The sequence below is a fragment of the Acipenser ruthenus genome, chromosome 18 (genome assembly GCF_902713425.1).
Source record: "Acipenser ruthenus chromosome 18, fAciRut3.2 maternal haplotype, whole genome shotgun sequence".
NCBI lineage: Eukaryota > Metazoa > Chordata > Actinopteri > Acipenseriformes > Acipenseridae > Acipenser > Acipenser ruthenus.
Window position 1 is genome coordinate 23334344 of NC_081206.1, and position 72089 is coordinate 23406432.

At 36.6% G+C, this 72089-nt stretch overlaps 1 protein-coding gene across 1 annotated transcript; it reads right to left on the reverse strand.

Moving 5' to 3' along the window:
• Positions 1 to 5264: 5264 nt before the first annotated feature.
• LOC131698666 (syntaxin-binding protein 6) lies at positions 5265 to 59787 on the reverse strand. The gene is made up of 6 exons (XM_058991592.1): positions 59523 to 59787; positions 48714 to 48901; positions 17825 to 17955; positions 16973 to 17138; positions 12291 to 12448; positions 5265 to 8365 (listed from the first exon to the last, which is right to left on the reverse strand). The coding sequence occupies exons 2-6, from the start codon at positions 48865 to 48867 to the stop codon at positions 8345 to 8347; spliced, it is 630 nt and encodes a 209-aa protein (XP_058847575.1). The 5' UTR covers positions 48868 to 48901; positions 59523 to 59787; the 3' UTR covers positions 5265 to 8344.
• Between the last annotated feature and the right edge of the window lie 12302 nt (positions 59788 to 72089).

Below are 72089 nucleotides of genomic sequence, written 5' to 3' on the forward strand. Positions count from 1 at the left end.
ATAGATGCATTTTATTAAAGCTGTGTGGTCCAGTGGTTAAAGAAAAGGGCTTGTAACCAGGAGGTCACCGGTTCAAATCCCACCTCAGCCACTGACTCATTGTGTGACCCTGAGCAAGTCACTTAACCTCCTTGTGCTCTGTCTTTCGGGTGATTGTAAGTGACTCTGCAGCTGATGCATAGTTCACACACCCTAGTCTCTGTAAGTCACCTTGGATAAAGGTGTCTGCTAAATAAACTAATAATAATAATAATAATAAAGCAATTTGAACCAGCTTTTTAGCATTTGCAGCTTTTTTCATAACATGATCGCCCTCTAGTGGATAACTAAGCTAAGTCCACTCTTATGGGCAGTGTATTTTAGTATCTTGCCAAATTGATGAATGTCTTTTCCAGGTATGTTTGGTTCATTAGAAAGGTTTAGTCTGGGTCTCATAGGTCCTGCTTTATCAAGTGGTCAATATTATAATAACTCAGTGAAGAATGTAATAACCAGAAGTAGTCCTGACCAATCAGGCTAGCCCTCCCCCCAGCTCTGCCAGCTGTGTCCAGTGATTCCCAGGACGCCTCTCCCATGCTTGGCAGGGCCAGTGCTGGTGCAGAGTTGCATGTGTGGTCTCAGAGTGGGAAATAGAAACCTGCAAACAGGGAAACATTATCCATCCATGAACAGCACAGCTGGGGGGGTCACGTAACCCAGTCCTGCACACAGCTCTGCAGAATGGAAACACAGTAACGCAGTCCAGCCTCTTTGTTACAATGCAATGATTTGGTGTAATGTTATGATAGATGAGTACTTTACTGTATTTTACTGGCAAAATATTCTGTCTAAAAAGTCACATTGTGGAATGTGTCTCAAAAACCGTATGAACCTTTTGGCATATATATTCCTGTATGAACATGATGCATGAAGCGACCAGTTATACAGTATTACGGTACACTAATCCACAGCTGTGGATTACCAAAAATGGTGTTATGACATGTGGTAGCCATTGGCAAATCACAGTGCTTGGCCCAATTTCCAGTGTAATGCCTACTGTTTTCTTTATTTTGAAAATACATTTCTTGACATATGGAGAACCTGTACTTTCAACACAACACATACATTTTGGGCCAAGGTCCTAATTTGTGCGAAATATAATAAACTTCATGAAGTCACTTTCATTATTTCACAATGACTTAAATATTGCTAAGTTTGTGATTATTATTCTTTTGTGTATGTTTATAAATTCAGTAATACCCTTTTCACACTACCTAAAGAATGCATGACCACCAGGTTTTGAAAACTGGTTAAAATCTGGGTATGAATGTAGCAGATTATCGCCAAATCAGTTTGAAATTTCTATACAGGGGTAGGAGTGTATGAAACAGGTTTGGTTAAGATGTGTGTAAAATGAAGCCAGTTATCATATTCACCATGTAGATTGTGACAGGCAGAGATGGACGAACAGACAGCCACTATTGGCAAACTTGTGAAAGTGAAAGGCTAACATGACATTTCCAGTTCAGGTACTGTATGTTTCAGTCAAGAAGCAACAGTTACTTAAACTGCAAACTGTGAAGTGTAACACACAATTGAATTTCATTATCCTAAAAGGGTACTTGGGTGGATCAATTAAGCTGGCAGTGTAACACTTTGAAACCATTAGTATGAGCTGCCCATTAATCTTTTCCTTGGCCTTAGTAGTTTGTTTGCTGGATTTATATTGCAGTTACTGCTGGCCGCCTTGTATTCATGAGATCTCATAAATTTCACCAAATGAGATTGTTCTGCTGACTCTTGATAGAAATACACATCTTAACAGCAGCTAATTAAAGCAATGGCTCTTGGAGAAATAAAACTGATTGAGTTCTTTAATAGAGAAAAACACTGATGGTTGAAATTGGCCTGAAAGTAGCTGTCTGACAAAAAAGAAACTTTATCAAGTTATATTTATTTATGTATTTATTTTTGTCATATTAGTTGAGTATTGAATAAATCCAATAAAGAAAGGATAGGAGCGTTTCTATTTTCTATGTGTGAACGCATAAAAACAAATCTGATGAAGTTTGCAATCATTTTGAGTTTTGAAGTTAGCCTGAGACTTGAGAATGTCAAACACTGTACTTCAGCAAGTACTAGCAGAAACATTTAGGTGACAGAATAATGCAGCTGGTATGTTAGACCATCAGTCTTCATCAGACCAACTCTCACATACTGGATACATATACATACACTAACTCCTTTATTGCATTATGTTATTGGGAAAGGTTTGTGTCGAAAGACATGTACTACCTTGCTTAAACCAGCAGATGGCTGACTGTGCTGCCATAATACTTAAAATCTGTCTGGAATGCAGCTGTCACAATTGCTTCTGTTGGCCTCAACCTTGTCAGAAAATCTTAAATTTGTTATAAGGTAGAACAATCTGGATTGAATCATTCAAATTGGATGATTTTCATACTCAATACCGTAATGATTTGATAACCAGAACCCGACACAGTATGTGGTCAAAGGAGATCCACACTAGGGATTCTTCAGTCTGGAAGTTAATTGCCATTGATTGGTACTCAATTGTAAAGACTAGGGAAGGATATGCACATCTCTAATCCACACCATACTGTTCATTGTGTTTTTATTTTTATTTTATTTTGTAATTTGGTATAGCTTTTTCAGGTGTGTGTATATACAGTTTACAGCTCCCTTACCCAACATGTTTACATCGGGTCAGTGACTAAATCAATATTAGGACAAAAAACAGAGAACTCAACTCAAAAAGAGTTTCAATATCTAAGTATAAAGAATTGAATGTTAATCTATATTTCCAGTTTGATCGGAAAGTACTACCCTAGGCCATAAATTGAAAATGTTAATTATTTTCATTGTCAGGAACCAATCTCAAATATCTCATGAGCATATTGCTAGAAATATCTCGCTTGATAAAATAACTTTTCCAAAACACCTGAGGAAGAGCTGAGGAAGAGTTCAGGATCAAGTTTGGTTTTAGGATAAAAAGCTGGAGGTTCAAGAGTACTGAGGCAGTGTGTTGCCATTGCTGATGATCGATGTCTTGCAGCTTACCAACACAACTGTCCTTGCTACCTGCTGGATGTGCTCCCACTATAATGCATCGTTCAAACACTGCTGGATCTTTGCTGTATAGAGCTACATGGATTACATTTTGCATCACATGATCAACTTACTTTGCATCTATAATTCCGGGCGATGTCAAATCCTTCTGGGAAGACAGGTCAATGTATTTCAAGTGAGCTCAGACTCAGCAAACGTTTAGATTTTAAGCAGTCTAATACTGCTGTAAGTTGTTGACACTTTACAGGAATCTATTTGCCCTGTGCTTTTTATTATTTAATTTTTTATTTTTATGAACAATCAGCAGTGTAGTTAAAGTCAAACAGTGATAAATGAATGCACACTTTTTTGCCCATTGTTCACGATCAGACTAATATCTCTTTTTTTCTTTTCTCAGCAGGTGGTAAACTTGATGTTGTTTGCTTACCAGAGCTAATGCAACCTGAGGGGAAAAAAGCTTTCTGTTTATAGATTCTTTTTAATTAGTTAAATATTTAGGGATTCAGATGCAAGGGTAAGGGTAAGAAACAGAGCCCAGCTCCCTCGTTACCAAACATAACACATTCCCCCCATGCCTAAAATGTAAAAGAAGGATGACATTTATGTAAACAGTATGTGCTGCAATTAGAGCTTGATAAACACTTTACTTTATGACATCTCCCTAGAGACAAATACCTTAATGGTAGCCCTGAATACTTACCAACTGCACATAAGAAAAAAAAAAAGTACCAGTAAACTAAAGCATTCAAAATGGATGTTTTAACAGATCAATAACCCCCAAGTCAAAAACACCAATTAGTCCTAAAAGTCCTAAAACAAGAAAAGTCCTATAATTTTGTTTTAACAAAACAGCCCAAACAACATTCAACCACCAGATGGCAGTATGTAATTAAAACTCCATTTAAAATAAAAAGTAAACAGTAATGCCAGCTGGATCTCCCTATCATTTTTTACACCATATTAAACACACATCATTATTGCAAAACAGAATTAGACAAAACCGCAATATTGCATACATACAGTTAATTGTGTGACATTGTACTAATTCCTTGCTGTGATTCTTGCTATACTTGCTTTGGGTTGCGAGTGTTTGTGGACCTGCTGGAACAGATGTAAGATTCTTCCCATGATGTCGGTAATGGATCACAGCGAAGGATAACCACAGTGCTGCCTGCTGAAAGACCAATGCTTCTCAGCTGAACTATGTGTCTGCTAAATGGAGCCATTTAAAACAGCCATTATCCCATGGAGAAGTCAGCATCCTTGATGCACATTCCTCCTTCATTTCAAACTCACTTTGTAGATGCCATCATTAAAATTGGCCATCTTTTAAAACTTTGAAGACAAGAATTGAAGCAGCTTTAAACTTCAATCCTGCAGTGAATTCTCTTGAAGGGAAAGTTAAAATATGTCTGATTTAAGACAAGTTCACACTATGTACAAATCTAACAGTGAGAGGGTCGTTCTAACCTTCTGTGATGCCTACAATTAAAGTGTAAAAAGTTTCCAAAGTCATGTACAGTATGTGGTTTAAATTTACACCACTCTATGATTGCAAACATCATTAAAAGGCAAGAGAACATTTATAAAAAAAACAAAAAAAAGTACTTTGAAGCTACTTGCTATTTCTTTTGTTTCCCCTCAGTTTGAACTATGTGGGAATTATTAACAACCTAACATTGTTCATTCTGGATTTTCCTGTAACTTGATCAAGGAAATGCCATTCCTCTTTCCCCATCATTCATCATACTGTGTAAAAAATGGTTCATTAAAGAGTTAAGCAGAGAGGACACTTTCCCAAATCTTTGACACATCATTTCCCCTTCATAATACTAGTTAAATAAACCCTTCTCTGGGTCTCAGACTGTCTCCTGAGGTCTGTCTCTAGTACATTGTGGACATATTTACTTTTGTGCGCCTAGCAACAGCTGCTTGTGTAAACTGGGATTATCGGTTCAAGAGCCTGCTCTTAAAAATAATAGCAAGTGAAAACAAATCCTCTTTAGCATTTTACAGGGTGATTTTGTTTGTACCATTGCTGTACCTCACTGATGTAACACTCTTGCTTCACTCAATTCAATCTGCAGTTTTTATAGACAAGTAAATCAAAGCATGATATGTACAAACATTCGCTAGTGTCTTTATGTAATTGCAGTGCATTCACATTAGTTGAAAACAAAATAAAGAATGCGTCACACAATTATAATGTTTTTAATGACAAACTGAGATTTGCAACAATAATTTAAGGGACTTGGTCCCGCTGGTCTCACAGAACAGCACAGATTAATTGTACAGCACAGATCCCTTTCTTCAGGAGTTAATAACACACACACAAGTTTGGAATGATAGACACCCCCCCTCCCCAGTCTAAACAGATTTCTTTGAATTTTGCAATTTATTTTATTATTCAGAATTATAATACAGTAAAAAGGACAAAGTGATAAAGAAACTGATTGAACATACTTTCATATGGAACATTAGCCTGCTTTATTATTGATTTCCTGTCAGATGTTACAAGAACACACATTTCCCCATTGTATCCAAGTCATTGCAAGCTCCTCCTATTTTATAAAAAGGTAATGTTTACTTAATGGCACTGGTTATACTTTCATTACATGTAGCTATTACATTGTTACTACATATGGAATAACATACAATGTATGCACTTTCATTACATATGTAGTTAATAGTAACTACAGGTATTTACATTAAAACCATAAAAAATATGCTTTTAGTTACATTAAAACACCACTGAATATTGCTTATGATATTAATGTCACTAATGTTGATAATACAGAAACATTTAATAAACTTTACAGAAAAATTGACACAGAATTAAAAAACAACCACCTAATAACAGATTAGTGACAGATTTAATAACAACAAATGTGGTCTTTTGCACAAAACACAGGTTCAGCTAGATAATGAGAGTGGAAAAGGCAGATCCCAGTTTCCCTGAAATTCAAATGTGGCACCAAATGTGTGTAGCTGGGTGCTGTCAATGTCTCATTACCTTGAATATTTAGAATACATACCAAGAACAATGTATTTATTTATTTTTATACTAACTACACTGCTATACTCTTGTGTGGCTTTGTTGTTGTACTGCCTATACATCAACATGGCTACTTACAACTGTATATACAGTACATCTAAATCCAAACCCGTAACTATTGATTGCAATGCATTTGGTGTTTAGAAGGAACAGTATACCAATGGGATGGAATTGATATACTGCACCAGTACCAAATGACCTGCGCTTGGTATGTATGTAAGTAAATATAGACAAAGAGAGGTTTCAATATCAGGTCACATATTAATTCTCAGCTGCACAACAGCTCAATTCAGTGATTTTTGTTTCTGATAATTCAGGGTTAAAAAGAAATCTACGGGAACATGTGAAACTCTAACAACTCTAAATAACTAAAACAAAATGTTTTATAATTCTTTAAAACAGGAGGTCTGTTGCTTTAAATGACCGACTGTCCTATAGATGTGCTTTCGACACTATTTCTTCTGCATATATATATATATATATATATATATATATATATATATATATATATATATATATATATATATATATAAATAAAGATTTTCATTCAGTTATTAACATGTGCTATCTATAAAACATTGTTAATACATGTATGTTAACAAGATATTTCTCTTTGTGGTAGGGGAAAACATGGCCTACTTCCGCATAGGTTTTATTTATGTATCCACATTTTTGTTGTTTACCCTTTCCTTTGTAATTCCAATGCAGTAGACTATAAATATACTTTCTGGTATGTTGGGGACTGTTTTTTTAATGAGCAAAAGGCACTGATTAAGTATCATTGCACAAGGTTTTGGTGCTACCCATGCTGTTAGGCAGAAAGACAACTACAGTAAAACAGACTAATTGGGAAAGGAGTCCTATAAAGACTGTTAAGACACATATATAGGATGGGTATAGTGTTACTAGGTAAACCACAGAGTAATGCATCTGGTCAGGTTGAAATGCCAGATGTAGGACACAGGATATTGGAACACCTTTTTTAAAGTAATATCAGGGATAGAAGCCCTACTTGAGGCAAATAATATGCATACCAATTCCATAATAAAAGACAGTTACAGCGCCCCTATACCTCATGAATGTGGTCATGGTGCTTTGCACTGGGTACCTCTGACTGCTAAATATCATTGCTTTACAAACTGCACTTCTGGAGAGAAGCATCCTATACCACAGTGGCAATGTAGAAGCACAGTGTCTGTCTGTTTGCTTGCCCTGCACCACAACTATTGGTGTACATGATAGTTATTATGGAAAAGGAGCATCTCCGACAATGGCCTTTGCAATACTAGTCCATACTAGTGCAGGACTCTGTGAAAACAGGCACCTTGAAAAGTGACAATGGAAATTCAAGCCAAAGAATAAAAATATGAAGACATTAGTATTTTTTTAACAGAAGGTAACTGAGAAAAGAACATTCCTTTTTATTGGCAACACATCTATTCACGAAGAACATGCCTATAAGCTTTATTCGTTAAATCTTTATGTGAAGACATACAAATGTCAAAAATGACTTTTTCAGATCATCTATTGATGATAAAAAAAAAGAAAATTATCATAGTTGTTTCATAGCAACCACCAACCACAAATTTTAAACAAAAACCTGTAAAATACATGGTTTGCCAATATCAGACTTCATTGTAATATGGTTCCCATACACTCCTTGCAGAGGGTAGATGAAAATGCAGATAGAATTCAAATACCATGTACAGTAAGAACAAATGCCAACAATGCCACTGCCTGTCTGGTTTACTAAAGTTCTACAATGAACCACCTTAGCCATAGAACATGGGGATTTGATCAATGATTCCTTTTAATCCATATCACACAACTGAAACGACTTCTCCTTTGGAAATGGCAGGTGTTTTGAGTGGCACCAAACAGCAAAGATCCATCAGAAGAGGACTGCTTTGTTTTTTTCTGTTGGTTGTAATTGAGGATTGGTTGGCTGGCTATTGAAAGCTGCTGTAACAGCGAGTTCTCTGGTGAGATCAAAACCCACCAATTGGAGGGAAAGGGTTAACCCCACATAGCTGTGCTCTGTGCATTTGTATTTTTCATCCAGTTCAAAATCTTCACATTTAAGAAACACTGGATGTCCTTCAATGCAAAATAAAAAAAAGGATAAAAAAAAAAAAAAAAAAACACAAAAAAACACAATGTGTTCCCAAAGGCCTGTTTGTTTCACCCTGGGCAGGCACCCAGATATTTGGCAATGTCTCATCATTTGTGCTTCATGGCAAGCTGGAAGACGGAGAAAAACAGAGAAAGAAAGATTAACGTAACTCATTAGAAACAGGTGCACAGCAATCTAAGCTAAAATTATACCTATTATTATCTAATTAAACACTAACATTTTCAGGTGGCCTTTGTTTCAACATTTAAAGGTTAATCTTTTCAGCTTAATGAATCAATGATAAGGCACAACAGTTATTAACAAAATAAATCATTAAACAAGTTCAATCAAAACAATTTTTTTGGTTTAACAGCACAACATCATTTGTTTAGTTTGTAAGTGTATTATTATTAATCTTATAATGCATCGGCACAGAGCCCCACCTTTATGAAGGTCATACAGGTCCCACCTGTAGACATTACTGTTTAACGATGGGATAATAATCTGCTAAGGCATCTTGCACATTTTAACCATTTGTTCATAATAAATAAAACCACATTCACTTCCATGTTCCATTGAAGATCAATGTGTATATCGATTTCTGTAGTATTTATAGTATAAATCTCCTAGTATGAAACAGGTACTATTTTCACAACCCCACTTAGGAACTTAAGTAGAACAAATGCTGACTTTTGTAAAAATGCCAGCTTTTCCATTTTCAAAGGCCATTCAACTAGTGAACAATAAAACCTTTTTGGATTAAACGATTTGACAGAATTGGCAAGAAAGCAATTGCTTCAAGAGTAACATCCGCTTCAGTACGACAAGGCATTAAAGCATTTTTTGAAAATGGCATCAAGATGCTGTCAGGTGATGCAGTTCTGTTTGCCTAAAGCAGAAGATAGTCAAAACTGTCAGGTATTGACTCATGTAGTTAATCTCAATCATTACTCAACAACGACTTACTCTATACTTCTTCCATCAGATTTCAAACTGTGTCCATAAAACATTTCCTACATTATTAACACCTCGTATTTTGTTAATCTTACCTCAATCCGTTACCGTACCCGATACCCCCAGGGGATATTCACCCACGATTATCCAGAAAGAATTAATTAGAACCCTAGTCTAGTTTTTTGTTGTTGTATGGTTATCTGAACCCCACTGGAGTATGTTATGAAAGCAATAACCCATGACAGGTGTTCAAATATGATTCAATAACCACACGCCTAAGGGTGTTCGAGTCAAAGCCAAGTGCAGTTAAACAGCCTAGACCTGCAGATATTGGACCATATTTGAACACCCTGGAGCGTGATATTGCATTTATAGGGGAACAAACCAACATTCCAAAACTTGTTAGCCAATGAGATTCTTGTCATTTTATAAGAAGCCAGTTTTCACAAGTGTCTGGGGGGTGTCTATATGCTTATACATTCTAGTGGAACACATTTTTTAATGTGGCTAATGGTAGGATATTGCATTTGTGTGTGGGTGTAGGGGTGCTTGACGGATCTTGATTAAATGAAGCTGAAACAAATGTTTCTCTTATAAAAGCTGTCCACAGTGCATAGATGTTGTATTTAATACCGCAGTTTAAATCAAGCCAACAAAAGACCTACCAATAAATTACATTTAAAAACAATCACACTAACCAAGTGTTTGTAATTTATTTTTATATACAGGCCATTTATTATTGGAGATGCAGCACAAACATTAAAAGTTACTGTATCAATGTTAAATAAACAGAAAAGTCCATTAATTTGAATTTTCTACCAAAAACTAATTCACTAAATTGATTGGAATTAACAGTTACATTTGAAGTAGAGCATTCAATGCAATCCCTAGTCTCAATTTTACTTGTATTATAAAACATGAGTTAATGAATGAAAACAGTTTATTTAAATCTGTGAAAATTAGCACACAATTATTTCTCTGCATTTACTCTTAAGACTGATAGGAGCTTCCTTAAATTTCCCATTCCAATTATTTTAGCTTTGTACTGCAACCAGCAATTCATTTCTCAAATTAAAACATAATTGGTCTATAATTTAAAAAATCTGAAATATTTGCCAACAAACAGGTTTGAGTTCAATCACAACATATCCATATCTTCAAGTTGAAGCATCATAATTTATAATATGTTAATACAGCTTAAGCAGGGGCTTATTTGTGTCACTGTACTGTATTTATATCTTGTCATATAGTACTATTTGAGATGGAGACAAATAGGCTACCATGCCCTACTGAGACATCTATTATCAAATACACCACAGATCCTCTGAGAACCATCATTGAACATCACAAATCAATGTAAACCCCTGTTGATAAACCACAGTCCCTGGTACTGTATATGCCTGTCATTAGTTTCCTAAGTGGTCTTCTATTTTCCAGAGCCCATTAACAGCCTATCTATTCTAGTTCCCAAGGAAGCTCCCCAGTGTTTGTAGGTATAAAGTTCATTCGTATTTGGTCATCAAAATATATACTGCTGTGTGCAATGGCCTTCAGCACAGAGAAGCTTCTTATTTTCAGAGCTAATAAATAAAACCATTGAAGCAAAGCAGCACTGTTAATCAAATCAATCTGTATTTTATATAGTGCCTTTTACATTAAATACAAGGCTGGGATGTGAATTCTAAAACATTGTGGATGTGTATGTCGTATAGAATCATAAGAAGATGCAGTGAAAGATCAGAAGTAGCAGAGATGTAACAGTATGTGTATGTCATATAGAAAGATGAGAGTAAGACAGTGAAAAATCAGAAGTAACCAAGACACAACAGCTAATAACAGATATCAGGCTTAAAGAGTATGTTGATGCATAAGACATTTAAAAGCATCCAATATATGGGACCTGGCAGTTAATACTGCAGACTATCTTTTCTATTGAGCAGATCCTATGTCTATTTAAAATCAGGCCTTGCTTAAAACCACAATGGCAAGTAGACAGGCTACCTGAAGAGAATGAACAATTCAAAACACTATTCTCTCAAGCAGCTCCAAGTGGTTAGGATCTCCAGTAAGTGAGATGACCTAAAGGTTACTGGTTCATATTTCATTATGGGGCTGCAAATTACTTGCCCTGCACAGCCCCACTTTGATGCCATATCTCATTTCCCAAGATGTCCTGTTTATACCTGTATGTGGATGACTGAACTAAGGAACAAAGTGAAGAATGTTAGCGACAGGAGTTAATAACCATTCAACATATTCAATCCTTTACTAGAATCCATTTCTGATGCCATCTCTTTGGGAGAATAGGGACAGTACTCTAGCAGTTTTCATCTCATTCTTAAATCTCACTGACTACCAATCTGCCACTTAGTCAGCCGCAAGATTTGGCTACTAATACTGGAGAGTGTGGAGAGGACAAAATGTCAAGGAAGTAGCAGTGTGCCCATAACCTCAATACTCACTGGAATGGATACTGAGAAAGACAAAAGCTCCATCAGTATCAATGATCTTGACGTTCCTACTAAGCAGTTTTTGGGTTCCCTGCAAGCATTAGTTCCAAGGATTATTCTCACAACAGCTGAGTCATAAGACAGTGACAAATGACTCTTGAGTATGTCTGACAGATGCTGCTTCTAAATAAGAGTCTTCTAAAGGGATCACTCCCTAAGGTTGGGATTAGATTAACCACAAACCACCGTAATTATAAAATCTTTTTTCACACACTGCCAATAATGACACTATGTTGGTGTTTTGATATTGACACCAGTCCACCAGGAGATGGATCAAGACAACAGATAAGTCCCCATGCGGTTACTTGATGAACCTACAATACCAGTCTCAAACAATGGGCAATCCAAACTACAAATAAAAAAGGAACCGTATGTATTTCCACCAAAAGCAGATAAAAATAAAAGAAAGCACCAAGTGAAGGATTTTACTTACAAAAACAGAATACAGAAATAAACAGTAATATGAAGTTAGTATTGGTTTCACACCTACCACAGTGCTGGGGAAGATGGTAACAGGAAACAGAGATGGCTCCAATATCCGCCCCCATTAGGGATAAGCATGGAAGAAAATACAAGTGATATCTCTTACCTTGTGTGCAGTGTCGGCAAACTGCTGGGCACTGTTCATCATTTCGCCTGTTTTCTCTTCTGTGCGGCCTAACCGTTCCCCACGCTCATTTAAGGCCTGACTAGCCTTTTGTACTGCACTGGTGACGCTATCTGCAGCTGAATGCAAGATGCTGTTACCTAGGAAACAAAAAGTTTATTGCAAGTCACTGCTGTACCTTTTAAACAAAATAAGACATATCATAACATCTTTGTTTACCAGCTAGAGTTGAAACAGCAGGTTTCCCAACCTTATCACAATTAATTAACCCATCGACAGTCTTTCAAACAATTTATGCTCTTAGGGTCTCATTGTCAAACCGGACTTCCCATCTAGATTGATTTTGCATTTCAATTTTGTCTCGAGGCCAGCAAGTAACCTGCAGTGACAAAAGAGACACCTGTATAGATTGGTGGTTTTCCCTCACTTTGATGACTTAGAAATTTAAATACAATACACTACTGTACCACTGGCATAAAGAATAAGAACAAGCAATATATTAATCATATTAAACATGTTAGTGCATATATATATATATATATATATATATATATATATATATATATATATATATATATATATATATATATATATATATGCACAAACATACACAATGTCCATTCCAGTTTATACAACAGTAGAGATAGTGTAGAGATAGCATTTTTTTTACTATTCTTTTTTACTATACTATTTTTCTTACTATACTATTTTTTACTGTTCTTGAATATTTTTTGTTGCTGGATCTCATTCTGGAATCTTGTGTTTATTCAAATACAGAAACTGCATATTCCAAATGACAGTGTTGCTAAGCAGCTGATCCAATGAAAGCAATTCCTTGAATACAGCTAAATTTAATTTAGGTTTGAGCTTGCATGGACTGCTGTGTTGATTTCACTCGCATGTTAAAGCAATTATGTTAATACAACTCCTGGGACCGTAAAAGAGCCCAAACAAAATATCCTCCTACAAATGTAAAATAATTGGATATGGTTATTATACATTTTATACCAATGCAGCCTTACTGTCAAAGTTTTCTATCTTAAACTGCTTGCAAATGTTATCCGAATTCTGTGAAATTTCACACTATGCCTCTGACGTAGATTATCTGTCCTTGACAATGGTAAATTCTCAGCATTCTCTCCTGGAGGGCCACTCTAAATGTATTCATCTGTTTGTAATTACATTCAGTTACGTCATTTACTACTTACTATTTCATTGTAACAGAAAATAACTACTAATTGGCCTGGTCGAAGTTGTCTTGTAGAAGGTGAATGCTACAGAAATGTGAAGTGTCTGTTAATATGGTTAATGGTTTAAAACAAAATCCAAGTGAACTCAATTACCATAAGTATTCCATGTAGGTGGTTTCGGAGAAAAGACAAAAGAACAAAACATTATGCATGAATCCTGCCTTCCCAATACATTGCGGTTCTTTTAATAAGCTGTTGCTGGTGAATGTTGCTCAACTGTTGTGCTTTTTGGCAGTTTATATTCCTTTAAAGGGAATCAATAAGCTTCTGTTAAAATCAGTAAAATTTGAATTTCAGAGACCAAAGTCTTGGACACTACCAATGTCAAGGTGTCTAGTGTATATCAATTGGCAGGCTTTGGAAAATCACAATACTACTTTTATCTGCAATATGTGCAATTCAGTTTTGATAAGAATGCTTATAAAAGCTGTAAACATGATGGGAATATAGAGGCCATACTAGCTCAAGATTAAGATCCATGTCAAATTCCCAATACATTATATATAAACCTGAAAATAGTAGGATGTCTGTAACTCATATGGTTACTGAGATGGTGTGGGAAAAAGCAGTGCCACATTACCTTTAAGCACCACCATAAGAAGTAGTAATTTAAGACAATAAATGACAATTAGATGCTATAAATGAAGATTTTTTTTGTAAGATAACCAGAAAACCTTTTTATTTAGTGTTTTTTTCAATTAGTCACTGAAAAAATATAAAAGGTGTCTGCTATAAGCTCCCTTTGCAGTTTGCTGGGTTATCTTAAACGTTTCTTAATTCACTTTTCATACACCTGGCAGTCTAATTTCACACCACCAGCTTAGAGCTCAAATGCTATGTATGCTGTGAAAGGAAGGGGCTCCTGAGTGGGCAGAGCAGAACTCAACAAAATGCCACCCTGCTGAAAAGAACGCCAGCAGCGAAGAGCTATAAGTAGAAATCTTTCTACAAAACACCACAGTGCTGAGAGCTTACATTCAGACATTGCCACCAGCTTTGCTGCTAATAAACTAACATCATCACATGAACAATGCGGGAGATAAGTGTCTCTACCCACTATTAAAGCCATTTGAATATTGACAATCCCACATCATGTATCATGCTTTTAAAACATAGGATTTCATTACAGAACACCTCCCATTGGACACATACTGAGACTTTTTTGTTTTTACTGAAATAAAAATATACAAATATAACTGTTACGTTCCTGTTCGTCCTAGATAGAGAACATCAAATGGTGGTGACTTGTCTTTAAGGATAGTAAAAGTTAAAATGCCAACTGTGCCATGTAATTCTATGTATTTACAAGTACTGAAGCTTAGGGGATAAAGCAGAACTTGGCCAGTCCTTGGTACATTATAAATAGTTACTTTAATAATGCTATTCAATAGAACCCAATGTAATATTTATTACATTATTTCGCCACAATAACCAGATCTAAGGACAAGTTATTCTTTTTATGTTTTGGCATTTTGGTACAACAATGTAGAAAACATAACTCCTAGTTCTGCTTTGGTTGTGAGCACTGTTCTCATTTACAGCTGATAACTGTACGCTGGGTGGCACCTAATGAATTATATAGAACATTATGATGAAGTGTGATGTTGACTCCCTTAACGGTTTTACTGTCAGCTGAGGAGTCCTTGTTACACAGATTAGATCTGTGTGAGGTCAGGGTGTGTCAAGGCAATGCAGCAAAAGATTTGTAAAAAACTGAAATCTCAAAATTGTACAGTACACATTACACTAAATTCTGCCTCATTTGCTTACCATTTAAATGATTCAATCTGAAAGGCTGAGGAAATTGATTTGAAGGGCTAGAAAACAATAACAGATGCAACGCTGTCGACGGGCCAGCAAGTGCTTGGAATTTATTCAAAACTATAAAACGGCTTTGCATTTCCATCACTCTTTGTAAGTTATACTCCAAAAAGGCCTCGGCCCACAGGGAGCAATGTCCAATCCTGAGGGCGAAATAAAAAATAAACAGGCCTACCTATATAAAAAATCAACCACATGCTGTAGGGCTTGGCATTTTTTGTCCCTACAGCACTTCTGATATCATTTTGCCAACAACAACAGGTCTATCCTACGGCATATTTAGAAAGAATTTCATGTCAATATTACTCAAATTGGGGAACAATGAGTCAGTTGATAATCTATAATTTACTGTACTTTGTCTTGACAAAATTCTAAAAATAAAGCAAATCTACAGCAAATGCAGAGGTAATTCTTCATTAACATACCAGTAAACCTGTGAATATAATATGAAAAATAAATTAGGGATTTAAAAAAGCAAGGTCCTCGATGTATTCACATAATGTTAAATGCACAGGACATTGCACCAATAAGAAAGGAGTAGTACACTCCACAATTACTGTCCCACACATGTGCAGCTTCATTAAACATGTTTAGCACTGGTGTGAGACTTAAACTGTGGAGAGCAGCAAATATTATACCAGTGTTTTATCTGCATGCCCTGCTAATTTGTTTCTCTTGTTGGTGGGCTGTGTGAATTGTACAGTAGCTGTACTGTACAAACCGGAAGTGGTGTTACACTAGAGACATTGACTTTGAAATGCAGTACAATGAACACTAGTCTAACTGATTCAGTACCTCTATTTCTAGGACATTTCCCACACTTACTTACATATTATGAGGGTGTTTATTAACATTGTAAAAAAAAGGTTAACACAACTCAAAACTAAAAAGTGCTTAAACTTAAAGTTGAACTCTGAAAATGATCAATTTAAAATACTTCACAGCAGTATTTGATGGATAAAAAAAAAATATCTGCAGCATGTTAATTAATGAAACAAATACATTAGAAGCATACCAATTATCAGTCAAATTTAAGATTGGACTAGCATTTAAATACACACACACACGCACACACACAAAGCAAATTAGGGAATCATAACAATGTTATTAATAAAACATAAAGCACATTATTTATTTTTGCTATTCCACCACAAGAAAAAAACAATGCTTGATTAAGAATTCACGGAAATGAGCAAGGGCTGCGAGGAATAAGCCCTGGGACTTGCAAATAGGAATTATGTGAATTGCTTTTCCCCTTGCCCTCATGGAGGTGGGATGGAAACGATCGGCCTCCAAGGCTGGGAAGTAAGCGTTACTTCAGTGGAAAATGAAGAGAAGGACAGAGGATACATCTGAGAAGACTAGATGTCACCCCGACTAACAAAGAACGCCTATGCTTTGGGAGATTGGCACAGCCAGACCTCCGAGACAAAGCCACGCGGGGCAACATTCATTTTGAAAGAGAAAATGAAATGAACATGCAAAGGGGCCAGAGAGGAACACTGGCACAGGTGAAAGCAAGTTGTTAGTAAAGAATACAGGGTTCTCCCCTGGCTCAGGGAGAGCATGTATGCTGGCCCTCCTTCTCCTTACCTCCAAGTAACTTGGACTGGCAGTTAATAAACTCTGGCTTCCTGTCTGCAAGGAACCGCTGACAAGTGTGGTGGAGGATCTGAAAGAACGTGCATTTCTCTGTGGCTGAGCCTGCTACCCATGGGTCTAAAGCGTTGTCAAATACTAAATCGAATTCTGCACAGTCCTGCAGAGGAACAAAGAAAAACATTACAATAAATATTTATTACAAAAAAGCATGGACTGTGTGATAGATACACGGACGGTAATGGATGTAAAATGAAATCTGTTACTTCTCACAGTCTCGGATTCAAAATGCATCCAGAGTTTACATTGCCGGAATCCTAATGTGGACATCCTCATTTCAACACAGCACGTTAGCGTTTGTATACGTATTGGTGAAACGTACATTCAATGTATTATAGAAACTGAAAATCGATTTAAACTGATTTTGCCAAATATTAAAAAACGATACCCCCCCCCCACCCGAACCGAACAAAAAATAAAATTCAGGCCCTAGATATAGTTGAAATGAGGCATGCTGTATGAGCAATAAAAATGTCAGAATTTTTTTTTTTTTTTTTTTTTTTAAACCAGGTTGATTCTGAACCCTGTCTTTACTGTCTAAATCTGTGGTACTCATTTGTGGTGTTTTCATCATTACAGTCCTTGTTCCACCCATATCTTGAATTGTTCATTTGAGCAACCCAGTCCTTGTTCTAACCAGGTTTTTAACTGTTTAATTGAACCTTGGTGTTTAAGCAATTTAGAACTAGGTTTGAGTCAGGTCCTGGCTTGGAATTTACTGAAAGAGACTGAAGTGGATACCACTGTTCAAAATAAATGTTCATAAAGCTAGCAGAAGGGACTCACTTGATTTGGGTCAATTCCGTTCACCTGCCGTAGCTGATCAAGCGTCCACTGTGATCTCCGTACAAATGCTGATGAGCCTTCAAACTGTTTGACCTTGGTAATTGAGACCTGAGCGGGCTTCTTATTTGTCACTGAAAATAAAAAAGGATAAATACAGTTATTTAAAAAGGTATGTTAACATGTTTGTCCTATCTTTTAACAACAGTTCAAAGTTTAAGTCACTTCTCTAGATCAGAATCCACCTGGCATTATCCAAGTCTGTGGAATCCTAGATGCTGGCTCTGGTTGTTTACTTCCTAATTCTTAAGAAATCACATGATCTTTCAACTGGCCCTGTATGAAGAAGGTGGGATCAGAAGTCTTTGGAATCGAGATATACAGTACTCAAAGGAGTCGCATGCTGTCATACAGCAAGTCAAAGTATTTAAGCAAGCATAGAAGAATACGAGGTGGCTTGTGTACTGTCTGACAGCTACAGTAGCTTTCAAACAGGCAAGTAATATATACAGTACTATAGTATCAGAGATATTCACTCTCTTCTTTTTTGACAAAAAATAAATGATCTATGCACACACACCATACATAATTGCACCATTAAAAGACTCGTGATTAGGCTAGCACTGGTATTAAGCGAGGAAAACGTAAACAATGTTCTCATGAACCACTGGTAAAGAAAATAGCACACACACATTGCCTAGATACTGTAGGACCATAAACTAAAATGTTTAAGTTTCTTCTCATATGCTTTAAAGATTAAAGCAGGTTTTCAACAACAGGAATTACATATTTCCTCTATTGCTCTGTCCAGCACAGGAAACGGAGGAGGTCTAACAATTGCAGTTTCTTTCGGTTGCCAATATTTCTTTTCATACTCTTTTTTTATATCCAAAGACAAAAAAGTTGGTCTCTGGTAAACTTAAGTATTTTTGTGCAGTAAATTTGCCTTTAGACCACATGTTCCACTATGGTTTTGGCGAGTGTTTTCCTGGTACAGTATATAGTACAGTGCTTCTGTTTCCACTTAATAACATAAGTAAAAACTACATATATCCGGACTGAATAAAACTGAACTGGGCCAAAATACAATAGGATAAGGCATTTTTTCAATTAAAAAAAGTCAACAGTATATTTCCCAAAGAAATGAATCACCTACTGTAGGGGTCAGTGTTGCAGGAGAATTAGCCAATTATAAATGTTATCACTTCTCTGTTGCAGACCTAGTAAGTGTGAAGATAAGATTGCTCTGCATTTTGGGATATGCTGACCTTTGCCAGAGTATTTCCTATCTGCAGACCTAATAATCCCTTTCATATCAATCAGTTTTAATATATATATATTTCTTTGCTATGAAATCTCACATTATTTTCAAAAACCACCTGGGAACTCGTGGACTGTCAAACACATTGCTATTGTACAATGCGACTGACTTGCCAGTCAGGTCACATTTCATTAGAACAGCTCTCTCCATGATGTGTGTAGCACTTTATTATATTCTCATGAGAAATGTCCAGTAGTATGTCTACTACTGTTTAGTTATAGAAGACCCAGCAATTTGGTAGTATACTTGACTATTCTGCAGCAGAATTATCTAGGATAAGGCAATTCAATCTGAACAGTGATACATTTAAAAATGATGTTAAAAATACAGTAAGCAATTACTGGGTTAAAAGCTTCCCTAATCATCTTACCCATTAATCTGACCTCTAGCAATAATTACACAAAATGGTTATTACAGCTCAAGTGGACTAAATTCTGGGGATGTGTTTCCTTCATTTGTGGTTAATGATACATAAACCATATGTGACAGAGAAACGGGTTCCAGGGTAGGGGTTGTGTGCATGCACAGTACAAACTGTGTAACTCATGAGAATGTGTCTGAAATTTGCAACAATGCCCTGTTTGATGACCTATGACCACTGTTTTTCTTCATATGCATTGATTTACACATGTAGTCTGTCGGTACATTTAAAAAGATGTCAACTCTATGCCCCGTGTTTCTGACGACACCTCTGCCAAGGTCTTGTCCAGCATTTACGTGGCTTCACTTCTGCTTTTAATGCATTTAAAATATCTACAGCTGAGACGACTATAACAGCCAGTTCTGCATCTGCAATTAGTTAAGCCACTAAAGATAATGACAGACTGAAGGAAAGAACCGACAGCACCAGCAGGGTCAGCGTAATTGCCAGAAAAAAAAAAATACACACTTCTTGTTGGAAAACATGGATCGAGAATTGATTAGCAGTTTGCTACGCATGTGAACTGGCAGAGCTATACTGGTGTTCTTTTCTGAAAAGAGACTAATATTGCAGATAGCAGACTGTTTGGTTCAAATTGCATGTACTGCTAACAATTGATAAGAGACCTTGCGTCTACAAGCTTCTTGTCCAACATTGACTGCAAGCTAACAAGATAACAATGCTCAGGTGTGGACAAAGCAGTTGCAGGTGATTAAGTTCTGCAATTTCGAGAGCGATTTGGTTGCACAACTGATCGCTTTAGTTTGATATCCATTATACTTTAGAATCTGCTCATTCAGTATTGAAAAAGAACCAGTAGAATGCTGACTAAAAGGAGAAGACAAATATGCAGAATTAGTAATATTAGCCAAGCCAAATTACCTCTACCCACACTGTATATTGGATTTCAGTAGTAAGCTAGTTATTGGCCTACACACCCAAGTGGCGACCAATCAGAATACAGTATGTTGCAAGACACTTACACTAGATAAGACAGCAATCGTCACATGTAATTAGAAGGGTGGTTTGTCCAATGCATACATTATATTATGCATTTACTGTGTTTTATGCAGTGCTTTAAAATAGAACTGTAATGTACTTGTATACTGGCTTCAACCATATCCTGTGTATTAACTGCAGAACTGTATACAGATCAACTCCATTCAAAACAGCAGCCCTGTAAACTGAATTTTAAATGCCAATATGTATTTCTCTGCCCATTTTGATTTTTTCAGCTTTAGATGCTAAGATAGGTTAATCAGTTATCCCATGGCAAGTCTTTCTGTTTTAAAAGTGCCAGAAAGAGTTTATATGCTTATTTAACACTCAATTCAGATTTAAGAATGTAACCATCACAGCAACATAGTTTTACAAGATCAGGATTCATACTACAGTATGTCAGGGAATTAAAATTAAACTGTACCTTACCATTAAAAAATATATATACATATCTTGAAATAATGGTCTGAAAGTGCAGCAATCTAAATAGAGCATACTATACCATTTTAAATTGATTTTAAATACTTCCACACAATTTACCTTTGCCTTCAAATCAGGTGAGAGCTGGTCAGTAGAACTAACACGCTAAGTGGGCATATGAATATAGAAAAAAGGTCTATTAAATGCCACAGTGACTTACAAGAGCACAAATTGAGAACTGTCACTTAAAAATAGCTTATGAAACTTCAAGCGCATCAAGTGAGTATGGACCATTCATCAGTATGCAAGATGCATTCTTCTGTCAGCCTTTTATTTCAATCTTGTGAGGTGCAGCTTTTAGTGTCTTTCTCGTTCTTCTCTGGTGATTAAGGTTCTATTAAAATTGGACTTTGTCAGAGGAATGTTTTCTTGTAATCAGTTCCCAGGAATAGAATGCACAGTTATTTGCTTCTCAGTGGTTGAACACAATCCACACTGCACTGCTGGAAATTGAGATGAATTAATGTTATTGGTTTTAAATATGGGTGAAATGTTCTCCTGCCAGACACTTACAAACATGCACATATCAAATAGTAAAATGGTGGGGATAGGAAGGAGGCTGTTGAATATACTGTTACAATAATCCAAACTTTATTACTAATTTATCAAAAGATTCTTCCAGCTGGAATTATTTTTTCAAATGGAAATTCATGTCTGCCTAATGTGATGGTACAACACTTTGACATATTAACATTGTTTCCCAATTAGAATTCATAGAAACCAAGATATCTGTAAAGTAAGTTGTACTTTGGTCCATACATAAAGGCATTCTTGTTTAAAATTCATACCAGGAGACAAATAGGTCTTTAAGGTTTTGAACTAAAACTGTAGCATTCCCTTAAAAAAGTACCTGAACAGAGTAAAATGTACAAGATATCAAACGGAACATTGCTGTTTAACTTTAAACATCAACTATAGTGAGAATGACAGAATACCAATGGAGGATTCTCTTCCAATATGATCAAATTTAAGTTAAATCGGAAAGAAAAAAAAAAAGATTTAAAAAAGGTGGCAGCACTGTATTTACAGTAAAATCAAACCATTGTATATTGAGCTTTTCATGCTTCTTTGAGACCCATTATTGCCTTACAGCTACTGTACAGTAAAGGAAACACACTTTTAGGAAAGTTGGCACTATTTACAGCAGTAAGGTTTTTGAATCTGGTATCATTCAAACCACAAACAGTTAACATATGACTGGGGTAGATGCCCTCTCTTTCTCCGCAATGGCCCGTGTTTCTACAGTCTAGATGGCATACAAACATCATCTTGTAGGAATATATTAATTCAGCTTGTGTTTCCCCTTTGATGCAATACATTGACTCCTTTTACCAGTAAATACTGCACAATACCAATACAGTGCAAAGAGGTATACAGAAAAGCAGTGGTTTTCAATTCTGCCAGAGTTTAGCAAGTGCTAAATAATTCTCAGTGTGAAATCTCCTTGGCAATTGGTTTTACATAATCGTTTCATGCATGTGGGCGTTATCCTCTGCACATTTCACAGAATCCACCAAGGAGTCAAGAATAACAATATTTAAATACACAAAAACATAACACAAAACCACATCTTCAAAGAGCCTCAGCACTTCAAATTATAAAACCCTGATGAATTGTGAAGCATGCCGACTGCCAGGGAATAAAGGAAGCTCTATTAGCCTTTTACAAATCATCAAAGCTTTAAAACTCATTTGTTTGAAAGACGCTGCTGGATTTTTTTTTTTTTTATAAAAGATTAATTTAACTCCCACTAGTTGGCATTCCAATCATACTCCCTTTGCTGCTGTGATGAAAATCTGAAAACTCAATTAGGTTGTGCCGCAGTTCTGAGCTGTGGCCCCGCCCACCAGGCCACCAATGCAGTACCTGCCACATCAGTTCCCCTGTGTAATGACCTTGCTTTGTCTTTAACCAGATGCAGGAGCATGGAGTAATCTGCTGACTCATTTACTGAATTTTGCCAAAAAAGAAAAAATGCCAACTCACACACTCCTCAAGATGCAGTGCAGTCATGCAACAGGACAGGTGCTATAAAATCCAACATTCGAACTATCATTTCTTTACATGTATCCAAAGGCAAAAAAAAAAACATGTCCGTTGTCACCAGAAATGACACAACTGACAGACATGAGAAATAAGTATCATAACATGTTTTGGCTTGCACCGATTTATCACATTGCCAGAATTTGTGCAACATTTTCTAAGTTAGCATGTTGAAAAATCTTGTCTGTGTGAGATCTCTTTATTAAAAAAAAAAAAAAAAAAAAAAAAAAAAAAGATCCTCGATACAGCCACTCTTGATCCTCAATTTACTCCTGGCTGTCAACAAGTCCACAACATTAGGATGCGCATGCAGCAACACAAGCTGCCAGATATTGATCTCTAGCTAGTCGTCGTGCTGCTTTAGATTTGAGATGCAAGTCAGCTCACTAGGGTAAAGTAAGGCTTCACAACCTATTCTTACTTCTGGGATATTCTTCTACTTTAATACAGTGTTACCTATAATGGCTTTGCTAAGGTTTTGCAATTGAATAAATATATGAACACAGCACCGCCTAGATCAGGATTCTGGTAATCGGGATTTCTGCTTAAATGGGATACAACTCTGGGAGGGTTCTCCCCAATGCTATTTGTGTCGTTTAATTGGGACATCACTTCGTTTAATTGGGATACAGTATTTTCAAATGATGAATGGAGATCACTTTTCAAAGCAAGATAGGTTCGCGTAGCACAGTGCATTGAGTATGTGATTACGCTGTGACTTGCGTGAATTTCGTAAACCACATTGAACTCTTGAAGGAGGAGGAGTCTCCTGTGGTTTCTCAGGCTGCTGTTGCAAAGAAAGTTGCCGTGTCAACATCACAGGTGCCTCACCTTGTGATAAGACTAAATTTTGTATTTAACATTTAATCATAATGCGATTTCATTTTTTTTTTCCTTTTCATTTCAACAAAAAAAGTGTGACTAACTATGTCTGAAATGCCTCTCATTTAATTGGGGCAGCCGCCTATTCGGATATTTTTATTTCTCCTGAGGCGTCCCGGTGAAAGTGGCTCTGACTATACTTGTCTGAATCGTGAATGGATATCCAAATATGAAAATTCCATGTTCGTCCCAGCAATACAATTTTAGGAATTACAGATCAGCTAAGGTTGTGTAAAGAAATCCCCCCCCCCCCCACCCAGCCACTTATCTTGGAAAGTGGTAAATCTGTAGTTAAAATCAAAACTTGGATAAAACTTGGATTAATATTCTCCGATTTGAAACATATAAAAACAAAAACAGAATTTCAAAGACCAAGTCATTCACAAGTTAAGAGGCATGCCATGGAGCCAAATAAATGTAATCAAAATCTGTTTTGTATTTGGGAAGCCTTAAGAGCGATGCTTTGGGAGTCTTGAATTAAGCATTGGCTACTGCCTGAGTTGCTGTTAGAGCAAGCAGCCTTGCCAGCAACTCTGAGGGTTAAGTCCTGAGCCAACAACAAGCGTATTTCATAGATCCCTCCAGCTCAGAGCAAATACTCCTGCATTTTGTCATACAGGCACTCCAGGCATACAGACTAAGCAAACTGGGGCTCAGTGCTTTTTAAAATCAGAATATAGGAAGCTCTACATCTTCATGAACTCAGTTGTACAGAGGGAACACACTGCTCATATTTTATACTACAATCATGGGGTTCTGTATTAAACCACTTACCATGAACTGGGGCAGCAGTGTGGAGTAGTGGTTAGGGCTCTGGGCTCTCAACCGGAGGGTTGTGAGTTCAATCCCAGGTGGAGGACACTGTTGCTGTACCCTTGAGCAAGGTACTTTACCTAGATTGCTCCAGTAAAAACCCAACTGTATAAATGGGTAATTGTATGTAAAAAAATAATGTAATTGTATGTAAAAATAATGTGATATCATGTAACAATTGTAAGTCGCCCTGGATAAGGGCGTCTGCTAAGAAATAAATAATATTAAAGCAGCTGTTTGAGAACACCCTTGCTGTAAAAACTACGCCAAAGTTAAACACGAAGAGCAAGTGATCTGCTTAAATGTCTGAATTAATTCCCGTCCTTTTTTTGGTCCCAGCTATGTCCAAAGACAACGCGTGTCTGAACTCCACGTTAATAAATATAGGTGGTGAACTGGATGTCATGAGCCAGCTCAATCACCCAAAACAGCGCAACAACATCCAACAAGTTGTTGATGCCCTCTCAGAACTGACCAAATAAAAATCGCTAATGAATGTATTGATTGTGTTTTATTTGTTTGCATCATTAATATTTAACACAACAGTAAATAAAACACAAATTAAAAGAAAGGAGAGAGAATCTCTGACAGCACGAGCCTCCTCAGATCGCTGCTGTCCATTTGAAGCTGGCGGCTGAGGTAACCTTCTCAGTTGCCAAGTCCGCTTACAATAAGCAGGATTGGGCTTGTTTTTGAGAGTCGCGGGTTGGAATTTGCATAAACACCCATACTCCAACATGGGTTGTGGGTTTGTTTTGAAAAGGCAGTGCCGCTTTTTTTTCTCGTAAGACTTGGCAACTCTGGTAACCTTCCCCGTCTGTCTCACAGGCAGCCACTGATTCCTGAACCACCTCATTATGTTGTTGACAAGAGTATGTGCAGGATACAGCAGGCAGTGGCAATTTTGGGAACAAACTAATGCTGCACTTCAGTCCGTTTCATCAGTATCCACCACTTTCCTTTCAAGTGCCCACTACCCGTATTTGCCCAAGCGTGGTGTTGAATGCTTCCTCAGCAGCTGTCGGCCGTCCAGACGGGTAGGGTTTCTAAGCCAAGATAGCATACGCAGCATCACCTGATTCCCTATATGCTGTATTGCCTGAATGAAAGGGAAATATATATAACGTCTCTGCCAGTTTTCAGCCACGGTGATCTGCAATACATGTTGGTCAGTTTCATTTTATACCTCCGAGTTCATTTTTAAATTACAGAGTTGTAAGATAAATGAGTTGAAACAGTATTCACTACTAACGACATGCCACCCTATTAATGACATATGATAAACAATATGTGCAAGCGCTGTAAAACACATTATTAACCAACCAGGCACGAGGCTGTCTTAAAGAGCATTTCTTTTTGGTTTAACATTTAAGCCTCTTTGTTCCCTTGAAGTGATTGTAGCTAACAAAATGATTCCATAAATCTTACCTGTTTTGTACTTCCATTAGCTACATCAATATCATTTTAATGATAACTTTGTAATTAAAGCTTTGTCCTTATCTAACATTTAGATTTAGTAATTACCCTTTTCCATTTACCTGACCACCATAAGAGTGGGATTACTAATGCTCATAACACTGGCCAGCATATTTCCCAAGTGAGCAACACATCATTGTCTGTCCTACTGTGTAAGAAGTTGGGATGTTAAATATTTCAGCAGCTGTGCAGTGACTCTGTGAGGTGGGATTTTAGCTGCTTCCCAAGAGCACATAAACAGCATCACAGGTGGCAATAAGCCCTGCTGAAACCTGCATTTCTAATGATGCATTTAAATATGCAATGGAGAAAGTCACCCGTCACCTGAAATGAAAATGCAGGACACCAAGTGGCCCTTTATCTTTTAAGAGAAAGCACAACAATCCTACAGTATTTATTATACATCATTTCAAATATTAGAAATCCTGTTCCCAAAGATATAACCCTAAACTCCACTGATGTATTATAGTACTACTGGTCTATTGGTACTGGGATCATTCTTATAAATCTACCATTTGATCTCATTTACTTTAGATTGAGAACATAATCTAACCAATAGGGGTGTTTCAGAGTAACTGCCTTTAAAAAAAGTTGCTAGGTATTAATTCAATGGAATAAAACGCGTCAATTATTTAACACAAAACAATGCAGTCCCTCAGTTTCACTTGTCCACACATTTAGTATCAATCTTACCGTCTTATTTAATGTACAACCTGTAGTGCTGTGAAAGGTGTTATCTCTGACTAAACTCGACAAAGAACTACATATCCCAGTTTTCACAGTGTTAGGTTTAAGGAAAGGCCACATTTACATGATAAATCACTTGCAATTGCTAAATTTGCAACAAATTTTCGTTGTCAGTTTACTGTCTCAGTATGGCAGTAAAAAATGTCAGTGCCCCGGATGACAGGAAAATTTGCTTCCAAATGGCTTTTAAAACACTCAATTTGGAAGTTAATTGTAAAAGGTGAAGGAAGGGCAGCTTTTCTTGTTTTGAAATCAACACAATAAATAAGTGTGTTTTGTTAGATTTAATATCTGCCGACAAATACTTAATAAAAGGCAATTACTTGGAAAATACAAATCAGCACACCCCTAATGGCCAATACCTTTAAGAAGCAGACATTTGGTGTAAAAATTGCTGCAATAAATCACTGAATCTTACATTTTCAGAAACCACCAAGGCTTTCAGAAAAATAGTGCTATAAATCTGAATGAAAACTGCCTTCAAATGTGACTGAAATTAAGTCAACATTTCAAAAATGTTTCATGTGTCTGTATTTTAATATGCACTGGATGGGCTCTGGTAATAACTGCTGCTGATGTAAAAAAGAAAAGGAAAAAAAAGCAATGAAACAAACTATATTTACATTATCCAGGTAACATTTTACAGTATCCACCTACAGAGCATGGTTATATGCAACAACCGTGTGTAAACGTGTTTTTTTTTATATATATTGTATGGAACATTCACCACCTCTTGAAAGGAGTTATTTTGAACTACTGCCTACTTTGTAATTAAGAACCATTACTTATTGGCATAGGTTTCCCTGGTTGAATCAAAACCAGCAAAATGCGGTTTTGAAACGGAACCTTGACATTTCATTACAGGAAACCTGTGTCACTTCCATGCTCTCTTCCCATCAATTATCCCTTTCACTTATCCCACCGATACAGCTTGGTAACATCTGGTCAGGGCAAACATACTTGAACTGAAGTTACACAGTGCATAATGCATTGTTCTCATAAACACATAATGACCACATATTCTGTTTCGTCTGGAATACCAGACTTTATTAGTGTCTATCAGAAAATAAAGTTACCACAAGATTTTAAGAGGTTGAACCACCAATCGTGTGTGCACTGAACAAGGCTTAAGCGGTTAGCTGTGAATTAATAAGGTGTATTGGAGTTTAAGAAGTGTGTCTACAGTATCCCTACAGAGTGCAATGTGAAAATAAAGAACCCTTGTATCACACAAACTCTGATTGGTCTATTGTAAATCTTGTAGAAAAGACTGGTAACAGATCTATTATTACTCAAAATAAGAAATACTACGCACATAATAAACAAGCTGTATCTGCCACAAAAGTGTTACAGGATTTACACAAGTTGGAAGATGATGTTCTGAGGGTGTGGCCCTATTGATCCTGCATGTAAAAGTGTCTAAACTATTACTTTTACAAACATCGACTGTGCATAAATACAATCTCTACTCGAAATGTGATATATTGAACAACCAAGTTAATTGTACAAGATAAGACAGGTAACACATTTTACATGTACTGTAACAATGAGGCTACTATTAAAATGACATTATACAGTTACAATTTTGGAGCTGAACATTGAAAACTGCAAAGGTAAGTCACCTGGAGAGACAACACACCAAACATGTATATATGCATGTCACTTTAGTTCAACATACTGTATACTTTTTCACCCCAACACTCTCCTCTTAGCTGCCCTGTGCCAAACACGTCAAGGAGTGTGAATTTCAGTTTGATGGTTTGGGACGTAGACCAGTATTCTGGAGGAGAGTTGAAATAAAGTCATTTGTCCCTAGACGCCAATCTCCTCACACTGACCTGGACAATATGAACCTTAAAAAAACGAACAGGTTTCATATACAGTTCAGGTTGGAAAAGGATACCCAAGCTTTTCTTTTTTTCTATTATTTTTTTACATTTAAGTTGGACACATTCCAAGTTCCAAGGTAAGCTGTTCTTCAGATGAGGCATACAATTGAGATTCTGTATCATTTGAGAAGGTAGAGATCATTTGCCACTTTACATGGCAGCGGTAAACCTGGTAAAATCCATCAAATCTCCTGCTTCTTGAATATAACTAAGTGAATATATGACAATGCTCTACCAACTTCTATCCTATTTGTTTTGTTTGGCATATATTGCCCAGTGGTTGTCTTGTTAGCCTTGCCTGCAAGTAATCTTTTGCATTATCTGCATTATGTAACAAAAGCTACATCACAACTAGTAGCAGTAACCTCACAGCACTACAAAGTAAGGTTTTTTTTCGCAGTAATATTAAATGTCGCAATTTGCCAAGAGTAAGTGAAGTAATTACTCTAAAAGTAAACAAAGCTTTTCATGTAAATCATTCTAAATTGGTTTTATCTTTTTTTTTGTCTGTTTGTTTTTACAGATAACGCACTGCAATGGTAATGACACAGTACCTACCATTTGTCCTGCTCTCAGATAACAAACACAAAACAAACAAAAAAAATACAAAGTTCATACAGTATGTCCCCCAATTAAATGTTTATTATTATTTATTCATTTCTTAGCAGGACGCCCTTATCCAGGGTGACTTACAATTGTTACAAGATAACACTTACACAGTATATACTGTAGTTGTGGCATTCAGGATCATTACGATAAAGACGTAAATGTGATCACTAATTAAGTACATGAAGATACTGTGGAAAATATTTAAAACCATTTTAGAAATGCAATGTAGTTCAACATACTGTGTTAAGAGACTTTAGGAGATGTCTAGTTTCTTACTTGGCACAAAAGAGGTTTTGTAAGCACTCTCAAAAGGGATGGAAACATACATCTTATTTACAAAGACATGATTATATGCTTTGTGTTTCTTAAACCCAGAAGAGATTAATACAAAACTAACACCGATGGCACAAGGGTGTCCTTTATTAATACAATTAAAATGGACGTCAAATCAAGGAAACTATCAGCGCTTGCTGGTGTAAAACTACTTTATGTGCTCATTTAAACAGAACAGCGGGCACAGTGGGAGAGTCAATTGTTAAACCTATTTGACATCAAGCTGGAAATCGAGATCCCAGCTGAGTTCAGTGCGTTATAATTTGAGCTAAAATTACTTTAGGTTTTTTTTATTTATTTTTTTATATATATCTCTATGGTATTAATGTCTAATTAGTTTACCTCCATTTTGTCCCCAGAATAATAAGAAAAAAAAAATCATTCAATACAGCAACAACCCACAAAAGCTCAGGTGAACTGAAGGTCATTGAGCGTCCTCAAATCCCACTGCCAAGTCAATCCCCTTTTTACACCCAGGAGTTTAATTGCTGATATTAGCTGGCGACTGAAGGCCAGCCCTGCAGATGTCCTGCTGACTTTCCAACCACAACTCGTGGGAGTGCCAGGGCCAACGATGTGACAATCCCCCATGGCATACCCAATCAATATCGACTGCTTGGCTCACCTTTGCACGTAACGCAGCCACCCTTTTAGCAGGCAAGCCACTAGGAGATCCACAGTGTCACTCTTATTGTCTCTATTCTGAGGTAGAAGACAGTGTCAGTAACACACTCTGGATGATATGGAACAAAGGTTACCAAGATTTATGTCATCAGAAAACCCACTTGCATCTCATAACATACGCCCCCATTCAGTTACAGGTACAGGTACAGTACTAAGGTACAGTAGTAGCTTAAATGAGTGTCACTACTATGAATGCAAAACTACTACTTCTAATAAAATATCTGGTTTAATTTGGACAAGTGGTTCTAAAGCCTTCATTAGCTCAACCAATCAAAGACCAGAAGTAGGTCATATTCTAGAATAAGATACCTTGAAGAAATATGTAGAGGAATGCCATGCAACCATTTTCATCACAATGGCATCTATTGTTCTCAAGATAACATGAACAATGGGCATCTCTCATTTAATATATCTATCGGCAGGGATATTAATTCCTGTAAAACTAAGAATGATATCTTCAAAACAGCTTCACCCTTACATGGTAATCATTCTTTTTTATGCTTAAATAATACTGTATTACCTGCAGTGTTTATACAACAAACTCACTCAGTACCAAATAAAATTATTTGAAAAAAAAAAAAAATCAGAACACAAGCTGTATTTATGTCATTTGATTCATTACATTTATACTTAACTTTTGCAGTTAACAAAATTAGAGCAAGTTATCATAACAATATAGTTACAGAAAATTAAAAAAGGTAGATACCAGTTAAAAAATGCTCAAAAAAACTACGAAGTAGTCTGTCCTCAAATGAGGACAAAGGCACTTAATGGGTTAATACAATTAACACAAAAAATGGCTCTCTCTTTCTTTTGTTTCTGTGAAGCAAACCAGGGTGACAAATAAACACATAGTACAATGCTTTGTAAAACAATGCAGGCCTTGAGTGAAGTTTGAGGCGTGTCTGTAGTGCGTTTACAGACAGGGGAGGTTTCTTTCCACAGTGTATTATAGTACAAACTGTGCCTCTTGTTTCTTCCTGTGCTCAGTGATTATTAAACACCGGCCATGTACATCATGCTGCCACTTTAAATCATCCATTGATCCTGAGAAATAATTGACAGCACCTTGTTCCAGACAGCAAACTAATCAACCACGCTAACCAAAAGAAAAGACAACAAAGTGCTGTATGTTAATGGCTAGAGGTGATTAAATGAAAGATAGAATAAATAAACAACTAATTGCACTTGAGAGTGTGTTTGGACGGGGGTTCTGAATTGATGCGACAAGCATAGCCATTGCTAAAACATCAAGCATACAGATTAAAAGCATCCAACGCTCTCTATCGATTACACAGTCAAATTAGTAAAGCTCAGGATACCAGACAAGTTTATCTGAGCATGGAACTTTATAATCCTTAAGGGGGGCTTATAGAAGAGTGCTGACTAGTGGGCCAAAATTAATTCTGAAAGCAACTCAAAATCGAAAGGTACAGGACTAACCCTGTACACAAGTAAGGCAGATTTCTGAGCCTAAGGAAGGGGGCTTCAATATCTATAGAGTAGTGTACAGTTTTTCATGTTTCATGGTTTGTGTTCAGAATTATTATTATTCTGACTTTGCGAAAGAATAACATTACAGTGTTCTATTGGAAAGCACTGTTGAATTAACCTGGTTTGCAAAGCATGTTGGTAAATTGAGAACATCTTTGGAATTGGAGAAATTGAAAGGAATTCACTTCATGCAAGAGATATATGCTTGGATATTTAGGATCATAAAGCAATTATATAGTCCTGGTGGCAGGACAAATAAAGTGCAGCTGATTCAATGGTAGTCAGGAAAAACAGGATTGAAAAGCTGCAACATTTTTTACTTTATTGCACTGCGACAGTATCATGACAGGTAAATAGCTGGTTTTGGTTACCACTGTATATAGTTTATTGCTGAAACTGTGTGCATCCAAGAATGGATTGGACAGTCTTATATTATATATATATATATTATATATATATTATATATATATATATATATATATATATATATATATATATATATATATATATATATATATACACACACACACACACACACACACAATTTAAAAAATATTGAGATATGTAAAAAATATTGAGGTCTTGATTAAGACACAATGTTTTTCACAGATTTCTTGAAACATTAATATATATATATATATATATATATATATATATATATATATATATATATATATATATATATATATATATATAAACTTAACCAGAAGAATAAATACAGGGGCCTACATAGCTGTGTGGATAATACAGTCAAAACTGGTATTTTTGCACATTTTTGTGACATTGAGATTCACTGGTATATTTTTCTTGTGAAGTCTGGTTTATATTATCACTAGAGTTCTAATTAGACTAATGAATTACGACTATCCATCCTCATTGACATCCAGAAACACTGTCTGCTCTGAATGCTATTTTTTGTATTTTCTACTAAGTTTTTTTTTTTAGTCTCTACTTTTCACCACAGACTTAAACTGCGACTTTCCCTTCCCATTGGAGTGTTACTGTACCTTCACCGTCACAAAACTGCATTTAGCTCAGCTTCTTAGCTACCTGAAGAAAAAGCACCTCCTTCCACCTCCTGGCACTTGGGACTGTGTGCATCCAGGAATGATTTGGACATTCATCTTGCTCAGTTTTCATCCTTTCCAAACCCGGTAATGGACCATGCTGGAACAGGAGGCATGTGTTTTGCTGGGTTGTTATGCAGCCAACAATATTGGGGTGATTTGTCATTATTTGTTGGAGCTCAAAAACAGCAGCTATAGTTACTTTATGTGCCCATGTGTTTTGTGACGGTAAAAAAAGCTCTTTTAAATGTACTGGAGTGGAAAAAGACGGTTATTTCAGAGGTTATAACACTGGATTGCACATGATAAATAAGTCCACAGCTCATTTGATAAGAATTTGAAAACAGGAAATAACTGGTTAAAACAGTGGATGTATAGGAAATGTATAGGGACTTATAGGGACATTTCAATTCAGAACTTCTTTGCAGACAAAAACAAATGCATGAGTACTGTGGGCTTTTGTATGAAGAGCAGTGATATTTCTATGTTAACTTAGAATACATTAAAATCATTATTTCTGCGAATGACACAGACTAGCACATTTTTCAATACTCCATTCTGACTTGACACACGGATAACAATTAATCATATAAAATGTTTTTACTGTGATATGATAAACAGCTGCATAAATTACTGTATAAGATGGGAACTTGAGTTACAAGCACAAATATCAAATATTGTCAAAATATCTGTAATAGATTTACAGATAGAAATAATGGTAATAAAGGATCTGGAAGCACCATTTTAAAATCTCTCATCTTCATTGCCAATATGGCTTACGTTGAATGGTCACTGAGACTCATTGGAACTTAGCAAGTCTGAGAAATCCCAAGGTAAAGCATGAATGTTAACCAATAAGAATCCAACAGGTTGTGTATTTATATACAAAAACATCCAGTTTTGAAAGAAACACATGTCATGTTGCCACTACATCTGGTTAAAGAAATCTTGGTTTATAAGACATGCTTCAAGGTTCATGTCACACTTGTATTTACAATCCCTCTGAAGGGTCTGCATTATATTTTGAACTTTTCCAATGCAGAAATCTCATTTGTAGGTTGTACAGTAGCAAGTTTGCTCTCTCATTGTTAGTGAAGACTGAGTAAGCCATGTAAAACAAATCAAACTTAACTGTTGTGGTTGTTGTGTTGAATTGAATTGTATTAGCAAAAAATGTTATTTTTGCCACTGTCTAGATCAATTGAACAGACTTTTATCTTCTGTGGTTTGCATTAGAATAAATTAGTGCTTTTTCATACTGGAACTAATAAAGACAAAATATTTCTCCACCTGCCACTGCATCTGCAATATAATGTTTTACTTGGTGAAGCTAAAGCTAATATTTAGCCACCAGGCTTTCTTGTCATCATTTCATCCATCTTTCGTCATCATTTGTCACCTTGATTAGAAAGTCCACACAATGCACGTTCAAATTACAGTCCCAGTCTTCAATGATAACCCTGGCATTCAAACAGTGTAAGCATCTTCATTTTCTGTTTTCACCCAAAGGTTTCTTACTGTACTGTACATACTTTCTCCCATTACTTTTAAAGTACCCATGTGGCCATTTACCCATCATAACTCCTACACTAACTGCAATTGCCTTTGCCAGTAGTTTCCTCCCTTAATAACCTTTACAACTTTTACTTTGTAAGGTAAAAATGATACAGGCAGATGCAATTATTCATTACTACTGAGATTATAAGATCATCTAATTTTTTAGTTTTTTAACAGAATTTAAACATTGCAAACAGTTTAATCCCCCGTCCAATCTCACTCTCAACATATAGCTGGCCAGCAGTATTTTTAGTATATTGTAATCCTCTATGCAATCTTACAGCTGTAGTGATGCTCATTCCCCACACACGAATGACATATGCAAACAAGTATTCTAGTACTGTATCATAAGAGGTAGTGGTGATATTTATGAATATGGATTGTGTTCTGTATAACATAATTTAAATCACCTGCCTCCCACAGATTCCCCATTGGCTTTATTCTGGCTTCAATCTGTTAAAAGCTAAAAACAAATGAAAGAATTAACACCCATGTATTAGAGGGTGCTTTGCATAACCTGAATGAACGCTATTATAAAAGAATCTGCCTACCCACGTCTTCTATTTGCAAGTGCCCTGTTGCTGGTTTAACTGAGGGTGAATTATTATAACTTGTGTTTATGTATTAGTCAATGCAATCTGTTTTTCTTCACCCAAGTCCTAACTCTTTACAAAATATTACCAAGCAATCTTTATCCTTTCCTGTAATTCTGTACAACTCCTTAATACAACCCTTCCCAGCACTAATAGCACTTTTTTGCAGTTCAGAAGTATCTGAATTCGTTTATTTCTTTAAAAATAAATAAATAAAAATAATAATAAATAAATAAATAAATAAATAAATAAATAAATGTCACAGGGGAACAATAACAAGCTTATGGTTTAGTTCATTCACACAGTGAGAATTGTCTCAGATATGACTTTTTCATTTTATATAATTTGTCTCATTGGGGCAATTTCCATGGAAAAAGAAAAAGAAGTCTCACCTTTTTCTCACTCTATTTTGGTAGTACTTTTGGGGTTTCTTTTAGCCAGCGAAATTCCCGTTTCACATGCAAATAACCGAATTCATATTAAAATAGGGAAGGGTATATTTAAATGTTTGTGTCTGACTTCCAATTTGGTCTTGCGCGGCTAGTGATATCGTACACCTTTTTAAAATGGGTTGCAATTAACTTTTTAGCCTGCCTCATTTGGCCACCCAAAAAAATTATAATAAAAAAACATTCCATAAGAAAGAGCAGTGTACTATCCTTGCATTTGCTAAACATTTTTGATTATATATATATATATATATATATATATATATATATATATATATATATATATATATATATATACAGTGCCTTGCGAAAGTATTCGGCCCCCTTGAACTTTGCGACCTTTTGCCACATTTCAGGCTTCAAACATAAAGATATGAAACTGTAATTTTTTGTGAAGAATCAACAACAAGTGGGACACAATCATGAAGTGGAACGAAATTTATTGGATATTTCAAACTTTAACAAATAAAAAACTGAAAAATTGGGCGTGCAAAATTATTCAGCCCCTTTACTTTCAGTGCAGCAAACTCTCTCCAGAAGTTCAGTGAGGATCTCTGAATGATCCAATGTTGACCTAAATGACTAATGATGATAAATAGAATCCACCTGTGTGTAATCAAGTCTCCGTATAAATGCACCTGCACTGTGATAGTCTCAGAGGTCCGTTTAAAGCGCAGAGAGCATCATGAAGAACAAGGAACACACCAGGCAGGTCCGAGATACTGTTGTGGAGAAGTTTAAAGACGGATTTGGATACAAAAAGATTTCCCAAGCTTTAAACATCCCAAGGAGCACTGTGCAAGCGATAATATTGAAATGGAAGGAGTATCAGACCACTGCAAATCTACCAAGACCTGGCCGTCCCTCTAAACTTTCAGCTCATACAAGGAGAAGACTGATCAGAGATGCAGCCAAGAGGCCCATGATCACTCTGGATGAACTGCAGAGATCTACAGCTGAGGTGGGAGACTCTGTCCATAGGACAACAATCAGTCGTATACTGCACAAATCTGGCCTTTATGGAAGAGTGGCAAGAAGAAAGCCATTTCTTAAAGATATCCATAAAAAATGTTGTTTACAGTTTGCCACAAGCCACCTGGGAGACACACCAAACATGTGGAAGAAGGTGCTCTGGTCAGATGAAACCAAAATCGAACTTTTTGGCAACAATGCAAAACGTTATGTTTGGCGTAAAAGCAACACAGCTCATCACCCTGAACACACCATCCCCACTGTCAAACATGGTGGTGGCAGCATCATGGTTTGGGCCTGCTTTTCTTCAGCAGGGACAGGGAAGATGGTTAAAATTGATGGGAAGATGGATGGAGCCAAATACAGGACCATTCTGGAAGAAAACCTGATGGAGTCTGCAAAAGACCTGATACTGGGACGGAGTTTTGTCTTCCAACAAGACAATGATCCAAAACATAAAGCAAAATCTACAATGGAATGGTTCACAAATAAACATATCCAGGTGTTAGAATGGCCAAGTCAAAGTCCAGACCTTAATCCAATCGAGAATCTGTGGAAAGAACTGAAAACTGCTGTTCACAAATGCTCTCCATCCAACCTCACTGAGCTCGAGCTGTTTTGCAAGGAGGAATGGGCAAAAATTTCAGTCTCTCGATGTGCAAAACTGATAGAGACATACCCCAAGCGACTTACAGCTGTAATCGCAGCAAAAGGTGGCGCTACAAAGTATTAACTTAAGGGGGCTGAATAATTTTGCACGCCCAATTTTTCAGTTTTTTATTTGTTAAAAAAGTTTGAAATATCCAATAAATTTCGTTCCACTTCATGATTGTGTCCCACTTGTTGTTGATTCTTCACAAAAAATTACAGTTTCATATCTTTATGTTTGAAGCCTGAAATGTGGCAAAAGGTCGCAAAGTTCAAGGGGGCCGAATACTTTCGCAAGGCACTGTATATATAATTTATTATAAACCTACTATACACATTATTATTATTATTATTAATATTATTATTATAAAAATAATATGTAGTGAAACACAGGCGAGTTGGGTAGCCTGATTTTACCACCAATATTTAAAAAATGTACAGTCTAAACATTTTGACTGGATACTTTTTATATCGTTAACCTAAAGTGCTGGTAATTTAGCTCTATTAGTAGACTGTACGGATCAGATTTGCCGAAGCTACGGTCCTGTAGGAAAACTGGTATATTTATATATGTACGTGTGTATTATATCCTTCGGGTGAGGCTGCAGCAGCTAAATGACTTAATAATAATAATAATAATAATAATAATACATTTTTGGTCAACTGTACGGCTTTTTAGTGTGAGATGACGATTTACTCACCCCTTAAAGTCGTACAATGTTTTAGACGCGCACTTCCTATAGCGCGTGGTCTGTGTGCGACATCACATAAATAATGACTGTAGAGAGAGAATATCGACTTTCTAAGCTGCATGGAAACCCAGCCAATGTGTCATATGAGATTTATCATGACATACAGCACAGGTACATTTAAGATCAGCCTCATTTTTATATCTATCTAAACTAGGTTGATTTAACTGACAGCATATTTGGGTATGTCTGTCTTTGTGTGAGCTAAGATTGTCAGCACTGTAGCTAAATGTTTTAAGTTAATTAAATCTGCAGGCAATGTTGAAAATCTTTTTCGGTAATGTGTTACTTTAGCAATAAAACAATAAAAATAAATATTCCCACAAGGTCTAATTATACAGTCCCAGTGTGGCCTCTGTCAGTTTCAATCATTACTTATTTGGGTCCTCTCAGCTAACAACCCCTGCAACTTGTTTCTCAGAGGGCCTGAGGGGATCCACTGTAGCAATGCAGAGACAAATATATTGCATCAAAGATCCAACTGAACGGTTCAGACAGCAGCTGAGTGCGAGTGTGTAATTTAACTGCGGGGCTGGCACCATTAGAAAGACCTGTAATTGGACACTCATCATTCCGTTAACTTTAGTTTAAGTGTTGCTTAATTTAACAGGGCCATTTAACAGAGCTTATAAGAAAGTGTGAAACTAGTTAAATCTTGATCCAGTGCTTCGAACAGGTGACAAAGGATTATGAGGTTCGGGGTTTGATACAGTACGGTACCTGGCAAATTGCCATAGCAACCGGAATTTAATGTTCAATCCCATAACCCTCTAGCTGAGAAGGTGGCGAAACTGCCAGTTGAATTAAACCAAAAGGAAGTGAAGTAAATTTTGTCTAGCTAGAACTAATATCGTATACCAAATAACACAGCCTGTCTTAAGTGTGGGTACAGTTCTGTTATCTGTCGGGAGCAGTCTATTACCAAGCCCTACCCTTGAAAAAGTGTCCCATAGTAAAAGCATAGTAAACTGTAACTAAGTGAAATCACGGTAAAGCAAAGGTTAGCATTTTAATGCCCAGAGAGGTACAGTAAAGCACATTAAAAACATGACAAACCATAATAAATTACGGTACAAGCATACTGTAGTATGTTAATTGGGGGGAAAAAAGCCTTTTTACAATTACATTTTTACACCATTACTAATTTTAGAATTATTATTATTGAACATTTTCTGTGTGGGATAGAATTATAAAAAAAAAAAAAAAAAAAAAAAAAAAAAAAAAAACAACTTAAAATGGCTTACTCCACAATTCACTACAAGCAAATTGATTTAAAATTGGGATTTTGGGCACGGCTGTCAATCAATGCTAACATACAAATGCATCAGCCTGTCTTATCAACTAGGCTCTTTGTCCCAAAGGGTGTTGAATTGAACTTTGATGGCTCAGCAAAACCTGGGAATGGCAGTGCAGTGCAATCAATACAGCTTTAAATGATAGACTTGAATGCCATCTTCACCCCACACCTTGCAGTCCGATTTCATTATTTCTTGGACATCATCATAGGCTAGTCTATTAAACGTGCCGTATGCTTTTACAAAAAGGGGGTTCAATATTAGAATGGGGTAGAAAACAAATACTGTAACAATTTTTGGAATCATGCTGACAGCAGGGCTGCAGTATGTTCACGCTCACTCACACAATGTGCGCCCAAGCATTTGGTCGGGAGACGAAGATTACACGTCACAGACAATTTAATATTTCCATTCTGAAAACTAGTCAGTCATAGTCTGATCACACATCTAAGTCATGTTAGCCTACTGAAAACTGAACAGAAATCATTATCGACGTATCTTTAACTAACTGTGTTCATTTCAGCACATCATAGTCCTTTACAGTATCAATGAAAAATCTTTCAGTTTTACTTTTTTGCAGCAATTTTAGTGTGGGAATATTAGTAAAACAGGAACATGCTGTACCCTTACAACATAACACTTAAACGGGGTAAATGTAACGATACAGCATTGGTAATGGTTTTGGATTTAATACATGAAGGTGGGATATGCACTTAAGTGGGGTAGACTTTATTAACTTTTTATAGAAATTAAAATGTGCAGGTTGTTCCATAATTTGTGATCATAGATGAGACCCTTAACAAAAAAAGTTAAAAAAAAAAAAAAAAAACACACACCTTGAAGGACCTTGTGTAACTACAGGGATGGAAGATGGCAGCTATAAAGCTCTCCTACATGTCTAGTGCAGTGGCAAGCAAAGACAGTTTCACTCTATGTAATTAATTACCATACTATGGAACAAACTAGGCTTTTTTGGGTAATGACACGACTGTTATTGTCTTAATGTGGTGAGCTGAAGTGCATAATTTAATTGACATCACTAGAAGCAGTCCATTTCGGTGTAATTTGCATTATTCCCATGTACAATGATTTAATGTAATTTGATGTATAAATGTTACTAAATGATGAGCTGCACAATGACTGATTATTATTATTATTATTATTATTATTATTATTATTATTACTACAGGCAAAGAAGTATTGCAGCAACTTATACTTTCATAGTCAAACGTCATCTTTTTAATTATAGGATTAATTATACATGTTCCAATTTAAGTAATGCCGTCTGCCAAAATAGCCCCTCATTAATTGTCATATTTGATTATATTACACAAAAAGCACATTGTATTGTATGAATTGGTTGTGTAGTACAGCAATCACCAGTTACAATATTCCAATTAAAAACATGCAACATGAGTTAGAGTATTTAGATCTGCCTGCTATTTTCGTCTGAACAGACCCTGGGCAGTGTAAAAAATATTGCGTGGTACTTTCTTCCCATCTCTCCCCATCCAACTGCAAAGATTAAAATCAGGAGTTGATCTATACAACCGTAAAGTCAAACCAGATGTTATATTGCTCTACGTTCAAGCTTTGACATTCTGCTGGCAGTCTCCTTCACACTAATCAAGCTAGTATTGGAAGTGGCTCTCATTCTGCAGTGCCCTCTCAGACTGATGTATGCTGCTGCCTGAAAGGGGTCAATACCCACTGGATTCTTTTCATTTTCAAAATTGCATATTACCCTTTTCCTATAGGATCAGTACATGAAGATTCAATTGCATGTTAAGAATCTTAGCTTGGAATTCAATGTTACAGTACAGTATATGGTCAACATTTCTTTCACCCTTTGGGGTGAAAGAAGTTGGGGTGCTTCCATACTGTAAGCACATGTCCTTTTATGCAAAGAGAAAAAAAGTGAAAATCTATTAGAAAGTCCATTACAAAACTTTAATGTTATTTGTTACCAATATTACTATCCCAGCTTACTATATGAATTCATATTTGGAAACCTTTTAGCCCCCATGTGTTGCTTTTACAAGTGCATGGGCTTACATGTGAAATGAAGGGAGTAACTGCATTCACACAGGAAACAGACAACACGCAGGTACAAGCCTGTGCGCCTATTTGCACGATTATGTGGCACTACAGTACTTCAATCTGTGTATCAGTATTAAACAGTGTGCTTTCAGAATTCACTTTCAAGACTGCAAATTACTTAAATACATTCCTTTCCAATAATGAATCCATTGTTTTCCAGTCAAATTCGATCAACACGAAGCAGACACAATTACCATATTACATGTACTATGGCCAAATGTGGTACCTACAGCATGTCAAAGATGGCTAGTGGTATAGATGTCCTGTGCATATTGTATTTTATTGTAAACATAGCATTAATACAACATTTAAGCAAAATCAGCCTACTTTGATTATATTAGGTCTGTAGCAGAACATAAGCATCTTATTTATTTGCATCATTATAGCTGGATTTTCTATTGAAAAAAAGAAAGAGAAAAACACCCAGGTATTTATCTAACATCATTCTCTCCACTGTGTTTGATGCTGAGAGCTACAGTACAGGGCAATTTATCTGACAGAGGCAATACATTTTAACAAACGTAGCTTTACTGACGCTCTATAGTTAGGAGGGGCTGTATTCAGGGATATTCGAAATAGACAAACTACATGCTTTCCTACAGTTTACAAGCAATACAATATGGGATGAGCAGATGGGGGGGACAGGGTGTTCTGAAATGAAACTAGGCTGTTTAATAAACCTAAACAGTTTATTAAACAAGCATCTCACAAAAAGCGAATACAATGTTTTGCAAAGCAATATGAAATTAAATTATTTGAAAAAAAGCTTTGTGCAATTTAACTGTGAGGGAACACTTTAGGGAACACTGCAAGATGAAAAGTTACAGTATAACATATTACTAATGCATGGTCAACAAAAATAAAACTGATTATCCACTGGGAATTTCCAAAGATCTCAAAAGAAATACTGTTGATCTGGGACTGCTGCCAATTTTATACTGCAGTCGACTGATCTTGAATGTACCAAAGAGACCATTTAAGCAGGTGCAGTAACGGTACATGGATGGAAGGATGGCATAAAATGTCTAATCATAAAACACTTTAACAATCGCACACATGCCCACCCCTAAAAAATCTAGACACAGATTTTAGACTCTATAGTTTATGTTCATTATTCAAAACTTCTTCAAATCAGTAACACATTTTCATGTGCCCGAAAAAGCCCCTTCCTTTGCCTCTTCGGCGTGCTTGCATGTACCTCTATTGCTATCGGTAGATTCCTTTAGACCAGCGGTTTAACCTGTGGTACGTGTACCAGTTCTGGTACATGACAGGCTTGCAACTGTTACACACCGGCAGCTGTTCATCATGCTGATATGATTCCTCAATCACAATACTCCCGTAATCACACTATCGGAATACATCAGTCTGTCTGTATCACTGAAATCCAAGAAATGAGAAATTATGATGAGAGGTATTTGTTGTGAACTTTCAGAGTTACTGATGGAGAACTAAAGCAGCCTCTCTAATATTGACAGTGGTAAACTCTTGTCAAATAATTAGATGATGCAGTCACATTTTCAGTGAGAAAACCGGTTGTAATGGGGTAGGTCTCTGTTTTACAACAACCGTTTAAGATTGCACATAGTTACTGGTACACCGGGTGGTCCCTACTGGAGACACGTACTGTACTTGAAGTGAAAAGGTTGAAAACCACTACCGAGGGTCCTCAGGGAACATTTATAGGGCTGATGATGTCATCAAAAGGAGACGGATTTCGTTCTTGAACAACATATGCCCATGCACAGATCATTTTATGAATATCAATATGAAGGACCTTCGTTCGTTTTAACCAAAATATGATTAATTATGACAAACCAGCAAGTAATTTTATGAATTAGTAGTCACAAAATGCATAGGATGGATGTTATAGGTCATCACTTCTAATAAGTTATAGTAATTATATATATATATTTTTTTTCCCCATCATAGTAAGCAGTAATTTTATTATTCCAAAAGAAAGTTACGGGAAGGCTTCCAGAGTTAAATAATCACTTCAGTGATAGAGTTCATACAGCAAGATTAGTTTACAACATGTTTTAATCAAAAGACCCACCCTATGAAGGTCAGTAAGATTCCAACTTCAATATAATCTCGCATTACAACATTACTGTTCTCACAAAGGGTGTTGTTGTTTCTAAGAGAGTTTACTCCAAATAGGAATGATGCAAAACTAAGAGATATTGCATATCACAGGAATTCATATTATTCCTCCCAACACGCTGAAGGAGCAACTCCACTTGTAGTTATTGCAACACGTTATTTTGTCTTCTAGGATATGGAAATGATGTTCTCAGGCCAAGAAACAGTGGCACCACATCTCATTACTGGATCATATGAGACAACCTATTGAGACAGCATACCACTGTCTTTATTTGATTATCATCCAGCATGGCTGCTCCAGTGTGTAAACATCTGCAATAGTACTTACATCTCAACCCTCTATCTCTACACTGCCCAAAAATATAGCCAAGTTTCCGAGTCTCACATATGTACGAGAGGGTGGGTCAATCTCTGCGTTGATGGAATAGGTTTAGCTTACACTGAAACTATAACAGAAGAAATCATCTGAAATAACTGACAAGGTTATAACAGAACAAAGGATAAGCCTCAAAGTAACGGGCGATCCTTTGTTTGCAAAAGATATGCAACTCTGGGCTAAATAACACGCTGTCTATGAAGTAACTTGGTCCCCGTTGTATAAAAATACGACACAGAAATCTGGCAACACCAGGTGATAACAAGACTACCAACATGGGCCATGGGTGGTGTTAACGCAATCATCTACTGTAGTTACGCTGTCATTTTTACAGCAATGCACAACTCGAAGGGTCTTATTGTGTTTTATTATGAACCATTCCAGAAAAGAAAACTAAAATATAGTTTAAGAAAACAGCAGTGCTAAAAGATTTATGTAGAAAACATTCTGTGTATTACAAGTTCCAACAAGCTGCTGTCCAATGAATACAGAAAACATATTGTACAGCACTAATCAACTTTGAGTAATGCTTGAGGACTTCCATTGGGATATCCAGCAATGGCTTTACTAGGATGAAGACTGAGGGATATGTCTTCAACAATTATACACGCTCAAAGAAATATAAACCACGTCAGTACTGTTTTGTGAATAACATGTTAGAAAAATATTCCCTATGGGTGGCTCAAATGTCCTAACACGAGGTTACTTGATGGGTGTATTTTTTCCTGATTAGCTCAAGTGTTTTGTCAAAACAGCACATAGATCTCGCTTTTTTTTTTACCTCTGGAATCCAAGAGTACAATTCACTTGGGGTCTTATCGAATATCCGACTACTGTCCTCCACAACTAGAATCTTGTTTGACACCGACCCAAACTGCTCTGATTGACAAAAAGTTAATTAGCGAGTGTTGTTTACTGTCTAGTTATGTTCCAGTCAGAGGACACGTCAGCCAACTTTAAGGGATGTGCTGGATGATTAGCGATTGAGGTCATTTCGCTAGTCTTGAAAACATTTTAAGCAACATTGGTAGGTATGTTTAAGCTCTACTTAAATCTCTTTCTGCTGGTTTCACAGATACCTTACCTTACTTAAGGTAACATTACGTAGCCTAAGACTTGTAATAAAACCAGGGTCTGAGAAACTAACCGCTTGGAAACCCTGGCAACGATATATACAGTGTGATGTGCAATACCCATTAGAAAAATGCTCATTTTTATAACAAATTAGGAAGGCTTGAATTTTGCTACCAAAATGCTTTCCTTGTCAAAAGGCCACCTTTGAGCAAAAGAAGAGGATAGAGTGCGGCAGGAGTGTTTTTTTCTGGATTGCTTGTAGTAAAAGATGTCAGCACAAGATACTGCAAACTTTCTCCAGGGAGTTCAATGAAGTGGCTTGATGAACAGCCAGACAACTATGGCAGGGCATCTGTGGCACATAAATGTAAATCATAGGTGGCCTGGAATAGCTCTCTGAATAGATCTACTGTACTATATTACCTCATCAGTAGCCTCTGTCTATTCATGGAAAAATACAAGAATATTATATTTCAATAGGAAATCCCTCATGTATCATATTTTATGGAAAGGGAAACCTGTAGAAGTGCCTGGTCAATTCAAATGAATAAAAAAAACAAAAAAAAAACAGTCACTGTACATATTAAATAACAGAAGACTTTTTGGAATTTGGGCTTAAATTCAATAACAATTAGTAGCCCAACATCACATATTGTTCACACGACTTTAAGGGCATAGACGATAATGAAGTCTTTATTATTATTTCCTATTATTATTATAATTTTCTGATGATTTTATTTTAAAAGATCATATTAAAAAGAACAGAATAAGCATGAATACAATTAGATCACTGTATTAGATACTCTACACTATTCCATTTTCAAAGGTATAGTTGGGGGTTTATTTTTTGTTTACATACTGTAGCTGAGAGATTTGTTAAAGAGTAGAAAACCATTGCAGAGATTGACATCAACATGGTCACCGGATTGTTAAGTCTGCTTTTTATATTGAAATTTAGAGGGATTTTGTGTATATGTAGCCAGGATGTACCAACACTTGTTTTGCATTAAAACATGCAAAGATGGGCAATTATTATCTGTCCTAGATGGTAAAAGTGAATCCTTCTGGATTACACTCGAACTAGAGGAGCAATTTGCCTCTCCACCCTCAGATACAGTACTGTACATGGCCTTTGTGTTCTTTTCCAACAATACGCCATTCATTTCTCTCAGAGCACCAGCATTGTGGTAGGAGAGAGCACCGGACTGCTATACTATGAGGCTTACAAATATTTTCAGTTAAAGTTGAGGAATGAATTTCCAGCTGATTTATGAAAATCTGTGAATAAAACAATCTGGATTATATAAAAAAAACACATAGCTAATATACAAATATCAAAATGAATACAGCAAAAGTAAAAGTTCTGTGTTTTCTTGTTAACACTACGGGGTGTTCTTCACCACTCTTTGGATCCTGCCCACGCACCACCAGTCTTGGATTTCTGCACCATATGTTACTTAAATTACAAATAAAATAACAGAACACAGGCTCCTGAGATTCAGCTTTTTTGAAGCTACATTAGTTTCCCTCTCACAGGACTGTATGAATATTAACGCATGATAAAACATACTGCTTAGGTACCATTTGCCAGCTGAAAGTACACCCTACCATTTACATTTGATCGCCTCCACTGAGGACTCCTCTAAATATACATTTCTTTCAATTACTATTTTAGTACCCATTCATTTGCCACATTTATCTATTGCGGTAATGAATGACTTCCCAGCAGCTTAGCAAAGACTATATGCTCCATAGACATCTCAGGGAATGGCAAAGTATTTGAAGTGATCGATGAGGTTTGTGATTAAAAGGATGGCAAACTATATACCAGTCATAAAGATGCTTACTCAGTTGATCTAAATGACGGCAGATGTAACATTTTATTTGTTTGTTTTTAGCATTTTACTGCATCAACATTTAATAAATATGGGCATGGCTCAATATAATAGGGTTCTCATTTGCCTGCGGGCAGGAAGGTGCCAACTACTAAGGTGGCATTAAGCATGCAGTACCCTGAATACATTTACGGAGTGTACCATCCTCATTATCATGCATGTCAGGAATACATACAGTACAATAAGGCATGTGGTATGTTTCTCAAAACTGCAGTTTCATCATTCAGCTTGGAATCCTGTTTCGCCGACTGATGTTAGCAAATCTGGAGCAGAATTAAATGATTAACTATTACTCACTTACTGTTGTGCCATTTCATGCTGCCGCTGTAGTAAGATTGCTGTACTTTGCTGGTGAGAGTGTAAGGGAGGAGTGATATTATTTTAAACATGGCAAAATATTGAGCAGATAAAAAACAAGTCAGTACTGTTTCAATATATTCCTACTAAAAATGACCTTGAAGTTTAGCCTCCTCTAGTGCATGACCCTAATGCCTCGTTTAAGGGTCTCAGCTACATCATGAACATCCAAATATACTGAGCTCCAATCCCAGATCACCTCTAATACATGACTATTTTAGGTGACTGCACACACAGGTCTTTAACCATTCTCTCTGAGATACCCAAGTAAATTAAAAAACATCACATTGTGACATGAATTCCATATGCTTCATATTAAATAATCCAGTGATTTACCACACCACTGGCAAATGAATCACTGTTTGAATTTCAAGCCAAAGGCCGAGAGAATTGTCCCCGTCTACAGTATTACAGCAGGTTATCTCTTGCTCCTAATGAAACCTTTAAAAGAAAAAACATATAAAACCTAGGTGGACTTAACAGGTCCAAATAAATACACACTCAAAAAAGTCACTGCTATATAAAATATTCTTTTTTTCTTATATAATATACCTTTAGAGTAATAAACAATGCTACTTTTAGAAAATGTATTTGTACATGTGATTTTGGCACTATAGAGTTGCTAGCCTGTGTAACACTCGGAGAAGAACATGGGCAATTTGAATTCCTTGTAATACTTTAAATCAATACTTTCACCATCAGAACAGTACGGGTTATCTGACATTTTGGACATGCACTATGGAGAGGTGGTCCTAAAGCACAATACATTCTGGAGGATATAGTTCCATAGTATAAAGTGGTACTTAGCTTTGCAAAGCATTTGTAAAGAAACTATAAAATGGCCTTAATTAGGGAAATCAAAATTAGGCAGGTTTTATGCATAAGAGACAGTTTTATGCATATTAAATCAATATGTGACTGCAGCACAAAAAAATCAGCTGGAGACAACAAGATCTTAGGTCACCGTCTTGATTCAGGCTAACATACTGAATTCCCCATTGAGAAATGTTTTAAATATACTTACAAACAGATGCCATTAATGACTTTATGGACACTTACTGGTATGGCCATAACAAATATGTATTTAAAGCTTTCACTTCAAAGCTGTCCCTTTAAATAGGTATGTCTAGCACTATTTGGCACCCTAGAACCGATATGATCTGATCAATTCTGTACCCTATATTATCAACAGGAAACAAAACATGATTGTTAAAAAAGGGTGGGAGCTATAGTTTGCATCCCAACAGCCTTCCCAGCAATCCATTCATTAAGTTATCCCATCAGCAGATAATTTTAGATTATCTCCCCAAATCAAGTATTCTGTTTCTCCGAAATGTTTATCCATTTTCGCTCCCATGATTACCTTGTCAGTGCAAGCTGTTTGATGGATGAGCACATTCAAGACATTTTCTGAAACCCTACTAGGAAACTCTGGGTGGCTACAGAACCAGAGCTGTTGACATTACCTGACAGGCATATAAAGGTCATGTAGTCTCCCTGCCCTCCCGTGGCAAGGAAAGGGATCTTTTTCTTCATTCTCCTTTTGACCTGGACTGCTCCGAGCATTTTCTCATCATGTGGTGCAAAAACCTCCTTGTTGATGGCAGATTTGGCACTCATTGTCGGCTGGACACACGTCAAACAGCAGACTTAACTGTAAGGAGAAGAACATGTACAAAATAAATTATTCGTCTAAAGGATTTCTGCTTACCAGACGTGGATAATGACACCGTAGATTTGGGATGATAAATACATGGATGGTCAGGCTTATTGCAAAAGCCAAACTACCCCAATTACTTCTGTATTGGGCGACTAAAAGTTGCTACAAAAGTTGTGAAATACACAAACCTAACTTAACAAGTTCAATCTAAACCAAATATTGTGTTATACTGTTGTTCTTTAAAATACTTTATTTGTCTATGATGTGTACATTCCCAGCTCATTTCACAGGCCCCGATTAGCATTCTTGGACTATCCAATTGTACTTTCGGTAAGGATTTGAAGATAAAAAAAAAGCTGGATAATTACGATAACTTAACTTTGGGGGAAGTTACTGCAATGGGTAGTATCCATGTAATTATACTGTACCTTTTGCAATTTAAGTATTTATTTATACTGTTTCTACCCAGTAGGTAAGGGTATTAAAAATAAGTTATTTAATGTAGTAGCAGCTCCCCTTATGTGTGCATTTCCACCCATGAAATGAATTAATTCTATCCATTTTACAGTTCTAGCATTGTATTTCTGCTGTGCTATCAGAAACTGTCCTGTAGGAATAATCCAACGCTCTGGTCAATTTCAGAACAACAGAAGTGTCAAGGGAATAAATGTCATGGTAAATCTGTAAAGAGTCACCCATCTCTCAGGGCTGTAGAACATAAAGAAGGATCATTGGATGTTGTCCACTTTCTCATATTAAGTGATTACAAAAACAATATGCTTGAATGCCGTCACGTATGGTGTATTCTTAAACAGGGACTCTAAAGGCTTTAGGTGACTTAAAACACTCTGGAATTGCTTTTAACCCTCCCAATGAGATCCAAGGCCCTAAACGAATAAACATAAGTTTGATGACTCACTTCACTTTAGCGCCGAGTTTGCAATGAGTTTATGAATGGAAAATGTAAGATTACAGATCACAAAAAACTGAGTATGCAACCGGTTTTGCTTCCTCTGATGCAGAGGATAGTTGCAGCTTTGTGGAGGTATCAAAGCCTGGTTACTTTACACTGATCAGCTATAAGAGAACATGCACCTGCTACAGTTCTGGCTCCAGATCTTCCAGTGGGTGTCACTATTGAGTGTAAAGAAAAAATAAAGAAAAAACAACTTACTTGTGAGAAATATATAATAGAAAAGCTACCACAAAATATATCCCTACAGTATAAAAACACTAGTAAATGGTATCCAAGATGCTTTACATACAATATGGGAAACAACAAAACGGATTCATCTAACCTACTTTACTCCTTAGAAACTATGAAAACCAAGGGGGTTGCAAAGGTTTTATGTTCAACTTCACTGCAACACTTTTGAAAGCAAGGCACTGTGAACCGAAAACAGCAGGTACACTACTGTCAGCTATTTGTCCCAGTTTTTGATAAAGGACTGTACGTTTACAATACAAACAGGCTAGTAGCGAAACAGCAAACACAATTGGAGATCATGCTTGAGCTACAAGGGAGCCAAATGGTCCAACAGAAATGGAGAAAGAAGGATATAGAAACAATGACATATAAGCATTCAAATACTGCTGTTCGGTGCTGAAATATATACCATTTATTACAGTGTATATATATATATATATATATATATATATATATATATATATATATATATATACAGCTCTGGAAAAAATTAAGAGACCACTGCAAAATTATCAGTTTCTCTGGTTTTACTATTTATAGGTATGTGTTTGGGTAAAATGAACATTTTTGTTTTATTCTATATACTACCGACAACATTTCTCCCAAATTCCAAATAAAAATATTGTCATTTAGAGCATTTATTTGCAGAAAATGACAACTGGTCAAAATAACAAAAAAGATGCAGTGTTGTCAGACCTCGAATAATGCAAAGAAAATAAGTTCATATTCATTTTTAAACAACACAATACTAATGTTTTAACTTAGGAAGAGTTCAGAAATCAATATTTGGTGGAATAACCCTGATTTTCAAGCACAGCTTTCATGCGTCTTGGCATGCTCTCCACCAGTCTTTCACATTGATGTTGGGTGACTTTATGCCACTCCTGGCGCAAAAATTCAAGCAGCTCGGCTTTGTTTGATGGCTTGTGACCATCCATCTTCCTCTTGATCACATTCCAGAGGTTTTCAATGGGGTTCAGGTCTGGAGATTGGGCTGGCCATGACAGGGTCTTGATCTGGAGGTCCTCTATCCACAGCTTGATTGACCTGGCTGTGTGGCATGGAGCATTGTCATGCTGGAAAAACCAATCCTCAGAGTTGGGGAACATTGTCAGAGCAGAAGGAAGCAAGTTTTCTTCCAGGACAACCTTGTACTTGGCTTGATTCATGCCAAAGCTGCCCGATTCCAGCCTTGCTGAAGCACCCTCAGATCATCACCGATCCTCCACCACATTTCACAGTGGGTGCAAGACACTGTGGCTTGTAGGCCTCTCCAGGTCTCCGTCTAACCATTAGACGACCAGGTGTTGGGCAAAGCTGAAAATTGGACTCATCTGGGGGTGCTTCAGCAAGACTGGAATCGGGCAGATTTGTCTTTGTGAAGGACGCATGAATCAAGCCAAGTACAAGGTTGTCCTGGAAGAAAACTTGCTTCCTTCTGCTCTGACAATGTTCCCCAACTCTGAGGATTGGTTTTTCCAGCAGGACAATGCTCCATGCCACACAGCCAGGTCAATCAAGGTGTGGATGGAGGACCACCAGATCAAGACCCTGTCATGGTCAGCCCAATCTCCAGACCTGAACCCCATTGAAAACCTCTGGAATGTGATCAAGAGGAAGATGGATGGTCACAAGCCATCAAACAAAGCCGAGCTGCTTGAATTTTTGCGCCAGGAGTGGCATAAAGTCACCCAACATCAATGTGAAAGACTGGTGGAGAGCATGCCAAGACGCATGAAAGCTGTGTTTGAAAATCAGGGTTATTCCACCAAATATTGATTTCTGAACTCTTCCTAAGTTAAAACATTAGTATTGTGTTGTTTAAAAATGAATATGAACTTATTTTCTTTGCATTATTCGAGGTCTGACAACACTGCATCTTTTTTGTTATTTTGACCAGTTGTCATTTTCTGCAAATAAATGCTCTAAATGACAATATTTTTATTTGGAATTTGGGAGAAATGTTATCAGTAGTTTATAGAATAAAACAAAAATGTTCATTTTACCCAAACACATACCTATAAATAGTAAAACCAGAGAAACTGATAATTTTGCAGTGGTCTCTTAATTTTTTCCAGAGCTGTATATTATATATATATATATATATATATATATATATATATATATATATATATAAAGGCTAAGGGGCATGGTATGATTTGTACAGTAGTGTCAGCTTTTACAGGAAATTAGAAGCCTGGCAGGAAGCCAGGAACTTTTTTTTATTTCAGTTTCAACTCGTCAACCTTTTACAATGCTTTTCATGACAAATTGTCCTAAATTGCAGGTCAAAACAGTGTCTTGTACACACAGCATTTGTGTAGTCCAACTGGCAGCAATCACAGACCTCCAAAAAGCTGCAGCTGTCATTAAATATTAACAGATAGGATTGATTAGGAGTTATACAATCTGTAAAAGCACAAAGCTACAGCCCTGCAACATCATTCTGCTTTAGCTCAACTTGTCATTAACAAGAAAACAGTCTGCTTTGTCCACACAGACACCCCACCCCTGTGCAAAAAGAAGACCTGTTGATCTTAAAGACTGGACCTATTGAAAAACCACTGACACTACCTTAATTGTCTAAAATAATATGAAGAATTGATGGCCTACTCTGCATGATATTTTAATATAAAGTACATAAAATGTGTAATAACAGGACAATCCAGTTTACCAATAATAACAAAATACAGGGAACCAATTTGGCAGATTCAACAGAGATCTACAGTATAAATAAATAATTCTATTATACTTTATTATAAGCCAAATACAGTAGAAGGCCAGAAGCTGAAGGGCGATTCTATTACACCGATAGTTCAAATCAAGTTAGCACATGTGACATAGGCTGCTACTACTTTAATGTGCATATCCTTTGCCATAATTACTGTTTAATATCAACCTTTGAAAATGTCATGGTCAACCAAACTCAGAAACAGAATGAGAAGTTTGGCATTAAGATTGTTTTATTTGCCTCATTTTTGTCAGCACCCACCAGGGCATACACAGGTGCACAGGGGAGAAAAAATGTTTCTGAATATGCATGACATGCCCCATTTTGACGTGTTGTTTTACTCATTGGTTCATTCCCAATGAAAATAACTGAGAACCCTTAAAGTATTAATTTAACTAGGTTAGAGTGAGATACAAACCAACGACTTGAGCCCGATTAAAAATCACCGAATTTTTTACCGACATCAGTGATATTTAGTCCCGTGCAAACCATCCATTTCTTTTTATCCCAGATAATTCTCAGAGGTCCTCTGATTTTTTTTTACAGGACATCGGGACCTGCTGTCAAATTTCAAACGCAGGCATCCTGTGTCTTTTTACTCCTGTGCGAAATGACCATGTCAGTGTTATGTTAGAATTGATACAGCATTTCCGGGGTAATCACCTCAAAGCAACACAAGCCTTTACAATAAATCATAGTACAATATTAAAATTGGTACGATCGGTTCTCAGGTTCTAGTTCAGTAAAACACAACGACTGTGTAACCAAATTGGGGATCGGGTGAAAATACAACACATATAATGGGCGCAACTTAAATGAATGCTTTGAACGGTGCATTTGAAGATATGTATGGAAAAACATATCACTCAAGCGATGAAATAGTTATTCTCGCCATTGGTACAACGAAGAGTTATTTACACCCAATTCACTGTTTACAAATCCTACACAATAGCGCCTCCTCTGGCCACATTTTGAATTTGCCGACTTGATGAAAACTAATCCACGTCTGGGACGTTACTAGACATCCTTTGCTTTTGACCAACTCTGAGGATACCTGCTTTTTAATCCTGCGTGAATCATGCTTAAGAATACCTTAAACAAGTAATGTAATTTGCATACAAAACATGCATAAAACAGCAGGCCCAAAATGTTTAAATTGTAAATATTGTAAATTGAAAACAGCAGGTACAGTACTGTCAGCTATTTTCTATAGGAAATTGCCATCTTTGTTATAGTTTTCAATAAAGCATTGAAAATGGAACACATCTTTCTGCCCAGCACTTCATTCTGGAGCCACAAATACAATTCCCATTCCCTTCTAAAACTGCTGCATCAAACTGATGTTTTTCAGTGCCAACAAAATGCCCTTGAGCTACTGTAGTCAATCAACAAAGAGAGGCTCTCTCAAACTGCTAGCAGCTGTGCTGAAGCTTCCTTGGTGGGTGGCTATGTAGAGATCTCAGATGTCTTCACTGCTGTTATGGAGGTTGTCAAACACTATAACTGCTAGTGTTAGTGTTTTTTTTTTTTTTTTCCTCCTAGCAATATGTACAGAGTTATGCATTGGTTTGATTTATTCTGAAACTAAATGGCAGACTCCTACAGTATGTTCCCCTGGGGTAAAATACCCTATTGTTTTTTTCCCTTGACACCTACAAAACCCATCTGAAGGAGACTAGATGGACAGCCAACTCCAGTTTAATGTGGAATTCGTTCTTGGTCCCAATCCAAACCCTTAACAGAACAGGAGGTGAGAAGGGTGCATTCCACATGCTTTTAACAAATGTTTCTTTCCATCTTTCTGCACTCTCAGACAATGACAATCTGGTTTCTCATTGGCTCAGACACAGAAAAAATGCAGTCTATTAAAACTAACTGCATCCCAAGCTCAGAAACCTTAACTGGAAAACCATTTACACAAAAATGCCAGGAATTTGTGATTGCATCGGCTCATAATGCTTTGCATGCCCAACCAAAATCCTTCACTTCCATTATATTTCTCTCCATGGAAGACAACATTTTGTATGCTTTAAATAAGTACAGTATGTGTAACAAATGAAAGTAGGCTTTATAGCTTGAAGCCAAGGTTTAACAGTTTTATTAAGAGATCAATATCATGGTCCCAGAGTGTCACCTAGCAAAGTTGTTATTCTTCTACAGGGAGCTTCACCATGGCTTTGGTGATCCCATTGGTGATCCAAAACCAACAGCGATTGTTTTTTCACATTACGCTACAGAAGACCCTACTAGCCAGATGCTCAGTGAGCTCAATCAGACACCTGGAAGGTACCTCGTCCTCTGATAGCTGTTAGCTCACCAACATCTGCAATTGGGCTTCAGGGTATACGACTTGGGTCTCCTGAGCTATTGTGGGAAATTCTAAATTGAAGAGAAAATCGTGGGTAAAATAACATATAAAAAAGCCTTAGCTGACAATCTTAACCAGGAAGTGCTGCATTGGCATTTTTATTCAAGTCGGTTTTGTGAGGGAAGTCGCATTGGGCTTGTTCACCTCATCACATTCCACGGACAACTACTGGTCAGGTGTCCGAAAAGTCCAGGCGGAGACATCCAAGGTTGAACCCTTGCCTTGACTGGTCACATTGGTTGCTTAAGATCGGTGGGCGAAAAGAGGCGAGAACGGAGTCGACCTTAGAGGTTAGGCAACATTGGAATTCAGCATTTCACTCGGTAGAAAAAACATGGGCAAAATGAAGCTATAGTGACAAATGAGCAAAGGTTTCACTGTGCCCCTTTAATTGTACTGACAAGTTTAAACACCAGTTGCAGCCTGATTGTGCTGCAGTTTCTATAAAACAGCAACTATATTAGCCTATTTTATTTAAATAGCGCTTTTTAATTGCAGTGGATATTTCAATTCAGGAGAAAGATATACACTTAGTTTGTGTGGAACAGAAAAATGTGGTATTTATAGACAGATGTCCCACCATAATCAAAAGAAAGGCAAACATACCATTACAAGATATATACTGTACTGTAGTGTTTCTAGCACCTGTTTCAAGATACGACAAAACAGCAAAGTTGTATAAGCAAACATTCGAAATTGTAATGTTTAACTTCCTTTCCCAAACTGCAAAACATAATTGAAGAGTTCTCTCCAGCTGTATTTTGCAGTTTCTTTGCTTTCAGTTTGGAAAACTGCCCTGTGTTCCATTGGCTGAAGAATCCCTGAATTACATCATTAAACATACTAAAATTAGTAATTCACTATATGCTTTGCAGTCTAAACAACGGATCTTCACCTTTGGTGATAAAAGGGATGCCTTGATTAATACATTATATTTTTAAATGGTTGACTATATATATAAAAAAAAAAAACAACATGGATAAAAGAAAACATTGTAAAGGAAAAAAAAAACCTACGGCTAAAATAAAGACTTATCAGCTATTCTATATCCTTGTTTGTTCAGCACTAAAACAAATTTGTGATGGGCTGTATAATCCCTACAGTATAACTACATCATCCAGGAGTACTGCATAAACAAACTCAATGTAGACTTAGGAGTGCCGCTTGTAAAAGTCTTTGACAAATGTGTAGATTAAAATGTACAGTATTTGTCGTGTCTTCAATTGACTTTTGTAACATGTCTCCCTAACATAAATGAGGACAAAAACAGCATGCACATTTGCTTAAGAAACGTACTTGTGTCTAATGATATTCTTTAATACTATGACTTGAACCAAATTCTTTCCAAAGGGGTATGTTTGTGACGAGTCCATCCACTTTAAACACTCAGTCGTGCACTAAAAAGCAACTCCATTTATATATATATATATATATATATATATATATATATATATATATGTATATATATATACACACACACAGACATACTCAAATTTGTTGGTACCCTTACAGCTCATTGAAATAATGCTTCATTCCTCCTGGAAAGTGATGAAATTAAAAGCTATTTTATCATGTATACTTGCATGCCTTTGGTATGTCATAGAGCAAAGAAGCTGGGAAGAGAGATGAATTATTGCTTATTCTACAAAGATATTCTAAAATGGCCTGGACACATTTGTTGGTACCCCTTAGAAAAGATAATAAATAATTGGATTATCGTGATATTTCAAACTAATTAGTTTCTTTAATTAGTATCACACATGTCTCCAATCTTGTAATCAGTCATTCAGCCTATTTAAATGGAGAAAAGTAGTCACTGTGCTGTTTGGTATCATTGTGTGCACCACACTGAACATGGACCAGAGAAAGCAAAGGAGAGAGTTGTCTGAGGAGATCAGAAAGAAAATAATAGACAAGCATGGTAAAGGTAAAGGCTACAAGACCATCTCCAAGCAGCTTGATGTTCCTGTGACAACAGTTGCAAATATTATTAAGAAGTTTAAGGTCCATGGAACTGTAGCTAACCTCCCTGGGCACGGCCGCAAGAGGAAAATCGACCCCAGATTGAACAGAAGGATAGTGCGAATGGTAGAAAAAGAACCAAGGATAACTGCCAAAGAGATACAAGCTGAACTCCAAGGTGAAGGTACGTCAGTTTCTGATCGCACCATCCGTCACTTTTTGAGTGAAAGTGGGCTCCATGGAAGAAGACCCAGGAGGACTCCACTTTTGAAAGAAAAACATAAAAAAGCCAGACTGGAATTTGCTAAAATGCATATTGACAAGCCACAATCCTTCTGGGAGAATGTCCTTTGGACAGATGAGTCAAAACTGGAGCTTTTTGGCAAGTCACATCAGCTCTATGTTCACAGATGAAAAAATGAAGCTTTCAAAGAAAAGAACACCATACCTACAGTGAAACATGGAGGAGGCTCGGTTATGTTTTGGGGCTGCTTTGCTCTGCCTGGCACAGGGTGCCTTGAATCTGTGCAGGGCACAATGAAATCTCAAGACTATCAAGGCATTCTGGAGCGAAACGTACTGCCCAGTGTCAGAAAGCTCTGTCTCAGTCGCAGGTCATGGGTCCTCCAACAGGATAATGACCCAAAACACACAGCTAAAAGCACCCAAGAATGGATAAGAACAAAACATTGGACTATTCTGAAGTGGCCTTCTATGAGTCCTGATCTGAATCCTATCGAACATCTATGGAAAGAGCTGAAACTTGCAGTCTGGAGAAGGCACCCATCAAACCTGAGACAGCTGGAGCAGTTTGCTCAGGAAGAGTGGGCCAAACTACCTGTTAACAGGTGCAGAAGTCTCATTGAGAGCTACAGAAAACGTTTGATTGCAGTGATTGCCTCTAAAGGTTGTGCAACAAAATATTAGGTTAGCGGTACCATCATTTTTGTCCAAGCCATTTTCATTTGTTTTCTTATTTACAATATTATGTTGAATAAAAAATCAAAAGCAAAGTCTGATTTCTATTAAATATGGAATAAACAATGGTGGATGCCAATTTCTTTTGTCAGTTTCAAGTTATTTCAGAGAAAATTGTGCATTCTTCGTTTTTTGTGGAGGGGTACCAACAAATTTGAGCACGTCTGTGTATATATATATATCACAAACATCTATATATTTAAATTCTGCAAGTCAAATTCAACTGTGAGATTGACACTGTTTTCCCATTAATTTATCAAGAAGTACTGTACCCATTCAACCAGAATTTACAAAACCGTGGCAACAGAAGAGACACGCGTCTTGGATTATCATTTTTTCAGGTTTGCACTAAGGAAAACAATGTCAAAATCGGCTGTCATTTAACTGTCCAGTACAGCTGTAAAAGTAACGTTCCTCACTCGATTACAGAACTGCACTCTGTTTCTGTTTTTAAACAATAGCAAAGGTCTAAAAGTTAAAAGGGTATGCTACTAATTGGTATATCCCCACACGTTTAGTTTCCCGTGTTGAGTAGTGTAGTGTTTGTACTATTTCACAGCCCAGTTTACACCTGGAATGTGTCATTTCCTGCAGGTAAACACACACCACACCACGCTAGCAGCACTTAATTTATAGGAATTCAAAATAGCACTGCTTAAAAATGTAAGCAACGAATGTGTATTGTACATGCCCGTATTTAAACGTAATTAGACATGCATGTACAGTCAGTAACTCATCCCAATCGAGAAACACCGTCCACAGGCACACCAATTTATTACTAGCCTGTACATACAGTGTTTCGTTTCGTTTTGCAACAGGCGCAGGCTCGACTGTGTTTTATAAAGCCAACATTAAACAAACAACAACAATAATAGTAGTAATAATAACAATAATAATAATAATCTTCAGCGCTATCTTGATACTACAGGCTTTAATATGATTCACTCTTTAATGCCAAGTCTAAGCTGTGTAGTTGCAGTTGAAAAACAGCTGTTTACTGTCTGTAGTCTAAAACTTGGCCAGTAGTAACCGAGTAAGGTAAAGTTTAACTGGCATATGCTTCCGGTCTGTGTAAGTTATCCGTATTTTATTTAAACAGTATAACCAATTTAGAAATAAACTGTAGTTACAAGTGTTGGGAGATTGGACACAACAGAAGACGACTGCTGGCGATGAGAACACCGTATTTATATCAGCTCTTTAGTTTACTACAACTAGCATTCTACATATACGCCAATTTCAAACTTACATTACAGAACATAAACATCATGATTTTACCTTACCCAGACGTTTTGTTAAAGTTATTTTTAAAGTATCATCGGTAAATCAAAGTATAAACTGCAGCATGTCCGAGGGAAGAAAAACCTACCACTTTTAACGTTGACTTTTTCCCCCGTGTAACTAACTCGCTTCGGATTGTTTAAATCAGACCGCATCCATCAGTTCCTGCTGATTCTGTTATCTAGTCAGATGTGTTGGTATCATCTCGGTTTAAAATAAAAAATAATCCAGAAGTATGTTTGCCAGTACGAGTTGTAATACTCAATCCCACAGCAGCATCCAGCCAGTCACTACCCTACTGGAAGAATACAGCAACTCCGTCCACATAGTTTGGAACCAAAAGTCACGTGCCACACGATAACCACGTGTACTGCTGCTCTTAAAGAGCAAATTAAGCTTATTAAAAAAGAGTACAACTTTTGTAAATCCCGTGCTCATAGTTGATGCTGCTATATCGCTTTAGTTCACATTACAGTCAGAAGCCGAACAACAACTCCTGTGCGTTCTATCCCCGCTGCCACTGTGAGTGTTTCATTAACGAGTATTGCACACCATCCATGCAGAATGCCCATACACAGCCCAACCCACTACCCCTGACCTGCCCCAAACACAGCAGAGGATGGTATTTCAGACCAGCTCAGCCCAGGTGGTTTAACTTTCCCCCTCAATCTGGTCATCCTTAACCCCAAAAGTGGGTGGCACACTGCATATTTTCATATTTTACATTCTAAAATGAACATCAGTGAGTTAACAGGACCATTTTGTGATGGCAAATGATGCAGGGCTCTTGTTTTTTTCTGCACCCTGTTGACCTCTTTACGGACACCATTAAACAAATATATATATATATATATAAGAAGAACACTAACTTTATTTTCATCTTGACTACCAACATGGCTTTAAAATAATGTAATGTCTGGACAATTTCACGTGAAAAAGGTGAACATTGTGGGTGTTCTGGCCATTTACCCTGTCATTTTCTTTATACAGTACTATAAACAAAAAATATTTACTGTGTGTTAGGTGTATTGCTTAAATAACAGTGTTCATCAAAAACTGGAAACAAGACAAGTATAGGAAACCAAATAACATGAATGAGAAGTTGGTGAGGGAATGATTACATCTTGTACACAATATTTATTCTGTTAATTACATTCTTACAAGACTTTTAATATCCATTTCCTTAACCCCTCTAGGTCCCCTTGTTCAAATGAATGATCATTTTCCATATGTTTAATATTACTTGTGGGAGATCTACATAGCTCCAGCAACTTGAATATACAGGAGTAGCGATACTTAAGACTGAACATATGTACAGTATGTTGCACTTACATTTTTACAGCTTGTGATTAAACAAGGTAAAGACATTCTTTATATCTGGTGATATATGGAGGTGCCTGAACATACGTCTGCACGTTTGTTTAAAACATTTCACCAGGCAAAGCAGTACTGAAAAGTGTGGTACAGAAATGTGCATAAAAGCAACAGGCATGACTTGTAAATACAGTATGTGACATGCAGATAGATGCTTTATCTAGCATGGGACAGGCAAATGCTGCAGATGTTATATATATATATCTACACACACACACACACACACACAGAAGGCAAATAAATAAACAGATTCAATACATTATACATCAATACATCAATAAATATGAACAGCTTGGGGTTGTTCAGATTCAAAGTCAAACTGTCCGCCTGCTTCATTTTTGCTGAGAACGCAGTAACCGGTCACTCGTTATATGAATGGATGGAGGGACAGACTATGACTGATGGGTGTTTATCAGCTGTCTGTCTTCAAAACAGATGGAGTAAGATTCAAATTGAATCAGTAACTTGTTTTTCAAAAAACAAGCAAGCATATTTATCTTTATCAGCCGTGGAGCATCTCACCTCAGGGACTTTTATTACAAAACACAGCAGTAAAAACAACCATGGCCCAGGCCTGGTTCCCTACTCCTCCCTAGCAGACCGCATGACTACCCAGCAGACCTTCAATCCCCCTTTGCCTGATATATCGTCACTCCGGACAATCACTGTTCTTTAGCACCAACTGCCAAAGGCTGCAACACTGGCCAGTTCACAACTATATGCCAGTTTGAAGCAAACTACTGTAGCTGCCATACCTATACTGCATTAGTCTGAAGTAAGAAGGCAGACGATACTGTGTGTTAAACACTCCCATTTGGTGATTAATTGTTATTATTGTTGTATCCTGACCAACTGGGCAAGTGTTGTCTTGTAGTGAAACTGAACATCTCAAATGTTAACTAATTCTACACCTTTAGGCCTCGTACACACAGACTGCGGTTAGCACGAAAACCGTATTAACAAACTGCACTGGCTGTGGTCGCTTGTTGTACACACACTCCTTTCATTACTGAAGTGAGTGACTCCCTGTTTAAACTAACACCTGAACTCGGACCAGCATTACATGACATTCGTTAGGTTTGTGTGGCGGCAGCATGGAGGTTGTGTTTTTGTTTATGAAAAACTCAGTAGATAATTGAAGGCACGATTAAGTAGACATTTGATTGAAGGGCTAAATTAAAACATACACTAGAACATTAAAACTTTAGTAGCACTGCTGTGTCAGTGACACATATCTAATGCATGTGTCTGGAAATATACTGTATTCTCATTGGTTGTCAGCCTTCAGTTCTGAACCTCCGAATGGCTGAAAGGAATATTAAAATAAAATATACAGTGTTTGGGTATTTGACTTACCATTATATTTACTTGAAGAGTGCCTGTTTCTAAACACATTTTCACATCCATTATGTGTTTATTTTTTTTTATACCAGCGTACCATGACCGTACCGTGTGTTTTATTTGAATACAGTGCTCTCTCATTAATTAATAATATAATAATGCACTAATCTGCTTAATTAGTAGTTAGGCCATGCTGAAGGTAAATAATATGTACTATATTTTACTGACTAAGGAACTTTCACTAATTCAGTACCCTTGATATTTCACGACTATTTCATGTGCAAATCAGGTAGTAAAATAACAAGGGTGCACTGTGTTCTGTTATTATATTTGTGTTTTTCAGAATTTATTTTATCCTTTCGCTGCAGTATCTCTCTAAACCATCTCTCATCAGTTTTGCAGGCTTCCTCAGAGGCCTACCTGATATGCACTACTCGTGGACTACCTTACCCAAGGTAACATTAGGTACTGTAGTTACACCATAGCATTAGGTACAGTACTTTAGTGCTTATTAAGGTCTGTGTAACTAGACGTATATGTACTAGTGAACTAATTCAATCTTAAGTCAATATTTGAACAACTTCCTCACAGGAGTATTTGAAGTTCCGCTGACCACGATTATGTTCAGTTGCATTCATTTTAACTGTACTACCTACACTCTATTAAGCAAAGTGTAATGTAAGAAAGCATTTACCTCTAATGGAACACTGTACATGAATATGTCAATAGATTTGTAATTAATATTTAATGATGAAAAGTAACTTTGTCATGTTCTAAAAACATTCAATGTATTTCTTTTTTATTTCTAGTCACCCCCAACCTGGATATTACAGTTGGAAAGCAGAAGCATGACCCTAGTGAAACCTTATGTTTCTTGTTGAATGTGGTTAATGAAGATAGGCATAAGAACACATTGCACGTGATGATGTACAATATGGTTCCATTGTTGCAATGGGTTCAAATAAATAATCTAGTCATTGTGGTCAATATCTTTTTTACTGTTGTTATATACTGTATTTCCCACTGTGAGAATTTTGAAGGTCATTCATTACAAGGTTTTGAAAGTGAATGTTGCAACAGTCCAGTGTTGCTTACACTTTTGAAATCTTTATAAAAAATAAATAAATAAATAAATAAATAAATAAATAAACTCTCCTTGCACTGTTCATTATGAGGTTTTGAATTCATTTGATGCCACTGTTGAGCCCTTTTGAAATAAGAATCCAGGTGGATAGGGTACTTGACTTATTTTTTTACCTGCAAGGTTTGCTGTTGCAGTTGAGGAGCATCTTTTTTCTCAATATTTAGCCAGTGAGGTTGAATGTTCAACATGAATGCAGCTGAATGGATTATATAGTTTTTCTGTATCAACATGAGCACAGGCCTTGTCTTTAATGCTTTAGAAGACTGCCAACCTAAAATCCTAAGAGGGTGCGTGTCCATCCACTTGTAAAGACAAAAGAGAAGCCTCATCAACAAATACAGCACAGACACGGAATAATACAAGACTGAACATGGAATACTTCAGCTATAATGATATCACACTATTCAATAATGTTCCTAAAGTGGCATTACCCCAATTAATAACACAAAAAGGCAGCACTAAAGACTATAGGGGAAGGGCAAGACGAAGAAGACCCTGCATATTCAATCCTTGGGTCACTTTGTTTGGGATGCTGGAGGATGTGGTGCTAAAGTGTTATCGTCTCACTCTGCAGGTCATCCTTGACCTAATAGCTGAATTGAGGGATGAGCCTGACCCTAGCGTCAATCTAGGGACCGCTATCCCTGCACATGTGAAAGTCTGCATTACTTAGCTTCTGGTTCCTTTCAGTCCCTAACCCTAACCCCAATCCACCTTTTCCATGCTAAAAAGGGCAGGCCAATACATATAATTTGCTAAGGATACTAGCATAACTGATGTTGGCTGTGGCTTTTCCAAACAACTCATGTTTTATGCTGAGTGACCTCACCCGTAAGGACTCTCAGCTCCTTCTCAGAAAACTTTTCTTTTCTTTTCTGTGCGCCAAGAGGACTTTGCTGTGACATTTTTTTTGCTTTGTATTTTTCTGCTCCACAAATGTCATACAGCAACTACTGCTCTGTGTACTCCTAACTCTGCAAGAGCGGCCGCTAAATAGAACGATGCCCTCATTAAGACCCTCATTATCATAATTGCGGATCATTATTTGTGTGTGTTGAGTAATTTGCATTGCTCTTAAACTTACATAGGGCGCAAGGCAAAATAACTGCCAGGCTGCAATGCAATTTGAATTTTGTATCAGCAATTATTTGCACTGTGCCTATACTTACATCTAACCCTATATCTGGTACTACATCAGGTTAAAGAAAGTTCTCAGCTTGCATGCCTCAGTCTCAGGATATGTCTTACAATTCTACTGCAGATCATTTTACCGCAGCGGTGTTAAAGCATGTTACTGGCTGAAGGGGAATGTCAGGGGGAGCATTTTGTAGTGTGTATCATTAAACTGATTTAACTTTTTTGTATCATATTTATTTTAACTCAGACCTGTCTCTTTTCCCATGAAAACTGAACACATTTAACCTCATCAAAATTCTGAACAAGCTCTGTGTATTACCCGTGAGTCCAGGTGATACAAAAGATTAAGGGTGGGATAAAGAATAAATAAAGTTGTTGGAAAAACAATCACAGTATTCCAAACTCAATCATGTTTATAACTTTATTAAACAAGAAGGTTCTACTGCTACAGGAACTGAATGAAAAAAAAAAGTCGACCTGTTAATGAAGTCTAACTAATACCTACACTATGACTGCAAGGTTTGTTCTTAATCTAATTTATATCACACTAAAAAGCCAGCAGTGCCTCTTAGTGGAAAGAAATATATTACAACTGAGAATACTAGATCAAATTAAAAAGCCGAAATGTGCACAGATTGAAAATCTGGAATTGGATAGCTGCCATGAAAAATAAAGAACTGTAAAGTAACAATGAGAAAACAAATCTTTCTCAATCGTGGTATTAGAAATATAAAGACACAGTTGACTGTTGGGAAATAATAATTAAGGTCAGTTTGGGTGCCTCTAAAATGTATGGGTAACTGTGTTTTCAGGTATTATGTACTATTTCAAAAAGGTGTTTTTCTTCCCATTATCAATAATACACCATCTGCTCTTCACTATGAACAAAAAATAAATTGGCTTCCCTATATTGGGCCCAAAACTTAAAAAAAAAAAACAAACCTGTTAAGGTATGTTTTTTAAGGATCGCTTTTGTTAAACATGAGTTATGTATGGGAATAAGTTATACAACCCTCTCTAGAACAGTTTCAAACATGGGTCTATTCACACAACTTTAACAGTCTTTAAGAATGAGAATAGTGCCTATTATCCACATTGCTTGCTCTACTAGGAAGTACTTACTTCTTCCTGCTACTAAGTTATGTCTTGTACGTTTTACAGTATATCATTGCAATGGCTGTATTCCTTTGATAAAAATGCCTTTGCAGGCACACTTGTTTCAAAATAGGGCCCTGTGTATGAAAAGACAATTCCCTTTTAAGTGGATGTTTTTTTTTTCCTAATAGTTTGGATTTGCTAATATAACTGCAAATTGGTGATTTGGCTGACAGTGGGATGTACTGTAGTGGCAGTATGTTTATATGGGAGATACAGCTTGTGCCTCTGCAGCTGAATGCACAGAAGGATAAACTATAGAAGAATGCAGAAACAGACAGCGAGGAATGATACTGCATCTTTGTGCAAAGTGGAAGTGGAATCTAGCTCCCTCTTGTGTTTGTCGATATGAATTATATATTGCTTTGTGTGAACTCTATTCAGTAAGTAAATATGCCTCCTTCAGTGGGTTTTTTTTTGGTAATGTTAATGCTTTTATACTTTACCACGAAGCAGGTGGGTCTGTCAACAGTGTTAAAAGGACAACATATGACAGGGTTATTCAAGACACACACACATGATCTTTTCCTGCAGTCTGTAATCATTAAAGGGTACATAAGGACCTTTTTATTTTATTGTGTTACATGTTCCCATGTGTTGCTACAACTGTTTATGTAAGGTAAATGTAGTTCTGAGAGGTCCATGCGGGTACATGGAAAGCAATCTTGAGGCAGGGTGCAATTTAAAAGTTTTAAAAAGTGGTCAAAATGTAAAAAAAAAAAAAAAACAATACACACACCTTACATAAACAGCTGTAGCAACACATGGGAACATGTAACACAATAAAATAAAAAGGTCCTTATATACCCTTGAAGGCTGTGGTTAGAAGGCACCTATATGCAAAAGATAAATAATGTTTAAAAGTGGTTAAAACAGAGACAGTATATCTGTGTAAAGATTCCCACTATAAAATCGTTAAGAAACAATATCATATTGCGTTTTATTCATAAAAACAGGCTATGAAAAAAAAGCTTAGTGAACATTATTCATTATAATATTACCTGTATTGCTGTTATTTTTAATGTCAAAAATTGGACAAACTGCATTGGAGCAAAATAAGTAAGTGTTTAGTCTTAGATTATTCAGCAGAGACAGGAGAATTATGTTGGTAAATCAGAGAAAAACACTCAGTTTAGGAATTAGGTGGCTTATCTGTACTATCAAAGTATAATTAGTGTTTGAATAATAATTTGCATAATTTATGTTTTTGTTATTTGCAGTCCTGATCTGAAGTGTTTTGAAAATGTCATTAATGCTACTTAAACATGTGCTCGATGGAAAGCAAATCTGTTGTTGAAATCTCCCTCTCCCTCCTGGCTCTTTTAACATGTGTAAGCACGTTTTTTAGGGAATTAGATTTAAATGAACAAAGAAATTAAGCCACCGTTGAGCAAGCTGACTGTCTTCAGAATACTTTATTTGAAAAAAAAAAAAAAAAAAAATCTGAAAAACTGAATAAAAAGTATTTTAACTTCTGAATCTGGAATTAAACCAGGGATTTTAAAAGACACATTCTCATATTTATAAGATGAATGCCATTTTGTATAATTATAAAATACCATAGAAGTTAAAAAAAAAAACAACGAGTTTTTTGTACTATCAATAGGAACGCAAGTACATTTCTTCATGAATTTAAGATCCATGAACACCATATTTTTGTAAAATATTCATGAGGGGACCAATACATACATCCAGTTTTATTCTAATCTTGGTAACTGCAACACAAACACGACACAGTCATTGGAGGTTTGCTTGCATTACTGGGATTAAAATGGAGCCAATCTTAATCAGCTGCTGTTTATTTCCATTACTATAGTGCACTACTTTTTCAAAGGGGTATATTAGGCCTGACTTATTTCTGTGCCTCTAGTGCTAAAGGTTGGGTTTTTGCAATACAAAAACAGTTGCTGAAACAAATAGAAGGAAGTAAATAGAAAGAAAAATAAGACAGAAAGAAAAAAGATTCTTATGGTAAATTGTTTGTATGACTGCCGCTTAGTGGATATATTGTGCCATTACAGGTAGACATTTCTATATTTTCCATGCACAGTGCAAGCATATTGTCTACTTCAAATACTACGACGCCAACGACTACTACTACTACTACTACTACTACTACTACTACTACTACTACTAATAATAATAATAATAATAATAATAATAATAATAATAATATAAAGATTTGTACTCTACATTTGAGTAAAAGTTCAACTCAGAACAGTTTTGCATATACCAGTACTATTGTGTAACCTTGTACTGTAGTTGACCTTATTCGCTTTTACTGTTCAAGTTTAAAAGGAATGGTTTAATAAGCATTTCATTCTTAACCACACTTAAAAGGTGCCATAAATAAAAGATTAAGTTGGTGTCATTTATCGCTTATGGTATTCCATCACTATCATTACTTCTTAAATACGGTCTGGAATTGCTCCATAGTTCAATACATTCTGTATTTCTGGTACCATTTATTAAAATGAATGGATTATTATTTTCTCATGGTCATATAATTATTTTTCAGAAGCAAATGCATATCATTAATAATGTTAAATGGGACACTGGTCTTCATTTTTCAATTTTTATTCAGTCTCAGACCATTACAGACTCATCATGGTTTGACTTTTGCCCTTTTTTGGAACCGTTTCCCAGGTCCCATGGATCTACTGCTGGCTGCCAGCTGTCAGTATCCATGCAAGAAGAACACAAATGCAGTAAACATGTATTATCAGTCACCTAAACGAAGCAGCCACCTGCTCTTACTAAACAGTGCCGGCAAATGTCACTACTGATATTCCAGTTAATCAAGGCACCTTGCATCAGCAGCCAGTTCTGCAATGTTGAAAAGTATTGTTACAAAACGACAACAAACAACTTGCATGTGCTCAAATTTAACTGGTTGGTTCTAATTATGTAAAAGGTGTAAATAAACACAATTGTAAAATGATAAATACTGTACAGACTGGAGTAAATAGGCCCTCTAGGTTTGTTGAACTGGAGCATAATACTGAAATGCCATACAATTTGGACCCAAATATACAATTTTGAACAGAAAACATATAATTGCTTCCTAACTTTAGTAAATGAAATGTATCAATTCTTTTTATTTCCATGAAAGCATCCCGGATTAAGGTGTTAGAAGCAGAAATATGTCCATAACTCACACACATATTTAGGAATACTGAAAGCATACAGCTGTTGTAAAGTTTAAAGCAAACATGAGCTGTCACGTTTATTTTTTCTCCTTTAAGTGTCTTGTAGGTTATACTACTGGTCTGTGTGGAAAGCTACCGGCAAAACAAAACACCACCACTAGGAGGCACTGCAGACACAGCTAAAGCATTTTTGAATTCGCCTCCTTGTAAAGGCATTTTGCAGCAAACGCAATGCTGTGAAAATCATTTCAAAACGCTCTAGTAAACAACACTATCATTTCCAACATATTTGAATATAAATGATAGAGAACGGTGTCATCAGCAAGAAGCAAATAAAGAAGCTGGTAGTATTGTAAGAGGCGAAATCGTCTTTAATCGCTTGCATGATTAACATATAAATGGGCACCACAGTATTTTTTTTTTTTTTTTTTTTGAGTTTGTAACAGATTCAAATGCTTTGCAAGTGAAACTTAGCAAAACATACTGATAGGAACAATGTATTTGAATGAGCAGTGCTATGAAATACTATGTGACATTCTCCAGCATGTAATACTTGATAATTTGATAATGCATAAATATTGCACCCCTGAGCCATACTACTGCTTCATACATACTGTACAATAGAAAAAAAAACGTGGAAGTTTGAGGTTGCTACATCTAGACTTGCTATTTAACATGGTATCCTTTTGTGAACAGGCTGCCTGGTGGTGACAACAGTACTGTGAGTAAATGTGCTGTTGCGCAGGTTTATTATAATACATGAACAAAATAAAAAGTTTAACAAAACAGAACAAACACTGAACAAACCAAACAAAACAAACACTCAACCAAACAACAAGTACCGTGCTGGTGCTTCCAGCACAAGTAGCAATTGTTATCCTCTCTCTCTCCCGTACCTCCTCGCTGTACACCCAATCCAGAGTGATTTGTGCATCTATATACACAGTTGTATATACATTCACTTGAATCCCATCATGTGAACCAATTGTGCACTTCCCGTGCTCACATACAAATACCCATTTTAATCTGCACGTGAAGTGGTTGTGCATTTCCCTGTGCCTAAATACAAATATACATTTTACATCACCTGTGCCACATAACCCACACTCTGTGCATCACTACAATAATACATATAACAGACAACATAAAACACAAAACACAAAATACACACAGGGGTGTGGCACCCTGCCACACCTTTCCATCAGAGAAACTCATACAACATGGCATGAAAAATCAATATCAAGGATTCTCTTTTTTTGACAGCTGTGTTTAGAGTTTCATTTAATTCACAGCAGACTTAAATCCTTCAAGACTTAAATGACTTTATGTTAATTTTCAATTAAAAATCAACATTTAGTAGTTTAATGAATAAACAGCACTATTGCCTCTCCTTCTAAGGAATAATGAGGGGGTCTTAAGAAATCACATATTTATAAACTGCTGTAAAAAAAAAGAATGGGGGTGGCTCAGGTGAGCGGCTCAGTATGCTTTGAGTTGATGTACAACCTCATAGAGATATTTTTAATGAACATATGCTGAGGGGGCATGCTGCTGCAAATTAATCTACCACGATGTCCTTGAAGAGTCATTGCTTTACAAAAAAAGGTAGATTTTTTCAGCAAAAAATACTGCCTTTCTGCGTGGAGGCATTGGACAAGACATTATTTTTCTTTTAGTCAAAGCTTGAAGATTTCAATGTGTCAAAAAACTTGCAACTATCAAACTAGGGTCACTGTATTTATGCTAGTACTATTCAAGTGAGGGCTAGTTGAGTATACAAGGAAAAAAAAACGTACTGCCATGTGGATAAACACCTGAGGTTGCAAGGAAGAAGGTTCCTGCAAGTTACATTCAACCAGACCTATAGCAATTATGTGTCAAGCGTTTTCAAAATACCTTTAAAAAACTGTATTTTTACATACTCCACTGTTTGTTTTGTCTGATGCGGCTTCACCAGCTGTATTGTGGATATGGTAGGTACAGGCTTGTTTGGCTTATGGGTGCATGGTGCATTTAAAGATGCATGGGCTTACTCTGCTTCTCCCATGATAGAGTAGCACCTACAGAGACAAACAGTGTGCAAAATGTTTATTTTATTTTAAGACTATTAAGACTATTGGTAAACATAGTAAAATAAATAAATACCAATGTGCAATAATGTATCATGGAAAAAATAAATGAGCCCCAGCAAGGTGCATTATTTTATATAAATTATATAAACATTTTGGGTGAGTTTTAACTAACGGAGCAGTTGCTGTGTCCTGATAATTGTAAACTGATCACAGGCAGAGCTCGAGCCTGTTTATGATTACGGAGTTATGAAGTTCACTTATCACCCAGTAATGGACCTGCAGTTGGCTATTCTATCACCTACTCATGCAATCATTCATTCTAAGAACTGGTATGAACAGGAAAAAGCTATCGCATCTTTCTTCAGACCCAGAGAATGGATGTTTTAATTGTATCATGTACTCCACGGTGTTATATCATTAAAGGGATACCGCATCCCAGCCACCAATGCTCTACTTTGTTACATTAAGGGCTTTAAAAAAAGGCTCAACAATCAAGCCATTATCCTCCCCCTCATAGGCAGTGAGTGAGTGTGCTGTGTGTGTACGATAATACAATCCTACAGCTTAGTCAGAAACACAAGTGCATTGCAAACAACTTAGGAGCAGGCCATTGGTTATTATGAAAAACTGTTTAATTTGACATTTAGCATTTCAAAAATTGACAGTTTGGAATGCCAAGGCATGGTTGATATATTATTAACACTACGGTAGGAAATTTTAATAGTAGCACTGTTGATTTTTTTTTTTATTTTCTTCAGTTTCTGTTCTGCTCAATCTAAGTCTGAAATGCATCATGTGTGACCTTTCTCTCTCTGCTAGCCACAGTAACTCAAAAACCATTTCAATCTCTTCACTAAGAACCTATTGGGACTACCTGAAATAGGACCTATAATCCAATGCCTATGTTATTGCATTTTTGTCAGCATTCATCACTATTCAGATGCTGCAAAGGTGACTGCTTGAATCTATGAAATCCCAGTGCTTTTGAAGTCTAATGACAGGGATTGTGTTTTGTTTTGTTTTGTTTTTAGCACAAGTTGAGGCTTGAACAAACTGAGTATGCCGCTAAGCTGCATGACCTTCTTTTGATTAGAAAGAGACATGCTAGGAATTGATTGCAGGGAAACCAAGGACCATATTCTATCCCTTGCGGAGTCCACCCAGAGTAAAATAAGCTAAGTGTACATTGTTATAGACAGGAGCTCCACATACTGTAATACAGACAACACACAAAATCTAGGATTTAGTTTTGGAGGGGGGTGTGCAAAAACACACTAGTTTTA

What these genes read in the sequence shown, in the direction of transcription:
- LOC131698666 (XM_058991592.1), bottom strand. Translation starts at nt 48,867, where the DNA reads ATGAGTGCCAAATCTGCCATCAACAAGGAGGTTTTTGCACCACATGAT. An exon ending in GACCTTTATATGCCTGTCAG is followed by an intron (nt 17,956 to 48,713) that starts GTAATGTCAACA and finishes TTTTATTTTCAG; the next exon opens with TGACAAATAAGAAGCCCGCT. An exon ending in CCAGTCCAAGTTACTTGGAG is followed by an intron (nt 12,449 to 16,972) that starts GTAAGGAGAAGG and finishes TTTGTTTCCTAG; the next exon opens with GTAACAGCATCTTGCATTCA.